Below are 60,948 nucleotides of genomic sequence, written 5' to 3' on the forward strand. Positions count from 1 at the left end.
ATGCCTATCAAGTAAAAATGGACAAAAAAATTCTCTGATGCTGAAACTCACCCAGACTCTGTGGGACTTTTCTATTTTCACTGATCAATAATTAATTAGGAAAAACCAACACCTTCCCCAGAGCAGTACATAACTGTACCTGAACACATACGTGACAAATATTTGCCACTTATGCAAACGACATTGTGTGAAACACACATCGTTTGAACCTACTGTATAAGCACTAAGGAAGATTATATATGGACTTATATCAGCTTTTGCAAATAGCTGATCATTTAACAAGACAGGTATGACACATTTGTACAGAAACATGTTTTTGAAACTTCTCTTGAGGAAAAAAAAAACAAAGTAAATTTTGAAGAAAAAAGATTCTGACATTGTGACATTCTAATTCACATTACATGTGAAAACGTGACATTTGTGGATGTTTTCATGACAGTTTTTGTACATCTTGATTAAAGCAACAGCACTAAAATGTCAAAGTGAAAACTATTAATCATATTTTCAAAACCTCAACATGTAAAAGTTCAAAAAGAGCTCTTGAGGCTGAGACAGCTAACAGTCACTAAACTCTAAACTGTAAAAGACAATTTGATTGACCTTCAAATTATAAAGAACTATGGTGCAACATTCACGTAAAAGCTACATATGTAGTATATTTTTAATTTTACAATTATTTTTAAGCAATTTGAGAAAGTACTAAATAAAATGTTCTCTAAAAATTTGATAGATAATTACAGATTATTACATATTAATCATTACAGACAATGTAATGATATTGACAATGACAGTGTAATTTACAGTGTAGTTATATGATTACACGTTAATTTGATGTGTGTGAATGCATCAAAATACAATTCACCACATAACTTGTTGATTTAAATTCTTAATACTTCTATTACAGAATAAACACACCTACCAGAAGGATTCAGATTCTGTGGTTAACTCCTTTTGTCTGGATCCAGTTCTAGAGGAGATGAACACGTTTCACAGAGAGATCAGTGTGAAAGGAAATTAAAATGTCAGTCTCACATCACTGAGGAGTGATCACTCAGTCTGAGTCAATGAGCTGCACTCCCTACACACACACACACACTCACACACACACACACACACACACACACACACTTCTACATCCCAAACCCCCAACAGTCTGTCTCTCTGTCTGTCCGTCCAGATGTTTTATAATTCACTGAGAAAATATTTTGTTCAGTAATCAACTAATTTAAAGTAAATGCTGTGTAAACTATGTAATGTTTTACGTTTGATTATGTGAATACATATTTATCAGACTAATAGTACACGGCTTAAACACATCGTGAAAGGATTTATCTTTGATTTGTTGGTTGTTTCTTCAAGACAACCCCTCCAACCTTGTAACCCTACCACCTCGGCTTTCCTCATACATGGTTAACCTACAGCAGGTTAGACCAACATTACATATCAGGCTGACATTTTCCTATTGTGGTTCAGCAGCGCTTCAAAATTAATGAGTTTATTAAGTAACATGTTAACATAGTGTTAATTCATTGTTATTACAAACAATACACTAAACTATTCCACGGGTTGGAATTTACGTTTTTTTATTTGTAATTATTCAATCTATTTGTGCTACTGTTGTGTTGCTATGGTGATGTTATACAGGCCACCAACTTTGCATGTTGATGTTGAGACATAGTCTAAAATAATCCGCACAGAATGCTCATATGTTCTATTTTTAGTTTAGGAATCTTTAAAGCATCAGATCTAACTTTTAACCATTTTGGATGTGTATGATGTAGATAGAATTTATGTAGTGTTCTGACTGGCTTACTATCTCATCCGCTTTTCTCAGAAGTGTAGACTTTGTAAAATGTGAGTTTGTACATGAGTGCATTTTTTCTGGCATTTTGGCCAGAAAAATACTGGTCAAAATACCAGTTTTCCAGTTTTTTTTTAAAGGAATTTATTGAATTTATGTACATTTTTTGAAGCTTTGGCTGAGTTTCACTGTTTCCATCTACTCAGCTCTGGCTTTCTACTGGTGGTTTGAGAACCCCTTCACCACCTGCAGCTGCTCCTCATCATCACCAGCAGATAGAGCTGTCATCTCATTGGCTGGTAGGAGTCAGTGACTGACAGACACAAAAGGTTTCATAATCATCACCTGTAGGTTTGTGGACTAAAACCTGAACGTGTAAAGAAATCAGCACATATGAACTTTCACTTCTGTAACCACTAATTCTTAATTACTGTTTCACTTAAAATTTAGTGATATGCACTTTGAGTGAGATGAATGTGTACCTATAGGTGAATATTAATGCTTTTCAGTCATAGGTGCTGTTTAAAAATTGGACAGAGACATTTAACATCATGTAGGTGGAAGCTTTACTGAAAGTGAAACTGAAATGTTAGAATCCCACGGGTATAAACATCGACCAGGTAGAAACACACAACCACATCCACCCTTTAAGTCAACACAACAACATGACATGACTCAGTGGAGAAGTCACTACATATCACATTTTGGTTTGCATCAAGATGAGTCTCAACGGAGAAGTTTGGGCTGAGAGGTTTCAGCCTGAAATTCACCAAGATGTTTGAAGCAAAAGTGCTTTCAAAGTTTTTTAATGTAATGCCTTGAAAGGAAGGGTCATATTTGTGATTTCCATCAATGGTTAATTCATAGTCATCTTCTTCTTCTTTTCCTTTCGGCTTTTCCCTTCAGGGGTCTCCACAGCGAATCAATTTCCTCCATCTAACCCTGTCTTCTCATCCTCTTCTCTCACACCAACTACCTTCATGTCCTCTTTCACTACATCCATAAACCTCCTCTTTGGTCTTCCTCTAGGCCTCCTGCCTGGCAGTTCAGAACTCAGCATCCTTCTACCAATATATTCACTATCTCTCCTCTGGACATGTCCAAACCATCTCAGTCTGGCCTCTCTGACTTTATCTCCAGAACTTCTAACATGTGCTGTCCCTCTGATGGACTCATTCCTGATCCTATCCATCCTGGTCACTCCCAGAGAGAACCTCAGCATCTTCATCTCCGCTACCTCCAGCTCTGTCTCCTGTCTTTTCCTCAGTGACACTGTCTCTAGACCAAACAACATCGCTGGTCTCACCACAGTTTTGTACACCTTTCCTTTCATTTTAGCTGAAACTCTTCTATCACACATCACACCTGACACTTTCCTCCACCCGTTCCATCCTGCCTGGACACGCTTCTTCACCTCTTTTCCACACTCTCCATTGCTCTGGACTGTTGAGCCTAAGTACTTCAAATCCTCCACCTTCTTGATCTCTTCTCCCTGTAACCTCACTCTTCCACTTGGGTCCCTCTCATTCACACACATGTACTCTGTCTTACTGCGGCTAACCTTCATTCCTCTCCTTTCCAGGACAAACCTCCACCTCTCTAGCTTCTCCTCCACCTGTTCCCTGCTCTCACTGCAGATCACAATGTCATCTGCAAACATCATAGTCCATGGAGATTCCTGTCTAACCTCGTCTGTCAGCCTGTCCATCACCATAGCAACAAGAAGGGGCTCAGAGCTGATTCCTGATGCATAATCCCTGAGTCATAATCAGTGAAATCAAATTCATACCAAATTCTTGTCATCAAATCTTCACTTTTCCCATTTCAATGCTTCAAATATTCAGCTTTCTTTTAGGTCAAATAAAAAAAGTGCCAAATTCTGAAATTGAGATATAGGAAAAAGAAAAAATATTTAAAAATCGCTTCAGCAATTTAATACAAATACTGATTAATCACCTGATCATATCTGTTTTAGGCCTCTAATCGGATAGAAGCTGCTTGTACACATGTTTTAGATGCTGGGAAAAACAAACTGAAAATAATTTTCCGTAATAATGTAGGAAACATCTTTGGCAGAAAAAAGTCAAGAATAACTGAACTCTTTGAATCTAAATCTGACTGAATTATATGTGTGGTTCATCTGAGTGGATGGCCTCCAGTGACGGGTGACACACACCCGTTGGCCTCCACATGCTGTCAAATGCTTCGGTTGCGTGTGTTGCTGTGGAGGCGGAGAGCGTCTGACTCACCTCTGACTCTATTGTAATGTGAACAATGATTTGTTTTGCTGTTTCATCACAAGTGGATCTCGACTGTCTGCCCCGGCACAACCTCCGGCAGCCTTTGGACTTGAGTTCAGCCTTGCCCCAGAGGCAGCTGAGTGTGGATCTGCAGCGCTCTGGGGTGGAGGGGGGGGCTTTAGTTTCATCCTGCTTTAACCTTTAAATGTACGTTAGAACCTTAAGAATCCTTCACATTACCTAAACACCTCTGCTTTTGCAAAGAAATTTGAGTATTTTTGTTAAATAGTAATTACACAATGCATGTTGACAGAGAACACTGGCACATTGTCACAATAGGGAAACAGATGATACAAACAGATTATCATAGGAAAAATCAGCTAATCAAGAAACTTGAGCTTGTACATTTCCTGGACTGCCCCTGTGTTCCAGATCCCAGTAACATCTTCTGCTCAGTGGTTCTCCTTGCTCCTACATTGGTGTTTGTGGACTTTTCCCTCAACCGTCTCAACGGGCCACAGGTAGAGGGAGTTATTGCGTACAGACTAAAGCCCCCACAGGCAAACCGTCTTTTGAATTTGGACTATACAAATGAAATCTGATGAGTGATCCCGCCGAGGGCCTGGAAGAGTTAACACTGAATCGGAGCTGAAACAGAGCTCCAGACAACTTGTCTGGTGTTAAAGGATTCTTCAGGAAATATTTCAAATCATTCCTTTTAAATTCAAAATGTCAAACATTCAATGACTCTAATGTCTCAAATATGTGGGTTGCAAAAAATTTGCTATTTCATTATCTAACCTTAAATAATTCAAAGATGAAAAGTGGTTTAGCAGGTATTTTATCTCTAGGGCAGGTACCAGTATACTGTATTTAAATGGCTTTATATCCAGCAAGCAGGTTGTGGTGTTGTCTGATTTGTGGTTTACCTGTCTGAATGATTACCTCCAGACTAAAGGGTAGGGCATGTCGGGAGAAGCCAGGGGTAGATCTGACTCAAGGGCCAATTAGGAGACATTTAGGGATTGAACACCACAAGATGGAAGATCCTGTAGATGAAGCCTTCCTACAGGCTCAGACCTGGAGCAGATCCAGACTCAGGACGGACGTCCCTCGGCTTTGACCGTTTTATCATCAGACTTTATAAACTAGAATAATCTGATATTCAGAAAAGTCTTTAATTGTACTTCCTCTGGGGTGTTTTACACTGACATCAGTTTAAATTGGATACACGGGAACCAACAAATGTTCACTGGGCAGGGCTAGATTAAATCATTACTGCCAGCAAAGAGTTCCAGCCAGTCTTTCTTTTTTCTTTATTATTTTATTACAGTTTTGATTTTTGTGTTTGTGGTTTTTGGTTTGGTTTGGTTTGGTTTTTGTTAGTGGGACTGAAAACTATATGAAAAGCTTCATGAAATAGTTTTCATCTCCACACACACACACACACACACACACACACACACACACACACACACACACACACACACACACACACACACACACACACACACACACACACACACACACACACACACACACACACACACACACACACACACACACACACACACACACACACACACACACACAGGCTGATTTTTACCGTGTCGGTGACAGCCGGAAGTGGAGCGGTTGGCCTCTCACAGGAAGTTGGAACACCTTTCTGTTACCTGTTTGTCTTACCTGGCGGCGCGCGCGCCCGTCGTGGGCACGTCGCGGCTCGCGCAGCAACCCGCTCTGCAGGTCGTCCCGTGGATCAGTCCCGTGGATCATTGCTGCGCTGCTGGAAGGAGGACCGGACGCACCGGAGCGCCGCTCCACTGCCGCCACACCATGAGTAAGTCCGGCTCTCTGAAGGTGAAGCGCCTTTTCGGTCTGAAATCCCCCGACAAGGAGGCCAAGCAGGCGGCCTCCCTCAGGGATGGACCCCCGACCAGCCCCGCGGACGGGACCGGGACTCTGCCGGCGAGCCCCGGTCCTCTCACGCCCGCAGACCTCGCCACACTGCCCCGGGATGCTGCACCTCTGTCCCCCAAGTCCAAGAAGTCATCGCGGCTGTCGTTCAAGCTGAAGAAGAAGAAGCCCAAAGTGAGCGTGGAGGAGAGGGGGGTGGACGTGTTCTTCCCTGACGCGGACGAACCGGGCAGCTTCAGCCACCGGTAAGACCGACGATCAATAGTTCACCTGACCGATCCGGTGGCGGTAGAGCTGAGCTCACCGGCCGGTTGTGTGTTAGTACCGGTGTGACAAGAAAACACAAGTCTTCACAGGGAGGTTTGACTCTGTATTGACTCAGTACTGACTCTGTATTGACTCTGAACTGACGGTATTGAATCTGTACTGACTATTCTGTGTTGACTCTGTACTGACTCTGTACTTACTCTGTACTGACTCTATTGACTCTGTATTGATTCTGTATTGACTCTGTACTGACTCTATTGAATCTGTACTGACTCTATTCTGTGTTGACTATGTGTTGACTCTGTACTGACTCTATTGACTATTGATTCTGTGTTGACTCTGTACTGACTCTGTATTGACTATTGACTCTGTATTGACTCTGTACTGACTGTATTGAATCTGTACTGACTCTGTTTATTCTGTGTTGACTATGTGTTAACTCTGTACTGACTCTACTGACTCTGTATTGACTCTGTATTGACTTTGCACTGACTCTTGAGTCTCAGGCAGACCAGATCCAATCAGCATGCTGCGTGCTGGGTGGTACAGGTGAGCAGCGGGGGCTCACGGGACACCTGGTTGAGATCCACTTGTCTTGGGACCCCACCTTGAAACCCACTGGTGGGAAGAAACCTCTGACAGGGCGGCTGCTCCCCCCGGGCTCTAACCACTGTGTCAGTGAGTTATGGCTGAGCTAGTTTAGTCATGCATCACCTCTGTTTGCCGAGAGCGTCAGAACAGACAGACTCTGTGGAACACTGAGGGGGTGCACAGGACGACTGAGGGGGTGCACAGGACGACTGGGGGGGGGGGGACAGGACGACTGTCACAGCATTACACTGTTGGGTGGCTTCGTTTGGTACAGTGTTAGTGTTGAAATTCTAAATGTCCATTCAGCAGGTAGTTATGTAGTGAATGAGAAGCAAAAGACTGACCCCCATTCTGCTTCTCTGCCCTTTGGCAAGGTATTTGCCCCCCACCTCTTTGACCCTTACTAGCAGCGTACGACCAGCAGCCTCCTGACAGGAGCTGTGAGGCAGTGAATAACCGAGCTGAGTCAGTCTTTCCTGGATAAAATAAAGCTGCAGGAACAAACTGGTTAACCTCAAGCGGTCAAACCGATGACAGAGAAAGTTCCACTTCTTTATTTAGACCCCAGAGTTCCACTAGTGCCTTTAATTTTCTTCAAAAATGTATTTAGATCCACATCAGTGTTGTCAAAGCAAAGTAAAGGATGGGTTGTTACAGAAGGGTCTGACCCAGGTGTCAGTGCTGCTGTTATAGGAGGGAGGGAGGCAGAGTCCTGTCCCACTGTGAGCGTACAGACTCGCAAAGAGACGTCTGTTTATCAGTGAGGGGTTTTATTTGACAGTGGGTACACTTAGAGACACGTATGTCACACATATGTGAAGTTGTCATGACCCAGTGCCCACTGATACATCCAGGGATGTAAAGAAAGATCATTGTGTCGCTGCGTTTGTTTGGACACTTCAGCTGATTATGCACCAGCTATCATTCAAGTCCTGCTGTTTTTCCAGAAAGTTCTGTTTGCTAGCGTGCTAAGAAGTCACCATTTCCTGTGGGAGGAAATGTGTGATACATGGCATACAGGACCGGTGTCTGATAGATGCATTGATCCCTGTAGCCGGTGATAGCTGATCAATCATTGGAGACTGTGACTGGAGGTGTTCCTGGTATGGACACCCGTACTGCTGCTGTTTGCTCTGGAGGGAACCCTTGATTTGTTCTTTGGTTTTTAGCAATGAAATACAAATTAGAAGTAATGAGAGATTAAGAACAAATGTGATTTCTGACAAATATCAGTGATTCAATGTAAGTACATTTTCTTAGGTACTACACTGTAGTATACATCTGATGTCGATCACTGAATTGATTTGTGAACTAATTGCTGCAGCCTGACTGGTGATCAACTCCAAACCCTTAATTTCCTCCAATGTAGGTAGTTGTTGTAGGGTATGGTAATGAACCATAGGTATGTTATAAATCCCGGTTCTGTGAATGGTACATCCACGCTTAATTGTGCTTCTGGACAAGACGCAGACAGATGGTATTAAAGGTGATGCAGTGTACCTGGCGGTGTTGAGGTATATTTGGTTGTATTTGATGAACTGAGCTCATACTGGTGTCAGCAGGGACTGGCTGTACCCACAGCACCCTAGTGTGAACTGGTGTGTGTGTTGAGCTGAACCCAGATAGCGTCTTCCTCAGTGAGTTAAAGGAACCACTGCTCAGACGTGAGGAAGAACGCTTCAAATAATAAACAAGCTACAAAACAGTCTATACAGTGAGTCACCAACAGGACACATTCCTCAGCTAGCAGCAAACCGAAAGCAGGCACAGCTCACCTGTGATGAAAGTTTACTTTTCAAATAAAATGTTGTATGATATTTTGATCGGGTCTCAGTGCATCACCTCATGTCATTCAGGTCAAATTGGTCCGTATCTGTAATGTTGATGAAGAAAAATCAACAAATGGTAATTGTTCATTCAAATTTATGAAAGGAAGACCTTCTGTAAATAGTCTTAACCTTGTTATCAAGAACATTGCATTATAGGGATCACTCAAATAAATAATGAATATAGAAATTTATATAACTTTTGTAACTTCAGTCTTAAGCCTGATCCACAACTGAGTGCAGATCAGTTTCTGAGTGGATGTTCTCGATCATTATACAGAAAATGTTAACAGCATTGTTTTTCCAACCATACCTGTCATGTTAAATGCTGATTTGCAGAACACACCTTTATATGGATAAAGAAGCAGAACTCGGTGGGAGTTCACATTACACACAGCAGCTGTCTCCACCTGGTGTAATTTGACTAATGTATGTCACATTGATCTCAGATCCAATCAAATTTATGTTTGAACCACGTGGCTGTAAAACTCGTCCAGCGGTGAACTGCCACAAACTGCTGTTGATCAAATGGCGTCTGTGACACTGGAATCTGACCAGCCAATTAGGAGCTGCTTGTGTCAAGATACGTGTTTGGGCCTGTCTTCAAGGTGTTATTACAGCAAGGTTTAGGGGGTCTCCAAAAATATTCCTTTTTAGTCCATAGCTTTAGCAGAAGTATTTGAAACACCTGTTGGTGGAAGCTTGTGTTGTGCTTTTACAGTTCTTCAACATAATGTAGTCTTGCAGACTAGATAAACCTGTCACACCCCACAGAAAAGCCGTGGATTCATGTTTTTCTTAACTCTTAGAAAATCCCTGGGGGGGAGGGTGTGAAGCTTCAAATGAAGATTGTATTTATGTGGTCCCATTCCAGTGATTCCTGAAGGATCTGACTCTACTGAGTGTCGTAGGTGGACCCCATAATAACATAGTGTAGTTGAAAGTTAAATACACCAACCTGGAGCGCGTGTGTGTGTGTGTGTGTTTGTTTGTTTGTTTGTTTGTTCGTTGTTTGTTTGTTTGTGTGTGTGTGTGTGTGTGTGTGTGTGTGTGTGTGTGTGTGTGCGTGTGTGTGTGCATGTGCGTGCGTGCACTTTATCTGTATTGTTACTTTTCATTGGACCTTTCATTGGTCCAGAGTTGGACAGAGGTCATGTGATCACACACATCTGTGCCTCAGTGGAATACCAAAAGATCACCCTGATCTGGATGTGAGTTTAGAGTTTCTTTTCAGTTATAACAACTTCTCCTGAAAGGCCTTTTTTAAAAATAGTTTATATAGTTGAGTCTTCATAATGAAACAGTTCCCTGTTGCTTTACAATGACCACCATGAAAATATGATTGTCAAAGCTTGAAGTGGTGCCCGTCCACATAGGGAAGACCTAGGAGTGGTGCTCATGGTTGACTCCCTGGAGGCACAACGATCCATGATCTATTGTCATATCTCTGTCAGCGCCACCATTGAAGCCTTCATTTTTATTGTTTTGGACTTCTTCCAGACCAACAAGGCATTGAACACAGGAACCTGTACTGGAAGACGCCGTGTGTAGAAGCTCACATGTAAGGCTTGATTGTAGGTCTGTTAAGGGTCAAGTTAAGACCCACGGGCTGCAGTTGACCTGAAGAACTCAACAAACTGTTTACCAAAAAATATACAAAATACACCAGCACAACTCCAGAATAGTGAGTCCAACTACTGTTTGAGAGGAAACGGGATTTTTACAGAAAATATTAAGAACTAGATTAAAAACATTTTCTATTTCTTTTACCGGTGTCAAACTATAGAACAACTTGGACAAGGAAGTTAGGAGTCTAGGAACCCTGCAAAGAATTGATATTGCAAATTTACAGAATGGATGTAAATATTGGTTAACTCTTCATTGTTATTGGATAATATGATCATAACATTGTGCACAGAGACTGTAAGACCACTGGCAAGGTCAGCTTCTTGTTTTGACCATCTTTATATCGATAAAACTTGCTGTTCCTTTGAAGAATGTCAATGTGACCATGGTCTGGGTAACATCGGAGCTACTAAAAGTCACAAAACAGCTAAAAGAACTCACTAAAAGAACTGATGTAGACGTGTGAAGACACAAACAGCTTCTACCCGTCAGCCCTTTTTTTTGATGTTGTTGATATTGCAAACGAGATGCCAGTGGTGACGTCTGTTGTAATGACATGTCCTAAAAGATCAACTAAATGAAAAACTTGATCGCCACACGCATCAGCCATTCATCTTGTACCTCAGGGCTCTTCGTGCTTTTTGTCAAAGTGAGCTCAGAACTGCAGAAAGACAGGAATTCACCCCAAGTCAATGTCAAGATCTGCAAATGTCGTTCCAAGGTTATATGCAGAACAAACAGTGTCACCTGACTCTTTAGGATGTGTACTATGGCAAGACTGGATTTCTTTTTGGTCCCAAATAGAGCAGAATCACAGATCTGGAAAGGTAAAAACCTTTAAGTTTATACGGCCGTGAACCACTCACCCCAACAGAATGCTGGCATTGCCTTGATCACCAACACCTTCATGTTTGGGACTCTAAGTTTGAAGGTTGTCCTTCATCTGTCCGTCCATTTTCCTGTAGACAAGATGATCACAGGGTATTATGAGAGGAAACTACGTCTGACTATATTCACTGGAAGAAACAGTGGTTGACATGTATTCTTACATTTTGGTAGAGAAAGCTCTTATAAACATTGGCTCTTACATGTATGGAATGTGTCCTGTCATATTCTGATCAGTATTTCTCCCTGGGGGGGGGGATCCAGTCTGTCATTTGAGCTGTTCTCTTCTTTTTGTCCAATACTTTTGTCATTTGAAGAATCCACGTCTAAAGCAAAAGATTTAAAGTGGAGCAGCTTTAACAAATATTCAGGTGTTAAGAGGCTGATTCACTTACCTCTCTTCTGGCTCGTGATGACTTGTGCAACAGACCAAACATTTATGGGCTTTAAATAACTATTCCTGCCTTCTATATGACACAAGGCCTTTTAAATTTGTTCCTACTTGTTTGCCATATATAGTGTGTGGAATATTTCCCTTTCATGTGCTGTAGAGTTTTCTGACCTTAACAGATTGTGTCAGACCGGTAGAAGGCCAGTGGTGTTAAAGAAGGTCTGCGTTGGCTGGGAGAGAAAACCACTTATCTGGATATAACATGTGTTCTATGTCTTATAAGTTGACAGACTTTTTCCAGGTATTGGAAACAGATTTTTAAGTTGAGAGGTGCTTTTCTCTTCACAGAAATTGCAAATAATTATCTTACTTTTTTTGTCTAATCCTGTGCATCTTAGGGATGGATGAACAAAATGGCTCAAATTATATCAAATAGTTTCTAAAGAAAGAAAGAAAAAGTCCACTTTATTAATCCCCTACGGGGAAACTGCTAAAGTCTAAAGCTGTCTGTTATCATTTAGTCTTGGCTAACATCAGCTTACTTTTTCTGCTAACTGTATCTGTTAAACTCTGCATGAACTTCCTGCTGATGTAGGTTTCTGGTAGTTGAATTAGCGCAGGTGTTACTGCACCTCATGTTACAGAATGGATGATTTACCTTTTTCCCATTCTTTTTGTCTCTGTAGTGACTGACATGCTGTCAAATACAGTCAGATCCTCTACATGCTTCATGTGTTCACTAGCTGTGTGTTATGCTGTCAGTTTTTTTGATCAGGCTCTTCAGTGGTTCAGGGTGAAATATATTAGGGTTCTTTGTAGGTACATTTTAGAACATGCAACTAATGGAGAAATAGTGGAGTGAAGGCCAGCCGCGTAGGAGCATTGGTGGGTTGTTGCCTTGCTCAAGGGCCCGTCAGTAGTGCTCCAGAGGTGAACTGGCACCTCTCCAGCTTCCAGTTCACTCTCCAGATTTTTGGTCTACGCTGGACTTGAATTGCCCACCCCAAGAGTACGTCCAGTGGGAAATACAGACATTCATCATTTTTCATTCAATGTTCAACTTTTGGAGCTGAGGTATCACCAAACTTTTCTTCAGCAGAATGCCAGTGCCATGTGGGTATGATAGTGTTGAAAAGTCTGACCTCCGCATATGAGGCTCACAAAAGCAAAACTTCAGTTGAAATATCCCAGCAATGTGTTTTCTGAGCAAATAACTAAAACAAATTCCTAGAAAAGACAGACAAAGTCAGACTGGAGGTGTTGCTGTGTGTTTGCGTTCTTGGAGGAAAAACACAAGGTGACATATTGAAGCAGAAGTGCAGGGAATCTCCTCCATTTTTATCTTCTTGTTGAAAACAGTCTGAAGCTCAACTCAAGAAGAATAATACGCGTAAAAAAAAAAAGAGAAAAATAAATTAACCGGGCTGCGAGTGTTATGTCAGCTTTAAGGTTGTTTTTGCTCTCAGTGAGGTACCTGAGCGTCTGAGGAATAAGATCAGCCAGTAGCATGAGTTAGTGTTCAGTCCACAATTAGATTTCATTTCATGTCTTCATCTGAGATAGTTTGGCTCCATGTGATTAGGTGTCATGATTGGCAGATTACCTTCGCCCGTAAGAATTCACTGTCATGTGATCACCACCATTTGTTTGTTAGTGTGTTAAGCTGGATGACTCAAAGCGTTGGGGAAATGTGGCACCTGTGGAAAAGGGGAGCTGATTGTAAGGCTACTTCTTCTGCCATGGAACAGGAAGCTGTTCAAGGATGCAAGAAACTCTTTTTTTGGTTTAATACCAGAGGTCGGCAAGCCGCGGCTCTGGAGCCGCATGCGGCTCTTCAGCGCCACCCTAGAGGCTCCCTGGAGATAAATCACAAAATGAAAAACTAATACAGGCTCCAGCACCCTACGACAGCAGCGCTGGAAGAAGTGGGTATAGAAAATAGATGGATGGATGGAATATTGACTAGAAACAAAATAGATATTCTGCTCATAGCTAAAAGTCTTTACAAACACAACTTTTAAAACATTCGTTTTTAGTGACACTTTTTCCTGAATATGACTGCATTAAGTCTACATTTCAACGTTTCTGTCAATGAAGATTTGTGTCATAGCCTGCAACACATTACATTACATCTCCAAACTACACTACTGCTGATAGTTGTGTTGCAACCCAAGAGTTAATAAAAACATGGACACCCGTTCACAGATGGTGACTACATGAAGGATTCATTCATTAAAATATGAGCACCTATTTTCAGACTTCAAAGACAAAACAGAGATAATACAGAAAATAAAAGGCATGCTTCTCTCCACAAAGACAGTGAAGGAGAGGACACGCAAAATCACAAATCAGCAAATTAGGACATTAATTCGACTCCAGCAAACTCAATTAAAGGTGATGAGTCATGTGATGTGGTCGATGTTGAACAAACAGCGCTGTTGTGCAGGTGTGTAAACTCTGATGGGCTGCACCAAGGGGGATGACAGCAGTGAGGTTGTGCTCAAGTGTTAAAATGACAAAGGAACAAACACCAACCACCTGATTTCAGTGGCTACAGATGGGGTAATCCAATATGAGAATGTCACTTGGCTACAGACAGTGTTGGATTGAAACCTGCTTGCATTTCACTGCGTCTTGCACCAGGAAGTACTGCGTGCACGAACATCCCCACTGGAGCGTGTGGAGGTGATGGACCTTGTCATTGAGATAATAAACAAGATAATTGCAAAAGCATTCAAACACTGAATCAGTCAGGTTCAGAGAATTGCTGGATGAAGTTGACGGCGAATATTTGGAGCTCCTTCTACACAACAGAGTCCGCCGGCTGTCCAGGGGGAGGTTTGGTGTCACTTTGTTGCTTGTTTAGAACACGTGAAAACATTCCTGAGTAGTTCAGGTCTGGAAAGACCTGAAAAGACCTGAGACCAAGTACTGGGTCTGGAAATACTGCCCTTCATGGTGGACATGTCACCTCAACATGCTCCATAAAAGTCTCCAGGGGCAGAAACACTAGTTTGTCATTGGGGCTCTAGCTGACTGTATTCATCAGGGATGTACAGCAAGGCTCTCTCACTACCCCTCCCTGAAAGAGTCCAGAGACACCCCCCATCACCATCACACACTCCACTGGGAGCAGATTTAACGAGTTCATCAACACAACAGAACATAATACATTAATATAGTAAAGGAAGTTAAAGGTAAAGCACCAAATATGGTACAACAGAGTCGTCACGTGGTGTCATTGTCTCCAGGAGGCACTGCAGGGAAAATAAACATTTAATCATGAATGCTCCTTTTGTATTTGTAGCCTACTTAGTCATTTTGATAGCAGGCTCATATAGCTAACATACACTTACAGCCTGTGTTGCCTTCATATAAGGCTTATAATGTTTTGCGTCTCCAGACAGATTTGATTTTAGTTTTTTTGTTCCAGTATGGCTCTTTGAACATTTTGGTTTGCCGACCCCTGTCTTATGCACTGCCTGGTGAAAATCAATAGGCCACACACACTAATATGTCATTGGACCACCTTTAGCTTTGATTACAGCACGCATTTCCTGCGGTAGTTTAATTTCCATCCATCCTAGCTGTTCATTCACAATCTTTTAAGTTCTCTTTCCATTGTATGTGTGGAAATGCTCTTACTTTCAATATATGATGTTTTCATTTCACCAAACCTATTGATCACTGATGAAAATCAATCAGGATTTTTCTCCAGCTATATTCCTTCCTTTGTAGTAGTGGGTCCCCACTCTTCTTCCAGTTTTGATGCATACGTTCCAGTGGTTTGACTCTTCTCAGACGGACTAACATCTTGTCCAGGACAGTGGGATGTGTCTTTCAACCTGGTTAAGAAATGCACCAGTAGAGGTTAATCAACTTGTTGCCAGCTGAAAGATGATTGCCCATGCAGTAACTATCCAATAGGAGGTTCCTGTCTATTTGCTTAGTAAATTCAGGTAGCAACGTTTTTGGTCAGGCAGTGTATATGACTGTTGATTTTTCAGAACAATTCACTGAGATTTGATTGTATTTTTGATGTGGAGCATGCGGGATGTGGAACAGACAGAACCGAAAATGTCCATCAGGGTGTTTATAATATATTTCTGTCACACTAAGCTTCCTTTTTTGTCAGATTGGGGTTCACTGCCTTTTTTACATTTTAGATGAAAGCTCATATTTGTTTGGCAATGGGTTTTTTTTTGCTAATTGCCCTTTTTTTTGCCACAACCCTCTGCATTTATTTGGGTTTGTAACTGACCTACAGTTGACACTGGTTGGTTCCCCCGAAGGGCTGTAGGGATGGAACCCGAGGCAGCACACATGCGATGCAGGTGCTCTACCACTGATGTATATTTCTGTCACTCTAATATGAGTAAATTGGAATGAACTGCATTAAGTGACAGATTGCATGAGAAGGGAAGAAAAAAGCACAGCTGAAACGTTCAGCTTTTAGTCCAAAGAATGCCGCCACATGTTTTGTGTCAGAAACCCTTCGAGAAGAAGATGGACACCGCATCATGTGAAGGAATGCTACAGTGACGGGTTGACGTGACAAACGTAAGAGTTGACAAAAGTAATTAAGTACCGGTAGGTCAGATCTCACTGACAGCCTGAGGTGTTCAAAGGACGATTGTCAAAGAGAACTTAATTAAATTATATGTAGAAGTCCCACCTCTGAGGACATCCATCCATCCATCCATCCATCCATCCATCCATCCATCCATGTTCCCTCCGCGTTGTTGATGCTCACATTTGCACCTGTGGACAAATTAGAACCAATCAATTCACCTGAATTGCATGTTTTTTGGAGGAAGCTGGAGAACCCACACAGACATGGGCAGAACATGCTAATTTTACACAGAAGGGACTCAAACCAAGCACCTGCTTGCTGTGGTGTGACAGCGCTACCCACTGCCCCACCATGCCTCCCCATCTGAGGACATCTACTTGGTAAAATTAATTTCTAGCAATGGTGGCATTTTTTAGTTTGACATACTCCTGCTATCCTGTTGACTACATTTAACTGGGTTAGAAAATTATAACACTTTATCTTATTGTGAATATTCTTTGTTTGACAGTGTAGCCATGGAAGTGTGGTGGTTGAAGGAGAAATATGTAATAAATCCCACTATTAATTAGTTGTCCAGGCTGTCCCAGTCGTGTCATGTCAAGTCAGGGTCTTGGCCTTAAGTTCTTCTTATTGATGATTTCACTGGTAGTTGTAGCACCACCTAGTGGCAACAATCAATGCTTGTTATGAATGTAGTGGTGATGTAGAGATGTCCAAGACAACATGGAACGCTTTTGTACGGAGTTCAGAGTTGTACCGGCAGAAATACAGACACACTCATCCGAGATGGGACTTTTACTGTTGTGTTTCGCCGATGACTATTTGTTTTATTTTACATGTGAGTGCGATGAAAATTAACTAGGGTTTTCTGTACCTTAAAAAGTGTGGTCATGGGGGTGTGGCAGGCAGGATGTTGTACGCACTCTAATTCTTGCTAAACCGTTAAACATTACAGTGATAGGTTCTCTTGTTAGCAACAGGAAGTAACCGGTTTTGGCATCAAAAACCGGTTTTTGATGCCAAAAATCTGGGGGGCCAAAGCTAGGCCCTTAGTTTAGCTTTGGCCCCCCAGTGCATTGAGGCTGCAGTCCTTTAGTGGCAGCCGTGGATTTCAGTTACATTTGGGAAAAGGACAGACAGAGGTAATCACATTTTGAGGCTTGCATGAATCCAAGATCACACGGTGTATCTATTCTTCCACTTGTGACAGTGAAAGTAAAAATAAGATTCAAATGGTCAAGACCATGACGAATTACTCAACCCCAGCGACGTGAAAAATATCCCAGTCTTATAGAGCACAGGGAGGGGGATGTTTCTGGTTTGGTATGGACCCACCATCCACACCATCTTTTTCTTACTATGAGAGAAACATCAGTGTTTTACCAAGCCGATCAGAGGTAGACTAGGGCAGGTATGGTCATGCCATATTGGGATGCGTGAATTCACTTGGCAGAGGTCTCTGGTCTCTGGATTGTTGTCTACTTCGTTGTTACTCCTGTTTGGCAGAGTTCCTCTCCAGCAACCGTGTACTGCCAGCGTTTTTTAGCATCTGGTTTGGTACACCAGTGTGAGTCATTGTTAGAAGTGAGAGTCACAGACATCACTATCAGTTTACCAATTTTCTACTAATTGTTCATAAAATTTCTGTTACTTTCCTTTTTGTTTTGTAGTTTGAAGCAAAGATGAATGCCAGGGTTGTTTGGTTTGGTTTTTTTGTCAGTGTGTTTCTTGTCAGTCGGTGTTTGCCTCCTGAACACATGGTGTTGGTGGTGTTTGCCTCCTGAACACATGGTGTTGGTGGTGTTTGCCTCCTGAACACATGGTGTTGGTGGTGTTTGCCTCCTGAACACATGGTGTTGGTGGTGTTTGCCTGCTGCACACAGAGCAGCAGTCGGAATGACCTGGTGTTAATTCCTGTGTTAACACTTTAAACAGCACCCATTGTAAATCTGCAGCAGACTCTCAAACACATGCAGCCATTAAAGACAAGTGAAGAGAGCAAACGAAATGTTGACGTGACCTGAATTTGGAATCTGGCAGCATTTTTTGACTGAATTCCGTCCCTATGCATTTGATTTATTTCACCTATTTAAATTGGTTTATTTTCCATAGTATTATCAATTGACATTAAATCTTCGCAGTTCTGAATGAACTGAAAATCAAATGGTTCAAACATTCAAGGGTTTATTTTAGTGTTGGCCTGCAGGCTGATACTTATATTGGGTTTCTGTTTTTGGAGCAAATCCTGTTTCCCTCTACAGATCAGAAACACCTGATATCTGAACCTTTTTTTTTTAACCTTAATTATATCCTCTTAATGCTTGCATGAACCTGAACACAATTTCAGGATGTTGGTCATATTATACCTTCATTTTTAGTCCTGGCAATGTAAATTACGTACCCCACTGTACTCTGGACTTTTTAAAACATTTATTCATAAAGATTGTATTATATAACTGAAAAATGACATTAATGAGCTGGAACTGTGGGTCAATAATGCATGCCCTCTTTGTGTCTCTAATAATGCTGTGATCGACCCATTTTATTTCTTTCATTGTCCTGTGCGTTCTGCAGGGTCAAGCGCACACGTATTTAGTTTCATCCTGCAATTACAATATAGTGTGGCAGGATTTTTAAAAGATGCATCCTTCTGCCCTCTCAAACACTTGACACTTCTCACAAACACTTTGGCTTTGTTTCCATTGCACGCCTTTATACTAGTTACTGGTCCAAGTGGAACTGGAGCGACTGCAGCCTATTGGCTGTTGCGAACCCTCCCAGCATCTGGCAAACAATCTGCCCTGCAGTGTTCCAGACACTCCCTCATTCAGTCACACTATAACAACAACGTCAGTTTTTGAGTTATCGTGTTAAGCCTATTTATATTATATGATTAGAAATTTATATTATACAATAAGCAATTTAGCAGATCCTATGTAACTTTTCTCTTAATAGATGCCCTCTCAAACCGCTGTCATGTCTGAGCATGAAAAGAATATTTGAGACACTGTACAGTGTTAGTCTCTGCTGAATTTTCATTTCCTGCTAGACAATTTGCTGTGGGAATAAGCAGTGGCAGATCTATGCATCCCACTTTGCTCCCATTATGTACAACAGTGTGGTCTGGACTTTAGGGTAAGATATCTTCCGTCAACAGGCTGAAGTGACTCATTATACCCCTCACATGCCCGGCAGAGGGTGAGTCAGCTGAATGCCTGCCATCCCTTGTTTTTATCCAGGAGCTCTGCACAGGTCTGCAGGTTTGCCAACTTTGCTCAGATCACCTTGTTGTTTTTGCCTGGCTACTTCTGAACAATGAAACAGTTGAGATTGTGTTGATAGCCTTCCCTTCGAATCAACATGTTGTATACGTGTGCTGTTGATCTCTGGCTTACAGACAATGTGCAGTCCTTGAAGTTCGTGGAGGTTTAAACATATATTAGTCTAGCTTAGTGGACTAAAGCCCTGTGTTAACGTTAGGCGATGTTGGCCACTGCTATGTGTTAGTTAATGAAGGGGGTTTCATAGTTCTATGATGCCATCGTCCAATGCACATGAGCAGTTTTAGCTGCACTGGTGTTTTTACATCACACCAGTGTCAGCATGGCATGTTTACACTCTTCTGTGGATTTTACTGTGGATAGATCTGGTGTTCATTTACACTTTAACGATTACGATTATGTAGCATGATGTGACAAATTGCATGCGGTTTACTGGAAAGTAGCAAAATAAAACCAGTAGAAAATTAATTTCCTGTAACCAAGTTAAACATGTTTTGAGATCATAAAGCAGTTTGTCAAAAAGTTGTATTCTAATTCTTTTACAATATTACTTTTATTACTGAAAACCAAGGTTAATAAATTTTGCAATGTCTAAAAGCCACATGATAATAGGAGAGATAATTACATGCAAAGCTACTTAGTGTTCTGCAGCTGTTTACTAAAGCTGAACACACACTGGAAGCACTGGAATTGAGAATGTTGCATCGTCACATTTCAACCTTTGTTCTGCATTCTTATTGTTGCGATGACTGTTTAAAGATTTAGATAAGGTAGCAACAAAGCTAAAAGCAGCCAGTAACTCATCTTCCTAAGTTTAAAAGGAAGTTCACCTATGACCCCAGAGGTATTCCAGACTGAGGTCATTTGCTGCGTTATAACAGACATTCAACAACTACAGTTTCTGGATTAGATCTAAAAAGCGATGGTGCAGGTTGAACAGAGGAATCTTTGTCTGTAACGCAGCAGAGGGAAGCTTCAGACAAGTCAGAGCTGGTTTTGCCTTCACTTTGACAAGTTGCTGGGGGGACTGATTCCATCCAACTGCTCCTGCAACTTTTCTTTGACTGGGTCGAGTTCTCAGGCTTTTTTTCTTTTTTGGTGAGGTTGTATAAGTATCATTTATCTCCTCCTAGTGGGCTGACATTGGTTTGATGATAGCTCAGGTAGATGATTCAGGTTATTTCACCCAGCTTTTATTAAATTGAATTGTCACTGGTGTTCCACCAGAAGAAAGCCCACTTTTTGTGTGTTTGAAGGCTTGCTACATTCTTATTTTTAGGACAGCAGTGCAGGATTCCTTCATCAACCTGGACCTGTCGGCTTGTCAGGATGAAATGGCTCCTGTGTGTTCCTGTGATGGATCACCTGTGGCTGCTGGTTCCTCCAGGAATCCCTGATCAATACACAATAATAGCCTTTCTTTCCAACAACACTGGACCTGTTTGTGGTTTTTCCACACCACCAACTGGACATGACATCCTGACCCTGTGGGTCAAACAGCTCTCCCACTATTGTCCCGACATGAATGGTGGATCAAAGTGAATTACCAGCTTTGACTTGTGTGGAGATTCTGAATGTTGCTTCTAAATTTGCTTCTGTGAGGAATAAATTGAACATAGAGCTCTTGAGTGCCTTTTTATATTTACGAGTAAACAAGGGGTCTGAATTAGATTTTTTAGTTTTTTTTATACTGTTTTCATAACTGAACTAAAAGCCTAAACTGGTAAAAGCCAACATTTGCCAGAGGTCAGAATCATCTCAAGTGTGCTGTCCTTGAATGTGTGAATGCTTTCTGCTGGTTCTTGATCTTAGCAATACATTCAGTGAATCATATTTTTGTTGCCAAAAACATTCAGCTTCTCACTGATTTTTTGGACATAAAATGTATAGAATCTGTTGAAGGCTTTGCTCTTTTTTCAAGTTAAGGTGTGCACCACAGGGCTGCAGCTCAGAACAGATTAGTTCTCTGCTTGTCTTCTACTTTTAGCCTGGATTATTAACAGCACAATATTTGATTCCAGTACTACACACACAATTCTTTCTACCTTCAGCTCAGTCTGTCAGATCAGAAAGTCTGAACCAAACCAGGTTTTGAGACGCATTACATACATTTAACGCAGTTATCTTTGATGTCAATCTGTTAAACTTGTAACAGCAGCACACAGTTATTTTATTCATCCACAGTAATAGCCATGAACATTCCAGCCCACACACACACACACACACACACACACACACACACACACACACACACACACACACACACACACAGATGTAAAAGTCTGTGAGGGGCTACATGACGGGAGAGTCCAGAGCTGGGAAAGTTTGACAAGTGAAAACTTTCTTTCTTAAAGTAAGAAGAGAGTTGAAATACCTTCAAATTTGTAGAATGTCAGTTGAATATTTTGAATATTCATTTGGGTAGGAAATAAAATCCTGGAAAAACCGGAAAATTAAGAGTGAACAACATTGATGATAAAAGCAGGATGTTTTTGCTGATTGAAAGATTAGACAGTATGAACACAGTATACTGTAGATGCAAACGGAAACAGAATCTTTGTGCTTGGGGCATGTTTGTTGTGATCATTTCAGTGCAGGATTTGGATTTGCTCCAAAAATGTAAATGTTCTCCTTCTGCTGATGAAAAAAACCACTTCACTGGTATGTAGACGAGGGATACGTGGATGGGAGTTGTGAAATCACTTGTTAAGGAGCTGTGCAAGCTCACACAACTCAAGATAGATGGATAAAGCGATCAAACATAGTTCAGTAGGTCGTGTGGACACGTGAGGAGCTGGTGAATAGTAGTCAATCAGCTGATCACAAGATTGTGTAGTTTCGATTTACCACCGGAATATTTACAATAACGTAGGAATACATGAACAGTAATGTAGTGATCCATGTCTGCTGCCTGGCTTCACCAGAAACCAGTCCTGCCCTGCCCCCCAGTGGGGGGGCAGGGACACTTCGTCATGCTAACTTTGTTTCTTGAAGAACGACCATGTCGACCTCAGTGCTCTGTGAAGATGCCGTGTTTGAGTGACGTTCACCCCCCCCCCCCCCGGAGGCACCACCCAAGTCCCTGGGGGGGCCCTGGGTCTTTTTTTAAGGCCAGGCTGTTGCTGTTGGGGCTGTTCAGCTGTGGAAAAACCTGCTGGCTGACTGGTGTGAAAAATCATATTCAAATAGTTTTAACAAAGCCTTTCTTCTTATTTCTGTTTTCTGTACTTTTAATTTATAGTATTTGGATCAGACTTTTATTAATTTTTATTTTTACTTTTATTAGTATTTATTATAGATTATAATATCATATTTAATATTATTATTTATATTACTTTTACTTTATTTTTACTTTTATTAATTTTTATTTTTATGAAGAGTCCACATGAGAGCTGAGTGATGACACACACAATACACCAAAAACAATACAAACACTACAGACACCTCCCTCTACCCATGCCTATCTAGGCCTGTTTATTTATGCCTCTTTACTACTGTGCCTATTTATGCCTTTCTAGTTGTATATTCTTGGTGGGTCATTTATTGCTCTTTCTATTTGGTGTTGGTACTAGTTTCTATGTGCTGGTGCTTTCTGTGTGCTTTTTCTGTGTTTTTGAGTGTGACAGAGAAGTTAATTTCCCTGACGGAACCTTAAGGGATCAGTGAGGTTCTACTCTCCTCTCTACTCTATCCTTGATATTACACACGTCTTACATGGTTCTGTTTTGTGTGCCTTGAAGTTTTTAATCATTAATGTGTGGTGTGATTATTGTTGGTTCTGTTACTGTCATTGTTGTGTGTTGTAAGCTGCTTTGCTGTTGTATTTGACTGGTTTAGCTGCTCTTGAGGTGAATGAACCCTGGAGTGACGTGAGGTCCAGAATCCTCACTGACACTCTAATTGTTCAGTTTGTGGTTTGCCCCCGGGGAGAAACAGCCGTCTGTCAGAAGTCAGGTTGTCTGTCTTCTTTATCCAAATCAACGAGACTGAAGGATCACTGCAGTAACAACAACGAGAGGCAACATTTTGAATTTGTTTCTACGCTGATCCTCCTACTTATTTCACTTGTTCTAACATAACAAGGTGTGTTTCCATTATTACACACAGTAAACACTCTCCTGATTCAAACAGGCGCTGTGTTTGAGGAGGAACACAAAGCTGGTGATATAACATCCTCTCCCCCTCCCCGTTCCCCTGTTTCCTGCCCCCCCCCCCCTCCAGGAGCTTCGACCAGATGAGCATTAACACAGAATGCAGCTTCAGGACGGAGTCGGACTGGGACCCTCAGTATGAGTCCACCTCCATGATGAGCTTCGACATGACGCAGCCACACAGCCCTAACTTTAAGGTGGGTGGAAGATCATTCCCATATGTACCAGGTGTGTGTGCGTGGGGGGGGGCAATACAAACTAGTTTCAATTCTTATATCAAAGAGAAGGGAGTTCAGAGTGATTCTTTCTGCAGCCACACCCACCATCACACGTTCCTAAAGAAATCCCACACAACTTTAAAATAGTGTTAAAAAAAAAAGTTTTTGAATTTAAATTTTTTTTATTATTTTAAATTTAAGAATCTCAAAAAATTTTAATTAAAAAAATACATTTAAAATGATTTTAAATTTAAAATCTCAAAAGATTTTGAGACTTTCTATTACATTCTGGTCAGGAGCTCTAGTCTTTTCCTCTCTTCTTCTTGTCCCCGTTAGCTGTCATGTCTGTTCCCACACAGGTGCTTTTATTTAGGTACGTCTAAGACATTTGTTAGTTTATAGTGAAGAAACTCTTGACTCACAAACAGAACGTTTCAGTTCTCTGTTGCATTTCAGAGGCAAACATTAGTGAAGTACATCAGCAAGTACAGCCTTATTTATTTAATATAATATTACAAATACAGCATAAGTGATGACTATGTAATGTTCACCAAGATCTTTTAAATATCTCAAAGTACAGCTGCAGGTGACTGAGCTATAAAGGCATCAGCAAAATGAATCCAGTTGTATGATTTAGATTCAATGCTTTTCTGCATTCTACTTCACTTTTAATACTTTTTCTTAAAAAAGCACTAAGTGATGAGTTATTCTTTTGTGTATTTAGGTGTAGCTGTTCAGTTTGCAGTAGCAGTACTTTCACAGAGGACACAACCTGAACGTGTCCTCCTCCACCGCGTTGCTGTCAGATCAAACTGATTTATATTTCCATAGTGGTGACATGACACGGAGGAAGCGGTAGGTGTTTCATGTTCCTGAACACGCGACAGCGACTGGAGGACAGCTGCTGTTAGAATAACATGTGATAATTCCCTCGCTCGCGTAAAGGAGCGATCACAAGCTGATTTAAGACACATTGAATCCATTTGGTGTTTTCAAACGTGAGCTTCCCCTTTAACAAACTGAATTACACTCAAACCTGTCAGACCTGCTCCCTGTATTAGTCGTGTCATTAGCATATATCTGAAAAGTGATGCTCCATCACGCTGCCATATGTCCCTTCAGGAGGTGAAGCGTGTTGTCTTTAGTGTGTGTGATTGTGAAACATCCAGTGTGTGACAGTAGATGACGTTAGCGTGCTCCGACGTGCTCCTTTAGTGTTACCCGCTGCTGAGTTCAAACATCAGCAGCGGCGTGTGATTCACACTGATGTGTTCCTCTATCTCCACCTACCTGACGTTTCTTCATCGCTGTGAGTAAACACTGGTGCCGCTCCAGTGCCGCGCTGGTAGGACGTGTGTGTGGAGGGATGGCGTGGATACCGCATCGGTTTTAGCTTTAAATACCCTCTTCATCAGAACGGTGGATTTGTGAATGGATCAAAACGAGCTGGAGGTGCAGTATCACTGTATTTTACAGCTAAAACAGTTCTCTAGTGAAGGCTTGTGTGTTCTGTTTGGACATGAACTGGAAAACCCACAAACTGTCTTTAGCTGCTGTTTGTTCAGGGAAATTAAGATTAGTTGGACGACACTGGCCCAAAACGTCTCAAACCTCTGTGGATCACATTCCTACTATGTTGACACTGAACTTTCAGAGAACCGTGTCAAACCTACAGGAACGCTTCACACACATCTGACTCATTTTAATGTATAGCTGCTGCACACTTAAACAAAAGCCCGGCAGATAAGAGACGATCTGCCCCGCTCCAGAATGAGGAAGGGTGGGGCGTCCCAGATGGGCCCTTTCACTGGAATCTGGATTCTGTATGTGTGTGTGCCCTGAGATCCGTCCCTCTGTGGTTTTAACGCTGGAGCTGTGGAGCTGATGCCCTCGAGTCAGAGCCGGTCAGAGACGCTGAACTGTTGACTCACGAGTCAAAACAGGCAGAACCGTTTGTCTGCCCACAGGAAGGGCTGAGCTGTTGTTTGTGTGGCTTCTGCCAAAGGAGGAGGACAGGTGGGACTCAGGTGTTCACACTCCAGACGGGCGTCATGGTAACGATTTCTCTCTACACTTCCTGTCCTGGTTGTTGTTCTTGGTTCTCACTTGTTCTTGTTTGGTGTTGTCATGGAGGGTTTCTGCTGGTAATAAATACCATGGATCAGAGCCGCCACACAATCATTTGGAAGTGGTGTCACGCTCTGATTGGTGCTAACCCACTAAAATTTGAGAGATTATTGGGCTCGTGATCCCAGTCCTGCCGTGTGTGTATCCATTAGTCGTGTCCAGGTAGCAGCAGTGATTACTTTGACCTTTGAGCAGCAGGTTTATCTCTGGTTAGTCATTAGTTTTCCTTTTCAAGCCTGATTCTTTCCCATAGACTCTGTCCTGTTGCGTCTGTCCAGTTAAATGGACTGATTTCTGTCTCCTTTATTAGGTTATCAGTTTGTTGGTATGTATGGACTTTCTGGAATTAAATCCAATTGCAGCTCTCATGCAATCTTTATATTTTCATCCTTATAATCATCAAAATGGAAATGTCACTGAAACAAAGTTAAATATACAAATTCATTCACATATGAAACTCTTATATAGTGATGTCCTGGGGCGGGGGGGTTTGACTTTTTGATGTCGTCATTTCTGTTAACATGCAGTACCTGTGGGATGTGATGGGTGTACAGACGTGTACTGTTACAGGTTCATGAGTGTGAAGAATAACAACAGTATTATGAAAGTGTAGAACCACTCAAAGGGCCAGATGGAACTAATAAATGTAATTAAATGTAACCCAATGTAATGTAACTAAATGTAACTACTCCTTAATGTAACTAATAAATGTAACTAAATGTAACTCAGTGTAATGTAACTAAATGTAACTACTCCTTAATGTAACTAATAAATGTAACTAAATGTAACTCAGTGTAATGTAACTAAATGTAACTACTCCTTAATGTAACTAATAAATGTAACTAAATGTAACTCAGTGTAATGTAACTAAATGTAACTACTCCTTAATGTAACTAATAAATGTAACTAAATGTAACTCAGTGTAATGTAACTAAATGTAACTACTCCTTAATGTAACTAATAAATGTAACTAAATGTAACTCAGTGTAATGTAACTAAATGTAACTACTCCTTAATGTAACTAATAAATGTAACTTAATGTAACTCAGTGTAATGTAACTAAATGTAACTACTCCTTAATGTAACTAATAAATGTAACTAAATGTAACTCAGTGTAATGTAACTAAATGTAACTACTCCTTAATGTAACTAATAAATGTAACTAAATGTAACTCAGTGTAATGTAACTAAATGTAACTACTCCTTAATGTTAAATAACTGAATTTCTGACTGATTCTAGTTCCAAACATTACAGTTAGACAGAAAAAACATGTTTGTTTGTTTCTCTGTTCTAACATAAATCCTTTTCATTTGTCAGGTTATTAAACCCACAGAACTCCATCAATCAAGGATCAAACTATCAATCAATAAAGAAAAATAACATCAGACACAAGTTAGGACATTAACTTTGTTCACTACGTTTAGTCAGAGTTGAAATGGGCTGAACTACTGCATTGTGGGAAATGTAGTTTTGTCAAAGAACACTTTTGACCTGTTTATTTTTACACTGACCTTTAATACTCTTGCGGGCCACATTAAATGATGTGGAGGGCCACATTTGGCCCCCGGGCCTTGAGTTCGACACATGTAGTCTACATGATGGACTGGGCTCTTCACTCACACATCCTGAACTCTCCTTAAAAAAGGTTAACCCAATCTGATTTCAATGTGTTTTGAACCTGGAAATGAAAATAGAAAGTTCTATTTAAAACTGATTTCTTATTATCACAATTGATTTGTTATTATTATCATTGCTAGATAAATATGGACAGCAAACTATACAAGAATTAGTGTATGAAAAGGAAATTTATACTTAATACTACTCCTCTTTTTTAGTACTTTTTCAATAAACCAAGTTAATTCACCTGGTGTCAAAAATAAGTGAATCCAGCCCATGAACTCCACTCTGTATACTCTGAAGAATTTGTATTCAGACATCGCATCGCCATACGGTTTGTCTATTTTGGCAAAGACCAAAGAAAATCACATCATTCCATCACATTAATATTTGTCCTGTTTGCTTCTCTTCTGTCCTCTTTCAGAATTCGGAGGAGAAGAAGGGGATGTTCAACCGCATCAGCAATTTCTTCAGCTCCAAGAAGAAGAAGAGCAGTGGGCGGTACCCTTCAATCGCCTCCATCGGCACCGTTTCCCCAACATCCCCTTCATCTCCACGTTCACCCACGTTTCAACACGACGATGAACAAAAGACGCCAACTCTGTCTCGAAAAGACGAAAAGCGCCATGAGGACCAGAGCTCCAGCCACACCTCCCTGTCTGAGACAGAGCTCCCATTCGCCGACAGCAACAGCAGCGGGAGGAGCAGCGTGAGGGAGGTCCGCGTGTGCAAGGTCAGCGACCCCAGCAGTGACGATAACTCCGGGAATGTGACCCCCACCATTCTGACTTTTGCTCATCCTGGGACCAAAGGAGGCTCAGAACCAGGATTTGCTAAGTCGGTGGTGGAGGAAGTGAGCAAGAAGCTGGAGGCTTGTCTGGAGGGAGGGAGCATCCAGAAAGCAGGAGGGGGCAGTGGGGGCGATGCTGTCAAACAAACGACACTGGTAACACCTTCCAAAGCAACGGGGGGCACAAAGACACCGGATTCCACCTCTGTCCGGGGTGTGTCAAAGAAAAAACTGGTGAAAGAGGAGATTAAGAATAGTACTGCTCCAAACGGAATAACGTCAGGCTCACACGTGAACACCCCCCAGCAGAAAGATGGAATATCAGGGGGAAACAAAGGGGCTCAGGTGTTTTTTGGGGAATCTGTGGCAACCAGTCCCTCACAGAACGAGCAAGTACTCAAACTGGATTCTCCTGGCCATCTCCACAAAGCCATTTGGGTGGAAACATACCTGGGGGAGGAGGACGGGAAGAAAAAGAAGGTTGTAATGGAAGAAGGGGAGGAGGGCTTAAAGGTAGACTCGCCCCCCTACCTGGCCGTACCTGTCCAAGTCATTCCTGAGGGTGACTCATTCAGTGTTCCGAGCCCCACATCGTCTCTGCCACCCCGTGGCAGCGTTCCAGAAGCAGACACCACCCTGGCGCCGCCTGCGGGGGCGTTCCAAACAGAAGGGACCGGTGCCGACAAGAATGCACAGGAAGACTCAGAGGAGAAACGCAAGGAGAAAGAAATCCACGTCACGCGTAAGACGGTCAACCTGCCCTCCAAACACAAAGCTTTGGCCCGGAAGGTTTACCTGAGCTCCGAATCAGACGAGTCTGGTGAACAACCAGCGGGAGAAAACAGACGAGGTTCAGAGAAACAGACGTCCGACGCAACAGAAGTGAAGAGGTGAGTACCTGTGTGTGTTAACCCTTTGTGGTCCCCTTTCATCCTCCGTTTGATCCTGTTGAAAAATGGAAGCAGGGGAGCTTCAGAGAGCTGAGCCTGAATGCAACCTGAGCTCTGAGTTCCCATAATCCATTGTTCTGAAGGAAAACAATACTGGGTAAACATGCACTGAGATATTAATATGTAGGACACCTAATCAAACAAATCCACTGATGTTTTACTTTAAAGGGCTCTAAATTGTCCTTACAACCCCTGACTGTACTTACCGCATTCTAAGTAATAAGATTAAGGTCAAAGATTGACATTTAAGGAATACTTTATCTTATAAAGTAAATGTGCATCACCTAATATATTACTAAAATAAATAAATGGTTAGCCTAGCATTGGATAAAAACTGTGAAGACAAAAAGATAAATTTTAATTTGTTTTTATTTAGTCTGTGAGAATAAATAATGAGCTGTTTAACGGATTGTGTACCAAGGCACTGACTAGTTTGGAATGTAACCCCCTGCTGTCTCTGCTTTGGTATCTGTGTGGGTTATCAAACGACACCAGGATGCAGATTGTTGTATATAGTCCCTTTTTGCTTAAGTTGAATCAGATTGAATGGAATGTGTCTGAGCCCAGCTGCACCTGATGTTCATTATCACTGACGACAGATCAGTGGTTCTTTTAAAAACTGTTTTTTGGGATCTTGAGGTATCGTTATTGTCGCTTTACACATGACTTTATAACTTCAGTCTAATATTCCTGCAGACTGAACATCATGTCACCCATTTCTGTGACTCTGCAGACAATTCTTTTCTGTGCAGAATTTGTATTGTTTGGGCGTTAGGGAGGAAATCCTGACCACCACATGGTGTAAAGGTTGGGCCCAAGATCGCGTGATGTTTAGAAGTACAGTCACTGTTATGAGTTGTAGTGGTCAGATTTTTTGCTCTTGCTCTCTAACTGTTTCTCTTCCTCAATCGGTCTTCCTCTCTCCCTCAGGCTGCAGAGCGTCCAAAAAAGTAATGTGGGAGTTAAGGGAGTCAACCTGGAACCAGTCCCAACAGCAGATAGAAAAACAGACCCTGGTACAGTCACTCCTGATCAAATAATTAAAGTCAAAGCAAACTCTGGGATGTCTGGATCTGATGCTGCTGCTGCAAAGTCACCCCCTGCACAAGGGGTTAAACCCCCATCAGAAAAGAGGCAGATCAGAACAGGTGAAGTAAAAGCCCAGTTGTCAGTACCTGTCAGCAAGGACAAACATGTGACCGCAAAGGTTAAGGTTGATAGAGAAGTGGACACTTCTGGTGAGAAACCATCACAGAAGAAAGATAGCAACCAGGACACCGTTTCTATGGTAACCACTGTGAAAGACCAAAACCTCAGTGGCCCCTCAAGGTCAGGCTCAAAGTCAAAAATCCCTGTTAAAACTCCATCGGATGTGAAATCACCAGTGTCACCAGATAAATCATCAGTGACTGATGGGTCAGAGGTCACCGTCCAACTGCAGAAACTACCCAGAACCACTGAAACACCACGCGTCACTACAACCAAAGCAACGCCAGGAGACATATCTCCAACAAAAACTACAGACCAGAATGTAGTAAAGCCAATTATTAATCTGGCAAATAGCATGAAAGAAAAAGACCAAGAGCAGAGTGTCACTGAAACAGAAACAACAACCAACACAGACGCTCTGCATGCCAAAACACCAGGGCAGCGTCAGAAGGAGAATAACGAGTCCTCCCCAGCAAACAGTCGGTTGCCCGTTCCGAAGAGAAACAGTGAGATAGTTGAAAAAGTCGATAAACAGATTCCAGAGAAACAAGGAGTAAGTCCTGGGGATAAAATTGGGAATGAGAAATCAACTCTTGAAAACTCGGGTAAGCTTATAAACCATAGATATGATGTGTGGTAGGCAGTGACTCAGGTTTAATTTTTAGGTTTTAATTTTTTTTTAAAATTTATTTACTTTCATTTTTAAAGAAGTGGTTAGATATTTGAGAAATGTTTGTTTTTATATATATGTATATATATAATATATATTTTTATTTATATATATTTATATATTTGAGAAATGTTTACATTTTTATATACGTACGTGCGTGTGTGTGTGTGTGTGTGTGTGTGTGTGTGTGTGTACACACACACTGTATATATAAATATACTGTACATTAAATAATAATTTTTTTAATTTTATTTTTATTTTAACTGCTGATTCATCCTAATGACACAGATGTATGAGTGGTATCAATATATTCAATTAATTCTTAGCCACAAAGCAAGTGAATGGGATTAGAACCATATCTTAAAGGTGTATTTGTATTCTGAGATTGTCATTTTCTTTATTAAAACCATGTGTTTGTTTTTTCAATAGGAAACATGTCATCAACAAAATCATCCAAAAGCCTCTCCAACAAAGGTGTTACTAACACAGACAGTGACACAGCCATCACAGGTGTCACTCCTGCTCTCATCAAAGGAGAAGGTAATATCTGTTTGTCAAAAAAACCTGACCAGAGTCACACCAAAAGTTCAGTCAAGGATTTAGATAATCTGTCGGTATCGATAAGTAAACTTCCAATAAAAATTCAGAAAAGCTCCAATGAGGTAAAATCCAAAAAAAAGTCCCAACCTGAGGATTCTCACAACACATCTTCATCCAAACAGGGTGATTCACATACAAATGCTGAAACAGGGACAACTATCAAACCATATGAAGCGATTATAGGAGAACAAGTGAAGGAAACCACCATTGTTGATGGATTTATATTGAAGTCTCTGCCAACAGAAGAGGAACCCAAAATAACAATCACAGACAAACAAGTAGATAGCACTGGGACTGAGCAGAAGAGTACAGAGTTAGCTGACGTGAAACCAGAAGAAGCTTTGGACATTCTGACAGAGACTGTTACTGTTGGTGAATCACCCAAGAATGTTCAAAATCAGCCGGACAAAGAGCCTCTTTTACTAGCAGCAGAATTGGAAAATCAGGGGAAAGACTCAGAATCAGACAAAAGGTTGGATGATGTAACCGTGCAAGATCCACAGAGCAGTTACATGAAGGAGATCAACGATGTATCCGCGGAGAGTGAAAAAGGGAAAGACGTGCCAAACGTACAGAAATCAATAAATCTATCATTAGAAAAGAAACCTGTAAAACTAGACAGAGAGGATAGAACATCAACTGAAGTTACAGATCTCAGAGAAACGATGACAACAGGGCCAGAAATAAGTGAACCCCCTGAAACCTCAGCTACGGTACTAAAATCTGCAGCTCAGAGCGCTGAAGATACTAAAGAAGAGATTAAAATGAAGAAATATGAGACAAATTTACCCTGTGAGGCTGTTGATTCTGAAAGTAGGAAACCCACATCAGACCCAAATGTAAAAATCAAATCTGTAAAATCCAAACCTCAAAATGTTGTTGAACAGCAACCAAAGTCTGTAACAAAAGAAGATAGCAAATTAGTAGAAAAATTAACCAAAAAAATAGGTGATCAGGAACAGGAAAAGCTAAACGTCGTTACAGTGACAAAACAAGATGATCAGCAGATGAAGGCATCATCAATAGACGACCACCTGGAAGCACAGCCTGTTGTAACAGATGCATTGAGCAAAAAGATTGAGGGAACGGAAAAAGTACCTACAAGTACCGATGCTGACAGGAATAGTGAAGATCACAAAGTACTTGTAGGCAAAGATGGGATCAGAGACAGGGATTTAAATCAGGACACACTCACTGATAATGCAAAGGGAAAGCAAATTCTTGAACTAGAAGCAATTAGCACTAAACCTCAGAGGACTGAAAATAGTAAGAGAGAGAATGAAACACCTGAGACACAAACATCAGTCAAGACAGGAGAAAGACAAGTTTTACAAATAGATCAAACTGTAGAACGAAGCAAACTTGTGAGCAACGGCAATAAAGAAGCTGAAACCAACAGTTTGATGAAGGAGACTGCAATTTCAAATAGTAGGACTGACATCAGTATTCAGCAAAAACAGACATCCACAGTCATTACAGAGCATGAAATTATTCCCAAACAAGCAAAAAAGAAACTGGTAAAATCCAATTCTCAAAAAGCCATACTGGAAGAGGAACCAGAGACGGTAACAAAAGAGTCTCCAAAGACAAATGAAGATATTAACTCAGCTGGAGAGATAAGTGTTTTAACAAATGAAAAGTCTAAGGAGAAACAGGAACAGAAACATCTCATGAAGGTTGAAACGGCAGTGATCAATCAAGATGATCAACAGGTGAAGACATCAATAACCGATGAAAAACAAGAGCCACAATCAGCTTCTGTAAAACCGATTGATGCTTTGAGTGAAGAGACTGATGGAGAACAAAAAGATGAGCTCAGTGTCATTCCAGACGGAGAAACTAGAAACACGGATGCTGAGAAGAGCAAAGAAGATAACAAAGAACTTCCAGCCAAAGACGAGGTCAGAGATGGAGAATCAGCTCAGGACACACACGCTGACACTGCAAAGGAAAGTGAAACTCCAACACAAGGAGCTGATAGTACTAAACCTCAGAGAGATGAAGCTACTGAAGACGTGACTGAAACAAAGGGTTTGCTGAAGGAGACTGTGTCTGTTACTGCTCAGAGTAAAGCTAGTGTTCAGCAGGAGGACATCACAAAACAAGAGGAAAATAAATCAGCATCAGAACGTCCAACCAAAGAAAAGGAACCAGAGACGGTAACAAAAGAATCTCCAAAGACAAATGAAGATACCAACTCAGCTGGAGAGATAAGTGTTTTAACAAATGAAATTGAAACTAGAAAGTCTAAGGAGAAACAAGAACAGAAGCATCTCATTACAGAAGGTGTTGAAGCTGAAGATGTGTCTGTTACTGCTCAGAGTAAAGCTAGTGTTCAGCAGGAGTCCACAGTTACTGGAGACCAAGATGAGATCATCACAAAACAAGAGGAAAATAAATCAGGAGCAGAACGTCCAACTGCAGAAAAGGAACCAAAGACGGTAACAAAAGAATCTCCAAAGACAAATGAAGATACCAACTCAGCTGGAGAGATAAGTGTTTTAACAAATGAAAAGTCTAAGGAGAAACAGGAACAGAAACATCTCATTAAAGAAGATGCAGTGATCAATCAAGATGATCAACAGGTGAAGACATCAGTGACAGATGAAAAGCAAGAGCTACAATCAGTTTCTGTAAAACCGATTGATGCTTTAAGCGACAAAACTGATCAAGAACAAAAAGATGAACTCATTCCAGACGGAGAAACTAGAAACACTGATGCTGAGAAGAACAAAGAAGATAACAAAGAACTTCCAGCCAAAGACGAGGTCAGAGATGGAGAATCAGGTCAGGACACACACGCTGACACTGCAAAGGAAAGTGAAACTCCAACACAACGAGCTGACATTACAAAACAAGAGGAAAATAAATCGGGATCAGAACGTCCAACTGTAGAGAAGGAACCAAAGACGGTAACAAAAGAATCTCCAAAGACAAATGAAGATACCAACTCAGCTGGAGAGATAAGTGTTTTAACAAATGAAATTGAAACTAGAAAGTCTAAGGAGAAACAAGAACAGAAGCATCTCATTACAGGAGGTGTTGAAGCTGAAGATGTGTCTGTTACTGCTCAGAGTAAAGCTAGTGTTCAGCAGGAGTCCACAGTTACTGGAGACCAAGATGAGATCATCACAAAACAAGAGGAAAATAAATCAGGAGCAGAACGTCCAACTGCAGAAAAGGAACCAAAGACGGTAACAAAAGAATCTCCAAAGACAAATGAAGATACCAACTCAGCTGGAGAGATAAGTGTTTTAACAAATGAAATTGAAACTAGAAAGGTGAAGGAGAAACAAGAACACCTATTTAAAGATGTTGAAGTTGAAATTACAGGGATGAAGCAAGATGATCAGCAATGGGAGAACTCAAAGAAAGTATCTGAGACTGTTAGTGATTCAATAAACGTAGAGCAAAAAGACGAGTCCACAGGTAAACCAGTTAGTACCGCTTCAGAGAACAAGAATGAAGGCACTGGGGACAAAACACAGACAGACAGTGGTTTGAAAAAGGAGTTGCAGTCCTTAGAAAAAGAGAAAAATTTCAACCTCAGTGATCCACAGAAGCCTACGAAGCTAACAGTCGATGACGGTTTGTCTCTTTCAGCTAACATGAAGCAACCTGCTTCATCTCAGAGTCTTCAGTTAAATAACGAATATCCGTCTAGCTGGTTAAATGTAGAAAGTCGTGAAAAGAAGAAGAAACCTAGAAGAAGAGCAGACGCCTCGGCCAGTGAGGATGAGTCTCTAGAGGCTGGTAACTATGGAGATTTCATCAGGAGTATTAAGGAGGGCAGTGTTCCCTTCTCACAACCTCTGAAGAAGAATTACCGTAAAAAGTCCCCGTCTCCACCTTTCGCCATGCCAGCAATCGAGGAGCACAACTTTGAGATCATGTTTGAACCCAAAGAATTCCAGTTTGGCTTAAGAAAAGAGAGCAAAGTGAAGGACCTCTCCCCAGCAATGGTGATTAAACAAAGAGCAGCAGAGAGGAAAGGACGGACTCTGGAAAAACGCGCTCAAGATAAACCACGTCACACAGATAGATCAGTGGATGAAGTGGGAAAAGATGGAGATCAGAAGGAAACGGGTTTGGAAGCAAGAGAAGGAGAAGTCAACACTGGGAAAGAGTCTGGGAAGCTCACCCCCCGACTGGGACGGATGTCCATCCTCTCCAGCTTACTGAGTTCTCCTCGCTCCTCCAGCAAAACCAAAGAGGACGCCGCCGCCGCTTCAGACGGCGTGCTTCCTGAGAAACAAGAGGACACGTCCGCGCTGGAGAAGCAGGGGACAGATTTATTCCTGTCTGGAGGTGTAGCCGGTGAAGGTGTGGAAGGCATTGCTCAAGGCGGGGGCCTTGACGTAGGTCATGTTGGAGGTGGTAAAGCTCCAGTCAGTGAGTCAGCACTCAGTTCTTTGTCTCGTCCGCCTTTGCCATCGTTGTCTGAAATAATTCTACCTGAACATTTAGAAAATGACCTCAATCAGAACAAAAGCGAGTCGGAGGCCCCCCCAGACTCCACCCCGCCGACACAGACCAAACTCACTTCTGAAGACCAAGTGATGAACGAGGCTCCAACCAGCATCCCCAACCAGAAGGCTTCCAAAAGTGGACCTTCTTCTTCTAAGATTAAGGTAAGGATATCATTTAACCTTTGACGGTTAAATAAAAAAGAAACTTTTAATTTGGAATTGATTTTTCAACAATTTCGTAATGATTAAGTCTTCAGATAGAAGCATTTGAAAGAAATAGCTGAACAAAGTCTTTTCTATTTTCTTTAGGCATTTGCAATAAGCATTTATGTCTCCTTTTCCATGTTAATATATCTTAGTTAATGAACTTAATGTCTTTCAGTTTAATGTTGATGAAAATTATCAGGCTTCAACATTTAACAGAAAGTCATGCACTGCTTTTTAAATTATTATACTGTAAATCCAAGATGAATATTTTGAATGGATAGTTTAAAACCGATAAACATTCTGTTCGAGGTCATCTACATAACATACAAACTTGATTTAAATAACCTAATCACAAATGTGTGCAAATATTATTGTAAAGCAAACATCAAAATTAGTTATACGCTTACATCTAATCATAGCATCGTGTTTCCATTCACTCACGTGTTACTTTTTCTTTCAGCAACCTGTAGTAAGAGGTTTCCACAAAAGGCCTGGAAAGGTAAGATTCCATGTTAAACAACGGTTTGTGTCACTGCTTAGTTTTGTGCTGTGGATACAGTATTTGATGAAACGTTTATTTCCTCCATCAGATCATTGTTCATGAACATGACCAGTTTGGAGGAGAAGCTTTTGAGCTGTATCATGACGTAGAGGATGCCACCATGATGAAGCTGTCTCCTGTCATCTCAGTCAGAGTCATCAGAGGATGGTGAGTGTTGGTCTGAAGACTTGAACACAAATTTTGATTATCAGTAAATTCAACAATAGCATAGATGATGAGAAAATGACCAAGTCGTCTATTATTATTATTATTATTATTATTATTATTATATTATATTACTATTATTATTACTATTATATTATTATTATTATTATTATTATCATTATTATTATTATTATTATTATTATTATAATTATTATATTATATTACTATTATTATTACTATTATATTATTATTATTATCATTATTATTATTATTATTATTATTATTATTATTATTATTAGGCATTTTTACACTGCCATTTATCCCAGATTGTTCCTTCTCTGTTCTTTCTTGTTTCTTGTTGTTCTATCTTTACACAGATCTATTTAGATTATCAATATTGAAAATGTTCAGTATTTTGATGGTGTGATTTTCTTTGTCTTTAGCTGGCTCTTCTATGAAAAGCCTGGCTTCCAGGGCCGTATCATTGCCTTTGAGGAGGGTCCTGTGGAGCACATTGTAAATATGTGGGCAGAGGAGGGAACTCCAACCACATTAGATGAGACGGGTCAGCCGATCCCAACAGAACCCATGGTGATAGGCTCTATCAGACTGGCTGTGAGGGTAAGAAGGGATGCAGTGCATGTTTGACTAATGTGGGACAAATAAGTTGTCTTATCTTTTACAGTTTTAATAGAAGACAAACGTTTGAAGTGTATTTGTGTTGTAGGACTACAGCGTACCCCGCATTGACCTGTTTTCAGAGGTCAACGGTTTGGGCATGACTTCGTCTCACTGTGACAGCGCCGTGGAGCTGGGCTCATACGGGATCCCACAAACCACCAGTTCCATTAAAGTCCACTCTGGAGTGTAAGTTCACCTGAGGCAGGTGCTGAGGCTGTTCTGAGTCAGTGTTTTATCTCACAGCGAATGTACAGTTGTGTTCAAAATAATAGCAGTCTGTTTAAAAAAGTGAGTGTAGCCCAAAACCCTTGTAATGGCTTTTATTTCCATGCATTGGGAACACTGCACATTATATTCTAAATCAAAACATGAAGAAAAAAGCAGAAATTCTTTAATTACTTTACAGAAAATGAAGAAAAATGAACATTGGGCTGTTCAAAAAATAGCAGTCTGCATTTTACTTTACAAACTCAAATATTTACTGTATAAACTGAAAAATACCCAGGATTCAGCATTCCTATGAATCCCTAAACTAATATTTACTTGTATAGCCACTGTTTCTGAGAACCGCTTCACATCTGTGTTGCATGGAGTCGACCAACTTCTGGCATCTGAACAGGTATTCCAGCCCAGGATGATTTGACAATGTTCCATAATTCCTCTGCATTCCTTGGTTTTGCCTCAGAAACAGTATTTTTGATGTCACCCCACAAGTTTTCTATCGGATTAAGGTCCGGGGATTGGGCTGGCCCCTCCAAGGGCCACCTGGTTGACACCTGTTCTTTCACAGATGGAATGACTTCACTAACTGAACTCCACACTGCTATTTTTTTGAACACGTCCCTTCAATTCATTATTCAATGACACAGACTCAGGTCCATGCATATCATGAATGTTGGCTCTGTTGGCTTTCTATGACCCTACTACAGCAACTGGTAAGTTATTTGCCATGCAGTGATATAATTTCTACCAAAAACAGGTTATTCATATTGGACTGCTCTTATTTTGAACACAACTGTATTTACGTGATGGTGTTGCATGTGGAGACATATTGCTGTTGGTAATACTAGACTGGGAGTGTCTGTAACCTGACACAAAGAGCAAACTGCAGACTGGAGCTCATGATTGACGGTTTTACCTGCAGCTGATTATCTCTGGTTAGTGTTTATGTTTTACAGTGGTTGTGTAGGCGGTGTGAGAGTACATCCATTGTGTTGAGTTCCTTGATAATGTAGTTGAAATAAACCCTTTTAAATGACTATGGAGTGAGTAACCCCACCCCCCACCCCCACAGCTGGTTGGTGTACAGCGACCCTGGGTTTGGAGGTGTTGTCGGAGTGCTGGAGGTTGGGGAGTATCCCTGCCCAAAGGCCTGGGGTTTCCACGACCCGTTTATCGGTTCTATCAGACCCCTCCAAATGGTACAGTATAGTACATGAATGTAAATATGTATACTTACTACGTAGGCATGTTTTGATTGTTTTGTTCTGACGTGTTTGTCTCTTCATTATAGGGAACAATAAGGGTTGAGAATCCCAACGACCCCAAGGTGTGTCTACATTACATTTCATGACTTGATGTGTGTGTGCTGTCTGCAGAGAACACAGGCTGACATGTAAACACAAAGCGTGACACCACAATTATAAATCACCGAACCAGTCCTGCTAGATGATGAACACATTTAAACTTAAAACGGGTCGGAATACATAGTTAAATTATAATTAAGACTGTTATCAAACTCACTGTGGGATTATACAGACATAGTAAAAAGAGTATAACTTAACATATATAACATATATATTATATATGTGTGTGTATATACTGTGTGTGTGTGTGTGTGTGTGTGTGTGTGTGTGTGTGTGTGTGTGTGTGTGTGTGTGTGTGTGTGTGTGTGTGTGTGTATATATATATATATATATATATATATATATATAATACAGTATAATATAGAGATGTTGTTATGTTGAAGTTTGCTTCCTCTGCTGTTTTCATCAAGGCGTTACTGTATGAGCGGCCCAACTTTGATGGGGGGTGCATTGAGGTCAGCGGCGATCAGCCCGACTTACAGGAAGAAGCAGAGGACGAGAAAACAGGGAAACAGGAGGAGAGGAAGACTCTGTCTGCAGTGGGGTCTGTGAAGATACTCGGTGGTCTGTGAGTAGCTGTTTTAAGACGGTGATCAATTATTAATTATCTGTGACTTACAGCCAATCAGAAGGACGTGTAGCTTTAAAAATCAAATGGGTCGGTGGAGTTCTGGTTAGCCTTCCTAGTGAGACACATCCTGGTGGACTATCACTGTGAACCAGTGAAGTAAATGTGTATTTGAGGTTGTGTTTGTGTTTTGTCATGGTAGCTGGGTAGGCTATCAAGACGCAAACTTTGAAGGCCAGCAGTACATCCTGGAGGAGGGACAGTACCCAAACTGCTCTGACTGGGGAGGATCTGAGGACGGGCTCCTCTCACTCCGCCCTGTGTGCACCGTCAGTACCAAAAATATCATCGGCACTTATTGATGACGTTGATAGTTTAGTTTTTTTTGGTCACCTGCAGCATCAGATGAGAAAACGGTTTTGTTTCCAGTTGTTTTATTCTCTCTCTCTCCCTAAGAACGTCCTGTCTCCACGCATCAAACTGTTCACTGAGCGGCAGTTTGACGCGCGTGGGCTCAGCGTGGACTTGTTGGTTCCAGTCATCAACCTGGACGAAACCGGCTACGGAGTCAAAACTCAGTCTGCCAACATCATGAGTGGAGTGTAAGTGTAAAAAGATAAACTGGGTATAAAGAAGGAGAGAAGCGTTTGTCGTCCACGCCCTCATAATGGTTCTCAGGGTGTGTGTTTCTCCCCTCCAGGCACAAGTGTTTCGTCACTGTGCACACGATTACACTCATTATTGTACAGAGACAACCTGACCTGGATCTCTGTCCAGCAGATGTATTGATGAATTTCTGTGGTGAGTTTCTTTCTCACTACTGGTTTTGTGGTCCCGACAGGTGGGTTTGCTTTGAGAAGCCCAGGTTTAGTGGTGAGCTCTACGTCCTGGAGAAAGGCCTGTATGCAAGCCCAGAGGACTGGGGGGCTTCAAACTTCAAGATCTCCTCCGTACAACCAGTCTTCAATGTAAGAAACCTCAAGAATGGATGAAAGTCCAGTTAAAGTTCAGGTTTAGTTCATCTTAACTGTAGTTGACCATGTCTTTCATACCGATTCTCAATTTTATAGGACACCTCAACTGGAACAATGAATTTTAAGGTATGAGTCCCGTTCAGGCTTCACATGAAACTGATTAACCCTTTGTTACTCACGTGTCCTGGTGTGTTCTCACTGTGTTACTGCGTCCTGTATGTGTTCAAGGTGCTGCTGTATTCCGAGCCAGACTTCCAGGGCCGGCTGGTGAGTCTGGAGGAGAGCACAGCGGCTCTGGATGAGGACTTCACACCCAGGTCCTGTAAGGTGTTGGCTGGCAGGTAGGAACTGAACCGACACCAGACACCATGATGGACTGTTTGTGTGATGAACGAAGCACACATTTAAAACAAAGAGGAATTCTCTTCACTGATGAAGACAGCAGAAGGTTTTCATATCTGCTCAGGTTGTGAGAAATGATCATATCTACCTGCCTTAACTATCATTACCTCCATGATCATAGATGATTTTAAAGATGTTAGAGTTTATGCAGCATCAGTCGTGTTTCCATGTGTGTGTGTGTCAGCTGGGTCGCGTATGAAGGAGTGCAGTTCACTGAGAACATGTACGTGTTGGAGAGGGGAGAATACCCCAACACAGAGTCCATGGGCTTCCCGTCCTCAGACTGTCCCGTCCGCTCCCTGCAGCCCGCCGGACACGTGAGTCCCGTCTGTCCGACAGGTTTGAACTGAGTCACAGGAAATCTCACTGACCTGAGCTCCGTGTGCGGGTCTGGTCCAGGTGTTTTCTCTGCCCTCCATCACCCTGTTCAATAAGACGGGCTGCAGAGGTCGGCGGCTGGTGTTCACGGGGGGAGCCGTGAACCTGCAGCAGACCGGCCTCGACACACGCGTGCGCTCCGTGAAGGTGGAGGGGGGGATGTAAGTCAGCACCGGTTCAAGTCTGTCATTATTTGTGCTCACAGATGGGAATTTGTCTTGAAATGTATTTGTGTCATTGTTGTCCAGGTGCTGTCGGCTTCATCCATGAAACTAGTTCAGATAATTATCTGCACCATGAGGAATCAAAATAGTGGCTTGTTAACCTGATAGAAGATAGCGTGTTAGAGCAACAAAGTTTAAGATACCATGTTCCATAGATATGTTATAAAGTTTTGAAACATCATTATCTGTAAATATTTTAGTGTTTTACATTGGTCCCAATGTTCCTCTTTAGAACGGTGTTTGTTGGAGCACTAATGGGGAGGAGAACATTCCTCCTTCTCTGGGGGTTCCGTGTGTGTAACCTCTGCGCGCCTCCTGTCTGTGCTGCAGGTGGGTGTCGTATGAATGCAGTAACTTCAGCGGTCGACAGATGCTTCTCCAGCCGGGTGACCTGACCGACTGGTGCGAGTTCAGCGGGTGGCAGCGAATCGGATCCATACGTCCATTACTCCAGGTTTGGGGGGACGGATGAGGAGAGACTGCGGGGCTGGGTCACATAATTATAAGCGCTTGTTTTTATTCTTGTGTGGGAAATAATAATTAACATAATGATTAGATGGGGTGGCGTGGTGTGTAGCACTGTCACTTCACGGCGAGACGGCTCCGGGTTCGAGTCCCCCGCCTCTCGCCCACAGTCCACTGGGACTGGCTCCAGCAATCCCTGTGACAATAAACAGAACAAGCATTAGAAAATGAAAGGATAGTAATTAAATACCAAATAAAACACCACCATATGAACAAACACTCGGGTCAGTGCTGACCTCTGTTCCTCCGGCAGAGGTCGATGTATTTCCGTCTGAGGAACAAGCAGACGGGCCGTCTGATGACTCTGACCGGCAGTCTGGACGACATCACGCTGATGAGGGTCCAGGCTGTGGAGGAGACGGGAGACCTGCAGCAGGTCTGGATCTACCGGGACGGAGAGATCGCCTGCAAGGTACGACACTGTACTACACTGTATTACACTGTACATCACTGTACTACACAGTACTACACAGTACCACACTGTACTACACTGTACTACACAGTACCACACTGTACTACACTGTACATCACTGTACTACACAGTACTACACAGTACTAGACTGTACTACACTGTACTACTGTACTACACTATGCTAGACTGTACTACACAGTACTACACTGTACTACACTGTACTACACAGTACTACTGTACTACACAGTACTAGACTGTACATCACTGTACTAGACTGTACTACTGTCCTACACAGTACTAGACTGTAGTACTGTACTACACAGTACTAGACTGTAGTACTGTCCTACACAGTACTAGACTGTACTACTGTACTACACAGTACTAGACTGTACATCACTGTACTACTGTCCTACACAGTACTAGACTGTACTACTGTCCTACACAGTACTAGACTGTACTACTGTCCTACACAGTACTAGACTGTAGTACTGTACTACGCTGTGGCAGTGGGTGGGGCCTCGCTCACACCCACACTGAGCTGTTCTTCGTTATCGGTCTGACTGAAGCTCCACAACCTGTTTTGAAAAAACCAAAATTCTCCAAATGAAGTTGGTGAAGCTTCTTGTCTTTGGAACGCCTTCAGACTAAAACACCAATAATTGAACATAAAGTAAAGTAGAAATGAAACACGGACATCAGCTGTTGTAACGTACTGTTTACTCTCTGCACGTGTTCAGCTGTGACTTACTGTAGAATACACAGAGTACACAGAATACACAGGAGGGAAAAAACGTGAATACCCAACAGGCTCCATTCATTCCACCAGTGACCTCGTGTTCTTATGCTGGTTTGGATCCAGTTCAGACTGGTTAGCGATGCTACTGCTGTGGTATCTATCATCTGTGACGCCAATGCAGGAGAGTTGAAGCATTTTCTACTATGAAATAACACAATTAGAGAAAGAGGAACATTTATAGTTGGTGGCATTTATAAAAATGAAAAACAGGAACAAGTCTCTGTAGATTAAGTCCCCGTGTAGACTGTCCACCCTGTCCCCATGGTCCTCCCTGTCCCCATGGTCCTCCCTGTCCCCATGGTCCTCCCTGTCCCCATGGTCCTCCCTGTCCCCATGGTCCTCCCTGTCCCCATGGTCCTCCCTGTCCCCATGGTCCACCCTGTCCCCATGGTCCTCCCTGTCCCCATGGTCCACCCTGTCCCCATGGTCCTCCCTGTCCCCATGGTCCTCCCTGTCCCCATGGTCCACCCTGTCCACCCTGTCCTTGTGTCTCCAGCTGGTGGAGGACTGCTGCCTGCAGCCCTCAGGTAACATGATGATGTCGGGCAGCAGAGTCTGTGTTTCTCCTGACCAAGACAAGCCCAACTTCCTGTGGAACATCACCCCGGACGGACTGGTGCGCTTCTTCTTCAAACCTGACCTGGTCCTGGAGGTCAAAGGTCAGTCAGAGTTGTTTTGTCTTTGAGGAGTTTTATTTTTTTATTTTTTTTGGAGGAACTTGAAAACGTTCCACCACCCTGAGTCGTAGTGGCTGTGGTAGTCAACAGCGCCACCTCCTGGTGGACTCAGATGGTGCAGGGATCAGAAACGTGTGATGGAGGCTGATGGGTTAGTGAGGCATGCTGGGCCTGGAGCTGGTCCTGGTCTTTTGGTCTGGGGGGGGGGGGGGGATTAGGACACAGACTCCAGACTTATTTTGTGTTTCCTTTATTTCTCAGGTGGTCAGCAGTTCGACAAGAACCAGATCATCCTCAGCACGTTTAATGAGAAGAAACTGAACCAGAGATGGACTTTGGAGCTCTTATGATGATGATGATGATGAGGATGAGGATGATGATGATAACGACAATGACGACGATGATGATGACGATGATGACGATGACGATGACGATGATGATGATGGTGACGATGATGATGAGGATCTGCTGAGCCAGATCTCCCCAGATAAATTCTGCTGCGGTCCTTTGGGCAGTGGGCCCTGTGATGCAGCTCCACTGTGGGACCCCCACCACCGATGTGGACCCAGAATGTGGGGGGGGGGGTCAATAACTGCTTGTTTATTGGTATTAAGTTTACTATTGACTGGATAAGAATTATAACTTTGATAAATGTAAACGTTCACGTTAGTGGTTGAAAGAGTGTTTTCTTGTTCCAGAATGTTTGTCCTGCAATATTTTTTTAGTTCTATTTGATCAAACTTCAAACCAAAGACTCGTGTAGAGAAGTCAGCTGGTTCACAGCTTCGTGCCCGTCTCTGTGCCTTTCTACTGCACGTCGTTCTGTTTACTGCGGATTGGAACAGTTTTTGTAAAATGACTGCAGTGTGAAGAATTATCGACATTCCAAAGATCTGCAGATGATCTGTTTTTATTCTTTCTGTGGATCCAGATTTGTCTGTTGTAAAGTTTTGATTAGAATTTATGAAAACTACCTTTCAGTGATAGATTGTACATAAACAGTGTATAGATAGATTTCAGTCCACTGTTGATTGTAAATATGTGAATGAAAAGAGAAAACTTTACACATGAAAAACTGTGATTTTCTATTTTTAGAAAACAAACATTCTTGGGTTTTATTTGACCTCAGACACGTGTAGCTTGATAACAAACTACTTTCTGTGATCCACACTGGTGCAGGTGCTGCATTCAGACGCATTGGACGGTTGGATAAAGTAAGCTGTGAATAACCATTGAAGATTTATCAGGTTGGATTGTTTTCTTTGTCAGAGCAGGATGATCACGGCTCGTCCGTGTTTACATCCTAAACACGTTAGTGAAGCTGTCAGCGTTGCCATTAGCCTACTAGTCTACTGGGGCTTTCTGATGTGAACCTGACTGATGTGGCTCATCATCATAGTGTTGAAGTTACTGCTTGAGCACATTTTCAGAGGTTAGACACTCCCAAATTAGGATTAGAAAATGTACCGTTGTCCTGAAAGCAGCATAAATTCATGTTAAGGTTTTTGGTTTAGGACAACATGTCTGCCTGTTTCACTGTAACATGCAATAAAAGGAATAAAATGTCCACTGATTTATAGTCTCATCATGAACACATCCTGTCGCCACATCAACACACGTCTGGTGTTAATGTAGTTTTTAACACGGATGAATCCTGCCTGTGTAAGACCGATATAAAGAGATGCAAATATTAAAGGAAACAAACATAGTGAGTTCTCACGGGAGACGTCGCTACAGATACACGCATACAGACAGAACACTCCTGGTAGATATGCTGGCAGACGTTTTACAGTATTTTCCACACGATAAGGCACCCAAAAGCCTTTCATTTTCTCAGGAACTGACAGTGTTCCTTATGTATGAAAAAAGTTAAAATAGGCCATTCATTGAAGGTGCGCCTTATAATCAAATGTGGAAAATACTGTATTTCATTATTTTTCATAATATTTTTGCAGAGAAAAGCGAGGCTTGCGTGGAGCTCAGGGCGTTTCCTCATTCTGACTGATGAATGTAAAACTTATTCCAAGACGGCAACTTGTTGAGGCTCCTTTACGTTTATCTGGGTGTTTAATATGCAAATACGTACATTTGACATTGTTGGCTCTTCGAACTGCCTTTACACAATCACTTCCTTTTTCTTCTTCCTCATAACTTTACCAACCATCTCAAACTACAGCAGAAGCTGAGGTGTTTTGATGAATGCACAGAACCCGACCAGACACACAACGCAGCTACAAACCCACACAGTAACAACCCTGTCAGCTGAGGCTTTGTGTTCCCATTCTTCCCAGTTTGTGTCCAGACTAAATCAGTCGTACACATCCGCTCCTTCACTGATCTGGACCACCGTCTTCCCTCGAGCGTGACCCCTTTCCACCTTCTTCAAAGCCTGAGGAACCTCAGAGAAGCTGAAGGTGTCCTCCAGCACCGCTCTGATCTGGTAGAGAGGAGAAAGAGGACGGCTGAGCAGCATCGTCACAACACACACAGCTGCTATGATCACTATTACTAATCACAATCAGATTATTATTGATTGTATTTATCTATTGATTTACAGATTGGCAGGTCCCTGTCCCATCCTTTCACAAAATGTACAAAAATGCGAAAACAGCTAAACTTCCTGGACCTGCACCTTGATGAACTGAATGACCTCTTACCCATTTTAAGAACCACCTCTCTGGAAATCTATTAAGACTTATTAAGTAACAACCAGACAGTTGGTAATGATAACATGAGTCAGAGAAGCATCCATTTAGAGAATAAACCTGCTACTGTACCTGTCCTGCATCCACCATTTCTCCGACTTCATCCAGTGCAGGACCACTGGGGGCAAAGAACCCCCAGCGGTAGTGAACTCCTTTGATTAAATGCTGCAAGAAAACAGAAGGAGAGAAAACACAAGAGCTGTGAGAACGAGCTCAGCACACACTCAGAGTGTCCTTCCAGGTGTGTGATGTCCGTCCTTCACCGCGTGTTGGGCTGCGTGTGACGGAGGATTGTGTCCATGAGGAACGGGCCGAAGGCTGTGGAGGCTGGATGCAAACTTGTTGGTGACTGTATGTACTTTACAGCTCCAGGCAGATGTAATGGTATGAATTAAATCACACACCCCCGGGGGGCGACAGCAGAGGCTATTGAGGCCAAACATCGTCCAGTCAGCCTCAGAGGATCCTCACTGGAACTCACTGAGTGATGGGGGAGTGAAACTGCCAGCAGTGATGTACATGTTCACTATTATATATGACACTGTTGTTCCCTATGCTGTAACATAATACACTATTGAATGGGGAGGTGTGTGTGGCTTCTGACTGGATGTGTATCCCATATCCAGACTCTCAGGCGGCGGGGGGGGTCTCCTGATCATCTACCACCAACACATTTTGAGTTCTGACTGAAACAATCGGGCCTTTGGCGCTGAAACGCTGCCTCAGCAGTTTGGAGGGATGGTGGGGGAGTCAAACTGACACCCCCCCTGAGGGAGAACCTCTCCCCTCGTCTCAGATGACATCATCTGACGCGCAAGATGGAAACAAAGACAACAGACACAAAGGTGGAGAAAAGAACATTATTACATCACACATATGTGAGACACAGTAACACAGGATCACTGACACAACTGACCAATGAGCAGGAGGCAGATGGAGACACAACGTTCTCATTTCATGGAACACCCCCCAGAAGTTTCCCATAGTGCCCCCCCCCCCCCAACCACGTGGGTTAGGTGGAAGTCGACACAGATTCTCTTAGTGATGAAATGATGAGTTTAATCTCTAATCACAATCTCTGCTCTAACAGGATGTGTGTGTGTGTGTGTGTGTGTGTGTGTGTGTGTGTGTGTGTGTGTGTGTGTGTGTGTGTGTGTGTGTGTGTGTGTATGTGTGTGTGTGTGTGTGTGTGTGTGTGTTACGTTCCTGTAAACACTATATAAACTATATAAACACGATTAAAACCAACAGTGTGTTCTAGAGTGTTAATGATTCCCCTACAGGATCAATAAGGTGAACGGGTTTATTTTATATTTCTGGTTATCATGTGAAGAAAAGTTTCTCCAGGACGTTTTTATTAAAGAACAGTTCAGACATTTTGTTGTTATTATATAAATATTTACACTAATCCCTCTCGTATTCACGCATCAACTCACCACCTCACCTCATCGTGGATTTTTGGCCGGCCGTCATGTGATACCGTACACGCATTCTATTGGCTGACGGCATCAGGAAGTGTTCTACGTTCTGTGAGTCTCTGACTTCCGTGAGACACAAAAGTGTTTTAAACAGTCATCAGAGGGTTTAAAGGTGATACAGATAGAAGGTGGTTTAATGTCAGTATGGGGGGGTCACAATAGTTTGTTGTTTTATCACCAAATTTGTTACCCGTGTGTGGTTCCTGGAACGCCTTAACCGTGAGTAAGGAGGGATCACTTATTCAGACCGGGTCCATACGCTGTCAGTGTTGTGGGTGTTCCTGGTCCCTGAGTTCTAATGAAGGTGAATCTCACGTCTGTGGTGAACAAACACACCTCAGGCCACCGCCTGCGTCACACTTTGTGTCGGTTACGTTCCCACGTTTCCCAGAGGTGGAAGGACTTGAATTTACTTGAACGTGACGCCGATGCCTTTGGGATAAACTGAAGCGGATTGTAATCCTGAACTAATCCCACCAACGTCTCCACACGGCTTTTAAAGGAGTATTCCAGTGATAGAAACCTGTTAGCAGCCATGCTAACGGGAATGCTAACAGAATGAAGACAGATCAAGTCTGAGTCTTCATCAGACATCCAGTGACCCAAACCGACTGCAGTACTAGTGGAGTACTAGTGGAGTACTAGTGGAGTACTAGTGGAGTACTAGTGGAGTACTAGTGGAGTACTAGTGGAGTACTAGTGGAGTACTAGTGCAGTACTAGTGGAGTACTAGTGGAGTACTAGTGGAATACTAGTGGAGTACTAGTGGAGTACTAGTGCAGTACTAGTGGAGTACTAGTGGAGTACTAGTGGAGTACTAGTGGAGTACTAGTGGAATACTAGTGGAGTACTAGTGGAGTACTAGTGCAGTACTAGTGGAGTACTAGTGGAGTACTAGTGGAGTACTAGTGGAGTACTAGTGCAGTACTAGTGGAGTACTAGTGGAGTACTAGTGGAGTACTAGTGGAGTACTTGTACTGTATCCTGATTACCTTGAGGACTTTGAAGGCCACGGTCACGGCCGTCTGCATCATCCCGTCAGCGACCCCCAGTCTGTCCGTGTTGTGGAGGAACGGCGTCACCAGGGTGACGTACTTGGCGCCGCTCCAGGGTTTGAGAAGATCCAGCGCCCAACGCTCCGTGTCCCCCCCCACGGTGTCCAGGACCAGGTCAAACCTGCAGGGAGAGAAGGGGACAGGAGACGGTGGAAGGTGTGTGTGTGTGTGTGTGTGTGTGTGTGTGTGTGTGTGTGTGTGTGTGTGTGTGTGTGTGTGTGTGTGTGTGTGTGTGTGTGTGTGTGTGTGTGTGTGTGTGTGTGTGAGGAGGGGGGGTCTCACTTCTCTAGTGCACGGAGGGGCTCCTCCACAGGTCCAGCGGTGTAGTCCATCACGCAGTCTGCCCCCAGACTCTTTACAAGCTGCTCAGCATTGTGGGAGCAGGTAACCGTCACATGGGCCCCCCAAGCCTTCAGCATCTGGGGGGGGGGGGGCAGAAGGATCAGTAAAATAATTTTTAAAAAGTCAAATTAGTTTTTAATCTATTTCTATACATTATTTATTTTCTTTGGATTCTAACTCCAAAATGATCCTGTAGGTGTGTTACTGTGGGGGGGGGGGGGTCAAGACGTACACAGATCATACAACAGACATGATCACGTGTTACATCTGAGTCACATGATCACTGATTTATTCACACAGTACTGCCTCTTCATCCGTACCTGGATAGCGAACGTTCCCACCCCCCCGGATCCCCCCAGGATCAGAATCCTGTTGGGGGGAGGAAACGCAGACATGAGCGTTTATGTTTGTGTGAACTGTTCCTTTAAAAATAATCCACATTTACCCCCCGGGTTTTCTCACCTCTTGTTGCCACAGTTGTCCCTGTTGAGCCCCCCAGTGTTGACCAGCGCTGACCAGGCGGTGGTGGCCACGTAGGGGACGGCCGCGGCCTCCGTGTGGCTGAGGCGCTTGGGTTTGTGGGATATCTGGTAATGATAACAGCTGTTAGCGTAGCGTTAGCCCCTTCCAACAGCCCACAGGCTGATTCGTGTGAACGAGAAGAGCTAAACCACGTGGTCGCCCGTCACGTACTGCACCAACAACAATAAACCGTGAGATGACGGCTGGTGAGACGTGGTTCAGGTTTAGGGGAGAAAACATGGATATGAAAGTAAGAAGATAAATCAATGAGAAGACACTCATGAGACAAATCCCACACAGACAGGACGTGGGTGACGTCACATGATCGTTACCTCATTAGCGCTCAGCACCACAAACTCAGCCAGGCTGCCCTGCTTCCACAGGGGGACGGCCGCCCACACCTGATGGAGACAAACACAACGGTGTGACCGAGTCCACTGATGATGTGGGTCGCACTGCGTCAACGCGTGGCAACAAACAGCAACAGGATGTGATGTCACGTGTTACTTCACACACAGATACGCAAATCGGCAAATTAAACTGCAGCGGAGTCACACACGTTGTTTGTAAAAGAGGAACAGGACAAACTGAAAAGCTGACCAAAGCCAATTATTGCTCCAAGCAGAAATAAATAGTTCCACGAGTATCTTTCTTATGAGACGCAAACCAATGATTTGTTTCATTAATGATTTCTTTGCCAATTTTTTTTCTACTTGATCAATAATTAGTTACAATAAAAAAAATCATTTTTGTTACAAGTTCCACCTTCCAGTTATTTTTATTGCCAAAATATGTGGATGTGTCATGAGGCCAGTCATGCTGACACTGTGGTGGTGATGAAAACACTCCACTGACACAGAGAGTCTGTCCCTGACAAACGGCCTCAGGTCGAGTGTCACTACCAAGGTGATGCCCAGCGTGTGTTCTCAAAGTGTGGTGAGTGTTCAGCACAAAACCACTGCAGACAGGAGATCGTAGGAAAGTTTTGGGTTTGATTCTCTACAGGTCAAGTTAGAAAAAATCTTTTTACAGCCGTTGTGGCCTATGATTGGGTTTTGTACTCACTACATAATGATTCAGTAGAATTTTCTGCCCAAAATAGAATGACTTATTCAAATGTTTTGGACCGAGTTAGAAGTACTAGTGGAGTACTAGTTAGAGGATTAGTGTTGGTATCAATAGAGGCCCCTCTGCTCCTGTCACCTCGTCCCTTTCTTTGAAGTACTTGACATCCAGGCCACACTCCATGATAACCCCTGACACGTCCCTCCCCAGGATGAGAGGGAACTCGCTGCCGGACTGCTTCAGATTCAGAGGGTCTCTCTTCGTAGACATGGTTGCAGCTCCATAGCCCCCTGAAAGGAGCAGCCAAATGTTAGAGCTGCCATCAGAGAGGGTAGAATCACGAGGAGGCGGGGGCAACATCTGGAGCAGCGCAACAGCAAAGAAATTATCTTTACAGGATGTATTTGTTTTGCTGAATATATGACAAATTATTTCACTTTTGATGGAGTACAGTCACCAATACCGGCAATTCAATACTGGAATTATTACATATATTGCAATTTTTTAATCTAATATTAGGGAAAATTGTATAGCATGATGACAAACCTGAAAAAAAAAGTTTCTATTGTTGTAATTTAACGTAACGTCCAAACTAGAAAACACCGACACAAACCTCCAGCCATTTGTGGAGAATCAATACAGTTTCAAAAACACTGTTGTTTTTAACACCAAAACATCTACAAACTATAATAATGATCACTCAATGGATCAATCATTAGATCTCAGAGCTGCTAACATGTGCTGCAACTTTTTAAATATTGTCAGTGATTATTTGTTAAAATAACTGAATAATCAATCAGTAGCTGAACTATGGTGTCAGAAAGATCATCATTCAGTGAAAACGGTTGGACAGACGGACGGACGGACGGACAGATTTGGTCGGTCGTGGACGTAGGCAGTGTGTTTGGCAGCCAACATGTGTTCTGTCAGTAAAGTGTACCAAACTCTATCTATCTATCTATCTATCTATCTATCTATCCATCTATCTAACTCTGTGACAACAGTAACAATCTGAGTCCTGTTGTCAGTGACATGATCTGTAGAATCCCCTGAAGACGAAGAACAAACATTTGTCATCTTTTCTTATAACAGACTTGAGGTTCATCAAATGACAGCCTCCACAGGGAAGCTGACGGTGGAAGGTGTGTGTGTGTGTGTGTGTGTGTGTGTGTGTGTGTGTGTGTGTGTGTGTGTGTGTGTGTGTGTGGTGCCCTTTACTTTACTCAATCGCCCCTATTTGTTTAGATACGATTAGATAAACTTCATTTATCCAAAACTGTGAATTTAAGAAGTGACTGTATTTAATTGATACCTGATATCCAGGACCCTCGCACCTTGCCTCTCATCACCTCACCTCTCATCACCTCACCTCTCATCACCTCACCTCTCATCACCTCACCTCTCATCACCTTGCCTCTCATCACCTCACCTCTCATCACCTCACCTCTCATCACCTCACCTCTCATCACCTTGCCTCTCATCACCTAACCTCTCATCACCTTGCCTCTCATCACCTCACCTCTCATCACCTCACCTCTCATCACCTCACCTCTCATCACCTAACCTCTCATCCCCTTACCTCTCATCACCTTACCTCTCATGCTGACATCCACTGGGTTCAGTCCTGCTGCAAACACTTTGACAATCACCTCGTTTGGATAGTGAATAATAGGAAAACTGACATTTCTAGAGAACCTCAACAGATCATTTCCTCCATATTTATCTATAACCCAGGCGAACATCGTGGACCTGCACGCTCTGCTGGTACCCAGCAGTCTGACCGACACTGATGGGTGGGCTTTGGTGGACCGACTGAGGAGAGAGAACCTCCTGCCGGACACCAACAGTCTGACGGAACCCATCTCTGGTGGTCAGTCAACTAGCAGCGTGCAGCCAGCACGCTCAGATAGAATTAATCCCTTATTCAAACCCTTCATAAACCGCGATTATCATCTGACTATAAACATTATCTCTTAATATAATCGCGTCCAATTATCCATCCCGGTGGGACCAGTTATTCCAAACTTAGGTATTGTTTGAGGTCAATGTGTCTCCGTGTCTTTCCGGGTTCTCTCGGTGTTTTGGACAGCGGTCATCGATTCAACCAATCAGAGCGCGGGTTCTTCAACCGCTGTCCAATCACGGACCGCGCTGCTGAATGCTGCCTCCGGAAGCTAGCATGGCAGCGTCCGGGAGGATGGCACCGAGCAGCGGGGGTTGTTAGGCTGAAATGTGGCCACAGGAAGACGGTAGACATGCTGGGCCGGAAAATAAGGGAGGTGAGTGGGACGGTTCGGTCCGGATGTTCTCTCTGCGGGTTTGTGTGACGAGTTTGTCCGATTTAAACCACCGAACGACAAGAGCAGAGACCGGACCCTCTGGCGCAGACTGACGGCAGCCTGAGGGCTCCGACGGGCTGTCCTGGGAGATGCCTGCAACCAGACGGATCGGTTAGCAGCGGAGCTCCCACTCATATGTCTGGGTTTATCCTGTTACACGTCTCCTACTTTAAAATGATGGAGAATAAATGCGTTTCATAATTGTGGAAGAAAGTAAGAGCTATTTAACAAAATAAAAGCATGAGTTGTATTAGTATTGGCAGACAGGTAGTGTTAAAGTACATAATGACCCCACTCCAGTGACGTGTCTCACTAACATGTGGTGTTCAGCGCTGTACTGTTTACAGCTGCTTCATTCAGGTGTCTCTCCCCCTTCATCCTGTCTGAAGGTGTCTCTGGCGCTCAGGGGGGGCAGAACGTCTCCAACAGAACTCTGTAGGAAGAGTCTGACCCGCATCAAGGAGACTCAACACCTGAACGCGTTCATCAGCGTGGCAGAGGAGTCAGCGCTGAGGCAGGCTGGAGACGCAGAAACCAGACTGCTCAAAGGTGTGTGTGTGTGTGTGTGTGTGTGTGTGTGTGTGTGTGTGTGTGTGTGTGTGTGTGTGTGTGTGTGTGTGTGTGTGTGTGTGTGTGTGTGTGTGTGTGTGTGTGTGTGTGTGTGTGTGTGTGTGTGTGTGTGTGTGTGTGTGTGTGTGTGTGTGTGTGTGTGTGTGCCGTGTGCCGTGTGCCGTGTGCCGTGTGGAGTCACTGTGTGTCCTTGTCACCCTGCAGGTACCCCCAGAGGGATTCTGGATGGAATCCCCTTTGCTGTCAAGGACAACTTCTGCACCGACCGGCTCAGGACCACGTGTGCGTCCAGGATGCTGAAAGGTGTGTGTTCTTCGCTGTGATTGGGTGATGTCCTCTGGGTTCATGAAGACCCACATCCACAGTGGACCTTCACGATGGACAGTGACTCAGTAGTCAATACTTTCTAACAGTATCAGCTCAAGCTGTCAGTCCTGTTTGACATAAGAGTACAAGTAGTCCTCAACGTATGAACATGACTGGTTCCTAGAGGCTGTTTGTAAGTTGAATTGCTCAGAAGTTGTTATTTATTAAATTTCAATCTATGAAACCTTTGAGGCTATTTAAATGTCAATACTACTCTAAATCTTCTTCTTCTTCTCCTCCAGGCTTTTCCCTTCAGGGGTCTCCACAGCCAATCAGTGTCCTCCATCCAACCCTGTCTTCTCATCCTCTTCTCTCACACCAACTACCTTCATGTCCTCTTTCACTACATCCATAAACCTCCTCTTTGGTCTTCCTCTAGGCCTCCTGCCTGGCAGTTCAGAACTCAGCATCCTTCTACCAATATACTACTCTAAATACTCATTACTACTCTAAATACTTAAGTACTATTCCTTAAGACTGACCAGAAACAATAACAGGACATAAAAACAACATAACAGGTTGTTTCAAATTAAGTCATTCTCAATTATACATTTTTTTAAGGATTTAAGGAAGGATTTTATTTATTTGGCATTTGAACCTCTAGTTGTCAAGGAAACCAGCAGACTAGGATCACAACCCACCTGGTTGTCCTGTGTTTTCTAGAAAGATGCTGGTTTTGTGCTGATGACTGACGGCCTTTTGTTCTTCAGACTTTTCTCCACCCTATAACGCCACTGTGGTCCAGAAGCTCCTGGACCAGGGGGCTGTTCTCATGGGGAAGACCAACATGGATGAGTTTGCTATGGGGTAACATTCCTTTGCTATCAATGTCAGAACCATTCTTTACTCATGGGACATGATTTAGTAACAGCTGGTCACAAATTCCTGTTTGTTTCATCAGTGGTTTGGTTCAGATGTTCAGTCAGAGTCGTTTTAAGTGTGTGGTGGGTTTGCCCCCCAGGTCGGGCAGTACCGACGGGGCTTTCGGTCCAGTGAGAAACCCCTGGCGTTACGCTGCTGCCTACAGAGAGAACAGGAGGGGAGAGGACGACTCTGACTGGGTCATCAGTGGAGGGAGTTCAGGAGGCAGCGCTGCAGCCGTGGCCTCACTGAGCAGCTACTTGTGAGGGAACACACACACACACACACACATTCATGCTCCTGGTGCTGGAAGCCTCTCCACACACACACTCGCGTTCAGTGATCACATGTTGTGTTGGTCGTTGATGGCAGGGCTTTGGGTTCCGACACCGGGGGGTCCACTCGTGTCCCTGCAGCGCTGTGTGGAATCGTGGGCCTGAAGCCCACCTACGGTCTGCTGTCCAGACACGGTCTCATCCCGCTGGTCAACTCCATGGACGTCCCGGGAATTCTGACCCGCAGCGCCGAAGATGCAGCCATCGTCTTAGGTAAAAGAAAATATTCTGATGCTGCGTCTGAACTTCCTTTTGAACAGATGTGTTCTGACTTTAATCCCTGCTTTGTGATCTAAGTGGTTAAGTTGTGTTCATGGACGTCCGTCTGATTCATTACAAATAAATAAGCATTACTGGGATTTGACAAGGAAAGGAAACTAAAAATGTTGTTAAGGAGGATAAAATGATCAAACCCATGTTTTGAACGTTGACATGAGGCACGATCCTGACAAACAAGTTCTGGCACAAGTGGATCTCCCTTTTTCCCCAGACCACTTGGGACTCTTCAGAGTGTGTTCCGTCTGGAGTGGATCAGGGGAACATGTTGTTCTGCTTCCTGAAGATGTTGGTCTGTCACACAGAAACCCTCCAAGGCGTTGATGTGAGAGACTCAACAACCGTTCCGGGAACGTCGTCACCGTCAGAGCGACTGGAACACTGTGATGTCAGCAACATGTGTGTGGGTGTCCCCAAGGTGAGAACACGGTACCTGCTGCGCTCCCTAACAGACAGGCTCTCATGGAGCTCAGACCCCCACCAACACAAGAAAGCATCTGGTGAGAAATATCTGGCAGACCCAACCACAAAAAATATTAAAATGTTCATCAGAAGAAACGTTCATGTTTTTAAAGTGTTTTCTGTAACGCATGGATTTATCTACACACACGAAAACAAAGTGTCCTTGAGTTTTACAGTTTCAGGGGATTGTCAGAAAAATTCAAGACTCTAAACACGGATTATTAAACCCACAGAAGTCCATCGATCAAAAATCAAACTATCAATGAATAAAGACAAATAACATCAGACACAAGTTAGGACATTAACTTTGTTCACAACATTTATCAGAGTTAAAATGGGCTGAACTACTGCATTGTGGGAAATGTAGTTTTGGTCAAAGCACACTTTTGACTTATTTACTTTTAGATACTCTGACCTTTTATGCTCTTGCGGGCCACATTAAATGATGTGGAGGGCCACATTTGGCCCCCGGGCCTCGAGTTTGACACATGTGGACTAGAGGAACAGATGATCTCTGTAGGTTTTTATCCTTATCATTACTAAATGCTCCTGGTAGATTCCTACCAGGATTAGATTCCGTCTAATCCTGGTCATTTATGAGTGGTTTTAGACGCCTTGTGGCATTATTTATTATTATTGTTGTTGTTTTTGTCATTATTGTCAGCAGTATAATCAATACACTATAATCAATACACTTTCCAATACATGTACCGCTCCATGTTTCTGAGCCTCTGGACTCAAAGGCATTGCTCTTCCTTCTGGTCTTGTCTGTCAGGAGTACCACGCCCCCCACCTGTCTGAGGAGACCGTCACACAATGGCGACGAGTAGCTGACATGTTTGAGAGGGCGGGGGCACGGGTGGAGCAGGTGTCCCTCCCCCACACCCCCTACTCCATCGTGTGCTACCACGTCCTGTGTTGTGCTGAGGTGGCGTCCAACATGGCTCGTTTTGATGGAGTAGAATACGGTATGAACCCCCCCGCCCATCCAGATGCTGCATCAGACAGTTCACTGGTCAGATGAGTTAATACTGTCCACCCCCCCCCATCGATCACCGATCAGGCCACCGTAGTACCGTGGACAGCTCGACGGAGGCCATGTACGCGTCAACGCGACACGAGGGCTTCAACGACGTGGTGAGGGGGAGGGTCCTGTCTGGAAACTACTTCCTGCTCAAACAGTAAGGCGTCAGCTGACCAGCGACTGAACACACACTGAACACACACTGAACACACACTGAACACACACTGAACACACACTGAACACACACTCATCTTCTGACATATCGTCATCGTGTTCTACAGTTATGAGCACATTCGGAAAATTCACATTCATAAATCCACTGACTTCCTGGTCGTAGTCGTACCTGATGTACTTCATGTTCCACCTGTCAGCGTAGCGCCGACCTTTAACGGCGGCGTGTCTCCATCAGACGCTGTCCTGATGTCCTGAACTGACCACCACAGCGTCTGACCCTCACGTCAGTCTGATTCCTCTCTACAGTTCAGTGTGTTCGGTGTTTTCCCAGAGTTTAGAGATCTTCCCTCATAATTCAGGGATAATAATTGAGATTATTTTCTTCTCCAGACTGCAGTTCACCTCAAACGATGCGCGTTAACCGTCCTCCTCTTGACTTTTCCAGAAACTACCAGCGCTACTTTGTAAAGGCTCAGAAGGTCCGGCGGCTGATCGCAGACGACTTCCAGCGTGTGTTCAGCTCCGGCGTGGACTTCCTGCTGACGCCCGTCAGTCTGAGCGACGCGGCGCTTCACTCCCACTTCACACAGGAAGACAACCGAACGCGCAGCGCACAGGAGGACGTCTTCACGCAGCCGGCCAACTTGGCAGGTACACACACACACACACACACACACACACTCACAGTCAAACCCGTTCAACACAATGTGATTCTGTGCTGTGAAGACATTGTGGGTCACTCCTAATGTCTGTGTTTTACATTCAGTTCAGTTTTTTTATTTTTATACGAGCACTGGTGATGCAGCGTCTCACTGGAGATCAGGTCAAACAGTCATTCATACACCACACGTGTCAAACTCAAGGCCCGGGGGCCAAATGTGGCCCTCCACATCATTTAATGTGGCCCGCGAGAGCATAAAAGGTCAGAGTGTCTAAAAAGAAATGGGTCAAAATCGTGCTATGACCAAAACTACATTTCCCACAATGCAGTAATTCAACTTATTTTAACTTTTACAAAGAACAAAGTTAACGTCCTAACTTGTGTCTGATGTTATTTTTCTTCATTGATTGATATTTTGATCCTTGATTGATGGACTTCTGTGGGTTTAATAACCTGACAAATGAAAAGGATTTATGTTAGAACAGAGAAACAAACAAACATGTTTTTTCTGTCTAACTGTAATGTTTGGAACTAGAATCAGTCAGAAATTCAGTTATTTAACATTAAGGAGTAGTTACATTTAGTTACATTACACTGAGTTACATTTAGTTACATTTATTAGTTACATTAAGGAGTAGTTACATTTAGTTACATTACACTGAGTTACATTTAGTTACATTTATTAGTTACATTAAGGAGTAGTTACATTTAGTTACATTACACTGAGTTACATTTAGTTACATTTATTAGTTACATTAAGGAGTAGTTACATTTAGTTACATTACACTGAGTTACATTTAGTTACATTTATTAGTTACATTAAGGAGTAGTTACATTTAGTTACATTACACTGAGTTACATTTAGTTACATTTATTAGTTACATTAAGGAGTAGTTACATTTAGTTACATTACACTGAGTTACATTTAGTTACATTTATTAGTTACATTAAGGAGTAGTTACATTTAGTTACATTACACTGAGTTACATTTAGTTACATTTATTAGTTACATTAAGGAGTAGTTACATTTAGTTACATTACACTGAGTTACATTTAGTTACATTTATTAGTTACATTAAGGAGTAGTTACATTTAGTTACATTACACTGAGTTACATTTAGTTAAATTACATTTAGTTACATTACATTTAGTTACATTTATTAGTTACATCTGGCCCTTTCAGGACAGCCGTGATGCTGACGTGGCATTACTTAAACTTGCGTTCTGTGTAAATTGTGGTTGCTTCTTTTCTGATAAATTTAAACATTCAGACAGTTTTGTGGGAGAAACACACAAAAAATGTAAGAAACAAGGAGGGGGTCTTCTTATTTACTATAAATTAAAATTAAATTAAAAAATACACATTGTGTAAGAAACAATTGTAAAGAGGAAATGAGCGTGAATGAGCAGAAGCAGTTCCCCTTCCTGTTTTACTGATCTCTGATTAAACCTTCAGGGCCTGAAACAAATGTGTTTACATGGAGTTAAACTTTCTCCAGCTTTTTATCGCTGTCCAAACTCACCTTGAGGTCTAATCTTCACATTCCTCTGAGCTTAAACTCTCTTTCTTTACCCAGGTATCCCTGCTGTTTCTGTGCCAACCGCCTTATCCAGACGGGGCCTTCCCATTGGCTTGCAGCTCATCGGCCCCGCCCTCCAAGACAGGAAGCTGCTCGCCGTTGCCCAGTGGGTCGAGCAGAGAGTTGGATTTCCTTCTCTCAGTGAGGATGGATTCTCCTCTCAGGGCTCCAGTGACACGGGGATGAACTGGGATGGAGGAGGAAGAGAGTGGACTTCATCGCTATGACAACTGTTAACATGAGTTAACATGAGGCACATTGTGGCTCAGAGCGGCACACCTCTACTGGACGTGTTTGTTGACCACAGGTTAAACCCGTGTGTGTCATCACCCAGAGTGTTTACTGGGTGAACACGGATCTACTGAATAAATGTGATGTCATTTATTTTTGTTTCGTTTCATTTTCCTCCGACCATCTCCCTCCTCGGTTCGTCTGTCGCCATCAAATGAAGGAAGAATAATATTTCCAGTCTGAGCTCCTGCTCCAGACCCGACACGCTCCTCTTCTCTGGATTAGTGGTTTTACTGGGAGCTGGCAGGTGCTGGGGCTTCCCCAGAGCAGAAGTTGGCAGGTGCTGGCTCCTGTTTGTTCCACAGCATGTCTGTCATTCCACAGACATGCTGTGGAATGACAGACTGTTGCTATAGTAACTAGATGAGTCCAGTGATGTGCCTTTGATTCTGGTTCCTCATGGTGAAGGATGTGTTTAGTCAGTAACTGGGGCTTCATGCCTGCAGGAAATATGTAATACACAGAAGAGGGTTTTGGGGTAGAGGAGTTAGTTTTAATTAAGGAGC

The 60,948-nt window shown here is 42.8% G+C and overlaps 4 protein-coding genes across 5 annotated transcripts in view; 2 read left to right on the forward strand and 2 right to left on the reverse strand.

Moving 5' to 3' along the window:
* The window catches only part of ccr6b (chemokine (C-C motif) receptor 6b), a 5,363-nt gene extending 4,370 nt beyond the window's left edge, over positions 1 to 993 (reverse strand). The window contains exon 1 of the mRNA XM_068339122.1: positions 920 to 993. The gene's annotated coding sequence lies outside the window, so the exon portion shown is untranslated. The remainder of the gene's footprint in view (positions 1 to 919) is intronic.
* Positions 994 to 5,701: 4,708 nt separating this feature from the next.
* Positions 5,702 to 45,903, forward strand: crybg1a (crystallin beta-gamma domain containing 1a). The gene is made up of 24 exons (XM_068339180.1): positions 5,702 to 6,203; positions 23,620 to 23,746; positions 27,937 to 29,192; positions 30,183 to 31,066; positions 31,561 to 31,671; positions 36,199 to 36,362; positions 36,868 to 36,906; positions 36,998 to 37,116; positions 37,557 to 37,734; positions 37,841 to 37,980; positions 39,089 to 39,215; positions 39,308 to 39,343; positions 39,791 to 39,948; positions 40,151 to 40,277; positions 40,405 to 40,550; positions 40,790 to 40,916; positions 41,019 to 41,048; positions 41,151 to 41,263; positions 41,509 to 41,641; positions 41,724 to 41,863; positions 42,257 to 42,380; positions 42,705 to 42,863; positions 44,156 to 44,318; positions 44,598 to 45,903. The coding sequence occupies exons 1-24, from the start codon at positions 5,878 to 5,880 to the stop codon at positions 44,684 to 44,686; spliced, it is 5,016 nt and encodes a 1,671-aa protein (XP_068195281.1). The 5' UTR covers positions 5,702 to 5,877; the 3' UTR covers positions 44,687 to 45,903.
* Positions 44,734 to 53,371, reverse strand: rtn4ip1 (reticulon 4 interacting protein 1). Its single transcript, XM_068339183.1, has 9 exons — positions 53,098 to 53,371; positions 51,642 to 51,793; positions 50,771 to 50,839; positions 50,379 to 50,503; positions 50,237 to 50,285; positions 49,857 to 49,993; positions 49,512 to 49,695; positions 47,114 to 47,206; positions 44,734 to 46,773 (listed from the first exon to the last, which is right to left on the reverse strand). The coding sequence occupies exons 1-9, from the start codon at positions 53,363 to 53,365 to the stop codon at positions 46,645 to 46,647; spliced, it is 1,206 nt and encodes a 401-aa protein (XP_068195284.1). The 5' UTR covers positions 53,366 to 53,371; the 3' UTR covers positions 44,734 to 46,644.
* A 177-nt stretch (positions 53,372 to 53,548) lies between these two features.
* qrsl1 (glutaminyl-tRNA amidotransferase subunit QRSL1) lies at positions 53,549 to 60,529 on the forward strand. 2 transcript variants are annotated; one of them, XM_068339181.1, is made up of 11 exons: positions 53,549 to 53,782; positions 54,232 to 54,391; positions 54,617 to 54,715; positions 55,489 to 55,585; positions 55,740 to 55,901; positions 56,012 to 56,187; positions 56,556 to 56,668; positions 57,488 to 57,680; positions 57,776 to 57,893; positions 58,356 to 58,561; positions 60,149 to 60,529. In XM_068339181.1, exons 1-11 carry the CDS (start codon positions 53,549 to 53,551, stop codon positions 60,376 to 60,378), a joined length of 1,788 nt encoding a protein of 595 aa, XP_068195282.1. In that variant the 3' UTR covers positions 60,379 to 60,529. The 2 variants fall into 2 exon arrangements, with proteins under 2 accessions (XP_068195282.1, XP_068195283.1); XM_068339182.1 differs by having other exon boundaries at positions 58,356 to 58,557; positions 60,149 to 60,501.
* The last annotated feature ends 419 nt before the right edge of the window (positions 60,530 to 60,948 follow it).

The sequence above is a fragment of the Antennarius striatus genome, chromosome 17 (assembly GCF_040054535.1).
Source record: "Antennarius striatus isolate MH-2024 chromosome 17, ASM4005453v1, whole genome shotgun sequence".
Classification (NCBI taxonomy): Eukaryota; Metazoa; Chordata; class Actinopteri; order Lophiiformes; family Antennariidae; genus Antennarius; species Antennarius striatus.

What these genes read in the sequence shown, in the direction of transcription:
- crybg1a (XM_068339180.1), top strand. Translation starts at nt 5,878, where the DNA reads ATGAGTAAGTCCGGCTCTCTGAAGGTGAAGCGCCTTTTCGGTCTGAAA. An exon ending in ATTAAAGTCCACTCTGGAGT is followed by an intron (nt 37,981 to 39,088) that starts GTAAGTTCACCT and finishes CCACCCCCACAG; the next exon opens with CTGGTTGGTGTACAGCGACC. An exon ending in TGTAAGGTGTTGGCTGGCAG is followed by an intron (nt 41,264 to 41,508) that starts GTAGGAACTGAA and finishes TGTGTGTGTCAG; the next exon opens with CTGGGTCGCGTATGAAGGAG.
- rtn4ip1 (XM_068339183.1), bottom strand. Translation starts at nt 53,365, where the DNA reads ATGGGTTCCGTCAGACTGTTGGTGTCCGGCAGGAGGTTCTCTCTCCTC. An exon ending in TGGTGCTGAGCGCTAATGAG is followed by an intron (nt 50,504 to 50,770) that starts GTAACGATCATG and finishes TATCATTACCAG; the next exon opens with ATATCCCACAAACCCAAGCG. An exon ending in TGGCCTTCAAAGTCCTCAAG is followed by an intron (nt 47,207 to 49,511) that starts GTAATCAGGATA and finishes GTTTTCTTGCAG; the next exon opens with CATTTAATCAAAGGAGTTCA.
- qrsl1 (XM_068339181.1), top strand. Translation starts at nt 53,549, where the DNA reads ATGTGTCTCCGTGTCTTTCCGGGTTCTCTCGGTGTTTTGGACAGCGGT. An exon ending in TGTGTGTGGGTGTCCCCAAG is followed by an intron (nt 56,669 to 57,487) that starts GTGAGAACACGG and finishes CTTGTCTGTCAG; the next exon opens with GAGTACCACGCCCCCCACCT. An exon ending in TTTTGATGGAGTAGAATACG is followed by an intron (nt 57,681 to 57,775) that starts GTATGAACCCCC and finishes ATCACCGATCAG; the next exon opens with GCCACCGTAGTACCGTGGAC.